Source organism: Chiloscyllium punctatum, chromosome 17 (genome assembly GCF_047496795.1).
Source record: "Chiloscyllium punctatum isolate Juve2018m chromosome 17, sChiPun1.3, whole genome shotgun sequence".
Taxonomy (NCBI): domain Eukaryota; kingdom Metazoa; phylum Chordata; class Chondrichthyes; order Orectolobiformes; family Hemiscylliidae; genus Chiloscyllium; species Chiloscyllium punctatum.
Genome location: NC_092755.1, coordinates 18,272,622 through 18,344,710, shown reverse-complemented (window position 1 = coordinate 18,344,710; position 72,089 = coordinate 18,272,622). Strand labels below are relative to the sequence as shown.

General features: G+C 44.4%; 1 long non-coding RNA gene across 1 annotated transcript; it reads right to left on the bottom strand.

Moving 5' to 3' along the window:
- Positions 1–31,974: 31,974 nt before the first annotated feature.
- On the bottom strand, positions 31,975–41,511 carry LOC140487668 (uncharacterized). The gene is made up of 3 exons (XR_011962853.1): positions 41,402–41,511; positions 36,997–37,199; positions 31,975–33,077 (listed from the first exon to the last, which is right to left on the bottom strand). It is a non-coding gene; the product is annotated as an uncharacterized lncRNA (long non-coding RNA).
- Positions 41,512–72,089: the final 30,578 nt, after the last annotated feature.

Here is a 72,089-nt window from a genome sequence, read left to right as displayed (position 1 = left end):
GATCGACCTATTTAGCTACTAAGAATAGATCTACATTTACTTGTTTTAATATTCCAGCACTTTCTCTTCTCTGTTGAGGATTCTTTCCAACACATCACAATTTATTTCCCAACTTTCCGGAGCTTTCATGTCTTTCTCCAGAGTAAATATTGACAAGACTTTTTTTTGTTTAATATCTCACCCACCTACTCTGGTTCCACACATAGGTGACCTTATTGATATGTAAGGGGCCCTATTCTCTATCAAGTTATTCTTTAGCCCTTATTGAAACTTGCACAAAGGCTTCTGAAAATTCAAATAAACCATATTCTCCATACCATCACCCCCCCACCCCCCCACCAAGACCCTTATCTATTCTGCCATTTATATTCACACCAACAAATAAATCCAACAGGCTCAAAAACAAATTCTCTTTTATAAAATGCGTTTCTAAGGGTCCAATTATTTTTTATTGATATGCCGTTTCTTACTCATTTCAGAATGCTCCTGACTTACTGTCAGGCTAACAGTATTTGGTTTTAGACTGGAAACATAAAGGGTTGTGGGAGTTCTTGTTTATCAATCTGAAAAGTAGCAGCTTACAGGGTCGTCAAGTAATAGAGAAGGCAAATCAAATGCTGCCATTTATTACAAAGGGACTGGAGTCTAAATATAGGGAGGTCTTTCTAAAACGATGCAAGGTACAAGTCAGACTACACCTAGAATATTATGAACAGTGTGTGTGCCCGAAGGAAAGATATTCTCGTATCAGAGGCAGGCCAGAGAAGGTCCACTCGGCTGATGTTGGAAATGGAGGGATTATATAATAAGAGGTGGAATAGATTGAGAATGAACCCATTGATGTTGAGAAAAATTAGAGAGAAACTGAACTGAATGAAATAGGCAAGATTCTGAAGGGCTTTGATCGGTTAAATGATGGGAAGTTAGAAACTAGAACAGTGCAGCAATAGGCCCTTCGGCCCACCTTGATATCATTCTCAACTCATCCCATCTGTATGTACATGGTCCATGTCCCTCTATTCTCTGCCCGTTCATGTTTCTGTCTAAATGTCACTTCAAAACTTTACTCACTTTTCTGTTTCTATGACCCCACTTGGCAACTTCCACTCTCTTCCAACCCCAACCTCACTATCAAATCGGCAGACAAGGAAGGCGCAGTGGTACTTCGGCGCACCGACCATTACACCGCTGAGGCTCAACGCCAGCTCGCAGACACCTCCTCCTACTGCCCCCTTGACCATGACCCCACCTCCCACCACCTCCGCCTAGGAACCCTCCAACCACAAGGGATGAACTCAAATTTCTCCAGTTTCCTCATTTCCCCTCTCTCCACCTTGTCTCAGTCAAATCCCTCAAACTCAGCACCGCCTTCCTAACCTGCAATCTTCTTCCTGACCTCTCCACCCCCGCCCCCACTCCGGCCTATCACCCTCACCTTGACCTCCTTCCACCTATCGCATTTCCAATGCCCCTCCCCCAAGACCCTCCTCCCTACCTTTTATTTTAGCCTGCTGGACACACTTTACTCATTCCTGAAGAAGGGCTCATGCCCGTAATGTCGATTCTCCTGCTCCTTGGATGCTGCCTGACCTGCTGCGCTTTTCCAGTAAACACATTTTCAGCTTTGATCTCCAGCATCTGAAGTCCTCACTTTCTCCTCGAAAACTTCCACTCTCTGTAAAGAAAAAAAAACTTGCCTCATTTAAACGCACCTCATTTAAACTTTCTTTCTCACCTTAAACCTCTGCACTCTAGTATTTGAAACTTACACACTGGAAAAGTGATTCTGACTATCCACATTATCTGTCCCTGTCCTAATGTTATATCCCTGTACCTGGTCGCGTGTCAGCCTCTGATACTCTCACAAAGCAATCCAACTTTGTTTAATTTCCTCTTAACACCTAAAACATCCTTAAAAACCCTAACACAGGTAACATGCTGATAAACCCCTTTTGTACCCTCTCCAAAGCCTCCACATCCTCCCTATTGTGTGGAGATGAGAACTGCACACAGTACTCCAAATGTGGCCAAACAGAAGTTTTGTACAATTACAACATCAGATGTAACCCACTCTACCCAACGTTGTGACCGATGAAGGCCAGTGTTTCATTTGCTTTCTTTCCCATCTGAAACATTTCTGTTGCCATTGTCAGGGAGTTACTGACTTGAACCAAGATCCTTATGTATATCAATGTCCCTCAGTATCCTAACTTTCATCTTGAATTTGACATCATCTCAAACTTGTCCAGATTGAACTCAATTTGCCATTTCTCTGCACATCGTTCCAACTGATCAGTAACCTCCTGCAACCTTGGATCACCTTATTAAACCCTACTCCACCAATTTTCATTTCACCTGCAATAATTATATTTGTCACTACCTTTCATTTCAATTGTGTGAGAATCTGTAACCATATGGCAGAAAATCCCAGCAAGGGCTCACCCATTTAAGATGGAGATGAGGAGGAATGTCTTCACTCAAAGGATAATGACTCTGTGGGAATTCCTGACTGCAGGGGGCTGCCAATGCTGCGTCCTTAAGAATATTTACAGCAGAGATGGTCAGATTTTAATTAAACAGAGAAAAAGATTTTTGTAGAAAAGGCGAGTAAATAGAGTAGAGGATCATCAGATCAACCATGATCTGTCTGAAGGGCAGAGCATATGCAGTGGGCCAAATGGCCTGATTCCGCTCCTACATCTCGTGGTCTGAACTCAAACTCAGTATGTCTTGCATAACATTATGGGTGTCTGCTCACAAAACTCCTTTATAATGGCATTATTGGATATTTATTATTACACAGCATTTAATCTACACAAGACAATTTTGTTGATGGTTCCTTGATATTATGTTATAGAAAACCATCTCGTATACAATTCAGGAATCTATCCATTCCAGCCCTGATACTCATTAGTTATCCAGTTGGGATGGACACCACTGTCACACACAGTCACTGTACTGCCTTTGCTACAAGTACATTCAGTGTCCTGACTGTAATCACATTGACATTACCATCACTGGTTGGTGCATATGAAAGAATTCTTGCTAATGATTGTTGCTGCTTGCTTATTCTCAGCTCCACTCAACTGGACTCCAACTTTACATCTTCAGATCCACGTAACTGTCTCATTAATGCATTAACCTCATCCTTTCTTCACAACTTGTTGATGTTTTGCCTAGTCTGCCTCTCGGGACTAGATTGGGTGGGGATATCTGGTCGGCATGGATGGGTTGGACTGAAGGGTCTGTTTCCATGCTGTACATCTCATTGACTCTATGACTCAACCCCACAACACTTCAATATTCCCTTCCCAGCGATGGTGATTCTGCAGCTACATCTCCAGAATGACAGTTCCATCATATCTGTTCACGGTCATTCCATCTGCCTTGTGGCGAATACAGGGAGTCATTCCTCAGTAGTGGGGGGTTGAACAGATGGGTAGAGGTTCCAGAGATAGGGAGGCTTACAGGGGCTCGAGGCTGTTAGAGTTAAACAGAGTTACATCTGGTCAAGAAGGTCAGTGGGACAAAGGGATTTGGGGATTGGAGAAATTTACAGAGATAGAGGGAGCTGGATTAGATTCTGGAGATAGAGATAGGGATGGATGTAGGGAGAGGCAGGCAGTCTGAAAGGCAGAGACTGTGGGTGTTTCAGGGAGAAGTGTATTGTATATACTATCAGAGATATGGAACGTTGTAGTGATGGAACACATTGACAGCTATAAGGCAGCTTCCAGGTTCTGAAGGCTACATAGATAGGAAGGCAATGGAGAATGCCAGGTTACTGGGTTGGAGAGAGTTACACAGATAGGGAAGATTGCACAAACTGAAAGAGGTTCCTGTGGTCAGGAGGGTTGAGGGATGGGGGTGGGGGGGGGAAGGTTTAAATAGATTAATATCAAAAAATTGGAGAAGGATAAGGAGGTTACAGATGTATGGATTGGGTGAGCTGACATTGAAAGTGAGTCTCATGAGAACTGGAGAGTCACAAAGATTAGGGTTTGTGCTAAGATCGGGAAATTGTCAGAGATTCCAAGGGATTACCCAACAAGTGAAGATTAAAGGGGCTGCATAGATTGGGGTGTTGTCAGGACTGGACGAGGTTACACAGAAAGGGAGGGCTTTAAGTGTTGTAGATGTTTATGGAGATAGTGGCATGGCTGAAGCAGTTTGCAGTGACATGAAAACTTTTAGGACAGTTCTAAGATATACAGGCTTTAGTTAGTGCAAGAATGGGAAACTTAATGGGACTGGAGGAGCGACGAAAGGTACAGACCGCAGTGGTGGCTACAGATGTTAACGGATGATAGAGAGAGTTCCAGGTTAGAGAGAGTGTGGGCTTCAGATTATGATAGACATTGTTCGAAGTGGAGTAGCCTTGGAAAATGGCGAGTTTGCAACTATAAAAGGTGCTGAAGGAACTGGAAGTTCTAAAAAATGTAGTGATAGTTGGGGAAGCAGTTGGTGGTTCGAGATAGGGAGCATTGCAGAGACTGTAGGGGATCATACAGACAGGGGGGATTTCAAAGAGCAGGGGAAAATAACAGAAATAGACGAACTGCAGTGCCTGAAGAGGGTTCAGCAACCAGGAGGTTTCAAGGTGCAGGACAAAGTTACAAAGACTGGGACAGCTCTAGGGATTGGAGGAGCAAAGATAGGGAGGGCTTTCAACCCTGTACGATAGTATGTTACAGACATGGGGAGAGTTTCACAACTAAAGGGAGTTAGAAAGATCAGGAGGATTTGAGGTTATTGCAGCAGCTTTAACTATATAGTTTCTCCAGAGATTAGATTAGATTAGATTACTTACAGTGTGGAAACAGGCCCTCCGGCCCAACAAGTCCACACCGCCCCGCCGAAGCGTAACCCACCCATACCCCTACATCTACATCTACCCCTTACCTAACACTACGGGCAATTTAGCGTGGCCAATTCACCTGATCTGCACATCTTTGGACTGTGGGAGGAAACCGGAGCACCCGGAGGAAACCCACGCAGACACGGGGAGAACGTGCAAACTCCACACAGTCGGTCGCCTGAGGCGGGAATTGAACCCGGGTCTCCGGCGCTGCGAGGCAGCAGTGCTAACCAGGGAGGGTTGTGGAGACTTGAACAGGTGACATAGAGACGGAGGGTTTTAAGAATAATAAGGACTTTTCAGAGAAACGGAAGGATGTAGGGATGGAACATGGTGAGAGTCACAGTGACAATTACGGCAGCTCATGAAGGTAACAGAAATAACTAGTGTAGTGATAAGGGGAGCACATTAAAGGCATAAAGATTTGTAATGTCTGAAGGAGATTACATGCACAGCAAGGCGAGTAGGGACTACTAGAGTTTAGAGAGACTGAGTCTGATTGAGAGAGGAAGAGTTTATTGGCATCATTAGGATTGTAGAGACTAAATCCATGATAGGGACGGTAGAACTGCCATGGAGGATATTAACAGGTGGAGGAGGTTCCTAAGGTCAGGATTCCTTTGGAGATTTCACATATAGTGAGATTCTCAGGTAGGAGCCTGACATAGTTATAAAGACAGGGAGGTATTTCAGGTCTGGAAGGGATTAGAGAGTTCTGGACAGCTCAATGGACTGAATAATTTTTCACAGATAAGGAAGGGTTGGAGGAGCTGGCGAAGTTTACCCAGATAGGGACGGATGGAGAGGTTAAAGGCAAATGCATTGACATGGAGGTGGTATTGGGAGGAGGAGCTTACAGGGATAGACAGGACTGTCAGGGTTTACAGGGATGAGGAATTTAGTATCTACTGGAGGAGTTTAGGGATTAGGGTTTTAGGGGTTAAAGAACCTGACAGAGACAGAGAGCAGTGTATGGACTAGAGGAGATTCCAAACAGAGGAAGGATTATCGGCACTGGAGAATATTACAGAGATCACTAATGCAGCATGGACTAGGATTAATGCCTGGACCCTCCTGTGCTGTCTCAGTGAGGACCGTACAGCAGAGGGGAAAGCAGGACCCTCACAAGATGGTGGGATTGAAGCCTTGAATGTAGCTGTTCCTTGCCCAACATTGTATCTATGTCCTATATCTATCAGCCATGTTTCTGTTTCGCAAGAATATCCCAGTCCACAGAGCCAATCCATGCTCTGAGCTCATCTGCCTTACCAGTCAGGTCTCGTGCGTTGCCAGTCAGCCAACCTTACCCCCACCCCCAACCAAGGGATACTGATTTCCCTCTGGTTCAAGTCCAACCCGCACCCCCCGTTGACAGGTCACCTCTACCCCACAAGAGATCCCAATGATCCAAGGACTGAAAATCCTGACCCCAACATCTGTTCCTCATCCACACATCCATCCGTCCTATCTTTCTATGTCTATCCTCAATGGTACGTGGCACTGGGAGTAATCTGGAGATCACTACACTTGAGGTCCTGCTTTTCAACTTCTTACCTAACACCCAATACTCATTTCACAGGACCCCATCACTTTGTCTACCTCTGTCATGTGGACCGATGTGCACAATGACCTCTGGCTGTTCACCCTCCCCCTTCAGAATGTTCAGTAACCACTCAGAGACATCCTTGACCCTGGTACCCGGGAGGCAGCACACCACCCTGGGGTCTCTTCTGCAGCCACACAGTCTCCTGTCTGTCCCGCTCACAACTGAGTCTCCGATAATGAAACAGGATGTGGCAAACAGAGACTGGCTTGAACTATTTGCAGTTACGGCTATATGTGGAAAGCGGAATATGTTAAAGTGAAACAGTGAGAATCCATGGCCAGTGTGCTAATAAAATGGGAATGACAAAGGCAGCAAGTCCAGTGAATACTGATCAAGTGATATCGTGAGTTTGATAAAGAACATACAGTGCAATAAAATCAGGTGAAGTCATTCACAAGTATAGAGAGTGCAAGGGGTCCTTAAAAAATAAGGGGCAAGCAATGGCCATGAAATATCCTTGGTAGACAGTATTAAGGAACAGCTACAGGATATTTTGTGACTATAGACAGAAGATTCCCAGCTAAAGACTGCATCTTGCTGGAAACCAAAGGGACAATCTGTGCATGGAGCCAACGGAAGTAGGTGATGTTCTTCAATGAATACTTCCCATCTGTGTTCACACCAGAGAAAGGCATTGTAGCCGGGGATTTCTGTTGATATGGTGAGGTTCGAGAATATGTTTAAGATCAATAAGGAGGAGGTATTAAATGTTTTCTCAGGTATAAAGGCGGAGAAATCCCCAGAGCCCAATGAAATGTATCCCAGTCTGCTATGGGAGGTAAGGGAGGAGATCGCTGGGGCCCTGGTGGATATATTTAACGCTTTGCTGGCCACAGGTGAAGTGCTGAATGACTGGAGGATCGCTAATGTGGTTCCTTTGTTCAAGAAGGGCAGGAGGGATAGGCCAGGTAATTACAGAGCAGATAATCTGACAGCAGGGGGAGGGATATTATTGGAAACAATTGTGAGGGACAGAATGAATCTAATTGGAAAGGCAGGAAACAATTAGGGATAGTCAGCACGGATTTGGTAAAGGAAGATCCTGTCTGATAAATTCAGCTGAGTTTTCTTTGAAATCACGAATAAAAATATTGATGAGGGCTGTGCAGATGATGTGGATTCCTTGGAGTTCACTATGGCCTTTGACAAGGTCCCACATGGAAGGCTGGTCCAACAGACCAATGGGATCCAAGGCAAGTTGGTAAATTGGATCCACAATTGGTGGTGTGTTGGTTTTATGTCTGAAATTCTTTCATCAGTGGGTATACCACAGGGATCTGTGCAGGAGCCATTGCTGTTTGTATGTACATGAATACCTTGGATGTGAAAACAGAAGGTATCATTATCAGGTTTGCAGATGATATGAAAGGTGAGTGTGTTGCCCACAGTGAAGGGGATGGTTTCAAGCTACAATCTGAAGGTTGAGGCTGGGACAGAATTTCAAAAGAGACATTTAAATAGAAAGGCAGGCAAGAGCACAGCAGGCAATGAGAGAAAACTGATCAATTAAACTACTTTATTTCAACATAACAGGCCTAACAGGAAAGGCAGATGAACTTGGTGCATGAACGAGTACATGGGCCTGAGACACCATAGATATTACAGAAATAAAGCTGAGGGAGGGACAGGACTGACAGGTCTATGTTCCAGGGTACAGATTCTACAGGATGGAAGGAACAGGAGGTGAGAGCGGAGGGGGAGTGCAGTTTTTGATCAGTGAAGCATCTCTGCAGCACTTAGAGAGGATATTCCTGGGGATCGCCCAGTGATGCTGTAATGGTGGAAATGAGAAATTAAAAATTGGTCATCACTTTGGTATGACTGCACTACAGGCTCTCAATGATCAGTGGGAAAATTGAGCAGCAAATATGTCGGGAGATCTCAGATATCTGTAAGAATGATAGGGTTGCAATGGTCGGGGATTTTAACTTTCCAAACTTAGACTGGGACTGCCAGAGAGTTCAGAGCTTGGATGGGAGGGATTTGTTAGGCATGTTCAACCAAACTGTCCCAGTCAGAATGTCAATGGTCGGACTGCAGGAAGGGGTATAACCTGACCTTCGCTTGGGAAACAAGGTAGAGAAAGGGACTGAGGTGTTCGTGGGGAAACACTTTGGCAAGTCACAACAATCATATTAGTTTGAAAATAGCAATGGAAAAGAACATGCCTGGTTCACAAGTTAATGATCAGAACTGGCCTTGCCTGAATCTAGAAGGTACCAGTCAAGAGCATTTAACAATTGATTGTGGAGTCTATTTGCTAGTAAAGGGACGTCAGGCAGATGGGAAGCTTTCAAAATTGAGATAAAATGAGAGAGTTCAGGCCAGCATATTCCTGTTAGTGTGAAGGATAATGCTGATACAAGTGAGAAACACTGAATGACTGGAGATATTGAAGTTCTCATCAAGAGAAAGGGAGCACGTGCCACATATAGCCAGCTGGATTAAGGGAATCCATTGAAGAACATTGCGGTGGAGTAATACACTGAAGTGGGAAATCAGGAGGGCCCAAAGGGAACCACAGAAAGCTCTCGCAGATCAAACTGAGGAAAATATAAGTATATTAACAACAGAAGATTAAATACGGATGGAATATGGTTCCTTAATGATCAATGGGGCCAAACCAGAGGAGATGGCTGAGATCCTAAACGAAAATTTCACGTTTCAACTTACTGTGAAGAAAGACTGGCAAAGTCAGGGAAATAAGCAATGATGTCTTCAAAAGAGTCCACATTACAGAACAGGAGGTACTGGAGGTTTTAAAATGCATAAAAGGTAGACAAATCCCTGGGAACTAATCAAGGACATCCCTGGATATTGTAGGAAGCTCAGGAAGAAATTGTGTGGTCCCATAAAGAGATTTTTCTATCACTGACAGCCAGGGGTGATGAGCTGGAAGCCTGGAGGGTGGCTGATGTGCCAATATTTAGAAAGGTCTGCGAGGGAAAGCCAAGGACATAAACACCAATTAGCTTGATGTCAGTGGTGCATAAGTTGTTGGGAGTGATTCTGCTGAACAGGAGATACATGCATTTGCAAAGCAAGGATTAATTGGGGGTAGTCAGCACAGCTTTGGAGTATTACATAGAATTCTGATCATCCTGATTTAGGAAGCATTATCTGAAATTATAATTGGAGCAAAGATTGACGAAGATGTTACTGATGCTGGAGAGTTTGACAGAATCCAAGAATCTGGATAAGCTGGAAAGCAACATGGGGTAATGAGATAGCTTTGGCAGAAAAGATTAAGGAGAATGCAATGAGTTTTCTATAGCATACAAGGACAAAAAAAAACAAATGGAGAGACAATAGGGCCACTCAAAGATCAGTGAGGCCACCCATATGTGGAACCACAGGAGATGGCGCGATCCTAAATGAATATTTCATATCAGAACGCACTGTGGACAAAGACTAAGAAACAAAGGGAAAGAAACAGTGATGTCTTGAAAAGAGACGCCATTACAGAAGAGGGGGTGCTGGCGGTCTTAGAACACAAAGGTAGAAAAAGCCCTAGGTCCTGAACAGGTGTACCCCAGAACATTGTGGCAAAGTCGTGGCAGGGACACGAGCAGAGATATTTCTATCATTGTCCTTTGTATTTCCATTGGGTGTAGGTAGCTGAGGGGTAATCATATAAAGGTTTAGAAAACCATGAGGGATAAAGGTAAGTTGATTAGCCAACACCTTTACCCCAGGCTAGATGGGAGTCTATAACTAGATGGGATTGAAGTGCAGAAGGAGGAGATGTTAGCAATTCTGCAAAGTGTAAAGCTCGCTAAGTCCCCTGGGCTGGGTACGATTTATCCTCGTATTCTCTGCGAAGCCAGGAAGGAGGTTGCCGAGCATTTGGCTTTGATCTTTATGTTGTCATTGTCTACAGGAATAGTGCCAGAAGGCTGGAGGATAGCAAATGTTGTCCCCTTGTCCATGAAGGGAAGCAGAGAAAACCCTGGTAATTATACGAGCTGTGAGCCTTACTTTGATTCTGGGTGAAGTGTTGGAAAGGCTTATAAGAGATAGGATTTATCACCATCTGGAGATGAATATGTTGATGACGGATAGTCAACACGGTTTTTTGAAGGATAGGTCGTGCATCGCAAACCGCTGAGTTCTTTGAGAAGGTGAGCAATGAGGTGGATCAGGGTAAAGCAGTTGATGTAGTGTTTTTGGATTACAGTAAGGCTTGTTTGATAAGTTTGTTAAGGCTCCCCATGGTAAGTTATTGCAGACAATACAGAGGCATGGAATTGTTGGTAATTTCGCAGTTGGGATCGAAATTGGCTCGATGAATGTTGACAGAGAGTAGTGGTTGATGGGAAATATACATCCTGGAATTCAGTTACTAGTGGGGAAACACCACGATGTGTTTTGGATCCACTGTTGCTTGTCACTTATATAAATGACCTGAATGAGAGCATTGAAGGATGGATGAGTGAAGTTGCGGATTACACTAAAGTTGGTAGAGTTGTGGATAGTGATGCAGGATGGTGTAGGTTACAGAGAGGCATAGATAAACTGCCGAGCTAAACTGAGAGTTCGCAAATGGAGTTTAATACGGAAAAGTTTTAGGTGATTCACTTTGGAAGGAGTAACAGGAGCACGGAGTACTGGGCTAACGGTAAGATTCTTGGTCGTGTCGGTGAACAGAGAGATCTCAGTGTCTATATACATTGATCCCTGAAAATTGTCACTCAGGTTGATAAGTTTGTTCAGAAGGCATTTGGTGGGTTAGCTTTTATTGGTAGAGGGATTGTGTTTCGGAACAATGAGATCATGCTGCAGCTGTACAAAACTAGTGGGTGGCCACACCTGGGGTATTGATTCCAGTTCAGGTCACTATATTACAGCAAGGATGTGAGAGCCTTTGGAAAGGGTTCAGAGGAGATTTACTAGGATGTCACTTGGTCTGGAGGGAAGGTCTGACAATGAAAGGCTGAGGGACTTGAAGCTGTTTTCGTTCGAGAGAAAATGTTTGAGGCGAATTAATTGAGGCATATAAGATAAGCACAGGGTGAGATGGGTTGAGAGGCTTTTCCCTCGGATGGCAATGCCTTGCATGAGGGGAGATAGGTGTAGGACAGATATCAGAGGTAGATTATTAATTCAGAGAGTAGTAGGGGGCGTGGAACGCACTGTCTGCAACAGTAGTAGACTCACCAACTTTAAGGGTATTTAAATCATCATTGTATAGGCATATGGACGATAATGGAATACTGTTGGTTAGATGGGATTCAGATTGGTTCCAGAAGTTGGCACAATATTGAGGGCCGAAGGGCATGTAGTGTGCTGTCATGTTCTATGGTCTAGAGGGCATAAATATAAGGTGAGAGAGGAAAGGCTTTTAAGGAACTGGAGAACATTTTTCACACAGAGAATGGTGCAGGTGTGGAATGACCTTCCGGGGGAAATGGTAGAGAAAAGTAGAATAGCAACATGTAAACGACATTTGGGCAGGTACATGGAGAGGAGAAGGTTTGAAGGTATATGGGTCAAATGTAGAGAAACGCGTCTCATTCAGGGACTCTTGTTAGCAATGGAGTGGTTGGATCAAAAGAACTGTTTCCGTGCTGCATGCCTCTGTCTCCAGTTATTGGAGGAGGAGACTACCGAGATAAAGCATGTTGTAGACACTGAAGCAAGTTACAGAGATAGGGATGGTAGGTTGGAATGCAGTGTGTTTCAAATATGTGGAGGGACTATTGGGAAGGAGGAGGTTACAGAGATAGGAAATGGTATACGAATTAAAAATTATTAAAGACACTGGACCACAAGACATGACACAGATACAGTGTTGCAGAGTAGTGAGTCTTAATACAACAGAACTTACAGTAGGGGTGGTGATTAAGCCTGGGGTGTGCGTGTACTGTGCTCCCCCTCCAGCACTGTATCAATGTCATGTCTTGTTCACAGATGTTTGGAGCCCTCTCAGTGTTCTTTGCTCTGTGCACTGTGGGGGATCTTACCTCACTACAGGATTTATTGAAGGCTCCAAATCTCTTTTCCCTTTGTCTGTCTCTGGCTGACTAACTGTGATCAATGTGGTGATGGACGATTCACCCCGCAGTTGGGAAGACTATTGAGTCAGGACCTTCCTGAATACATACAGGAGACAGAGGAATAGACACAATGGGGAATTAGACTGATGTAGTGAGGGTTACACAGGGAGAATGGCATTGAGTCCCACAGAGATCTGGAAAATGGAGCGATATTAAGTAAGAGCACCAGATTGCTGGAAGATGTCAGGATCACGCAATTATGTCAGGAGAATGGGTTTAGCTTCATGATGCCCTGGTATCAGTGCTCAGGGATGAGCACCCAGTGAGCAGGTGAAGTGATGGCCGTGTGGTATTATTGCTACAGAATGTATCCAAAACCTCAGCTAATGTTCAGGGGAGGCAGGTTTAAATCCCACCATCTGAAATTGAGACATTTGAAATCAATAGTTTTAAAACTAATAATAATCCATAAATAAGTATGAGCCCATTGCTGATGGACAAAAAAACCCAAACGCTTGTCCTTTCGAGAAGGACATCTTCCCATCCTCACGTGGTCTGCACGACATCCCCAAAGCAAAGTGTTTGCCTCTCAATGACCCTCTGAAATGGCCGAGCAAGTTACTCAGTTCAAGGGCAGCTAGGGCTGGGCAAGAAAAGCTGGTCAGCCAGGGACACCCATATCCCAGACCTGATTTAAAAAATAATCCATTAGGATGATCCCACTGGAATATGCTGGGAGCAGTGTCCCGGCTAATCATGTCGGTAGGTTTATGGACAGAGCTTTAAACTGACAGAGAGAATGCAGGGACAGGGTACAGGTGAAAGGAGCTTTCCAAATCCAAAGAGAAAAGGTGAAGCATCAGAACAGCACAGGGATGTGGCTGAAGACAAGCAGAAAGGAACAGGATAGGACAAAGTTTAACTAAAACTGTACATCAGTGAATAGATTTGTGACAGAAAATTGTAGGAAAGAGTAGGTTATGTTATTTTTTAAATGGATAATGTCGTTGTAATAAGGTAGATGGATTTAAGACTCAGAGATAAAAGAGATTTAGACACCAGAGAGACATGCTTCCAGGGCGATCAAAAGTGTTGAATGGTTCACAACCTTGTCCAAACTCAGGCAAAATGGGCAATGCTAACAATAATGGGTAACAAAGGCATTACAGAGAAAGCATTTGACCTCAGATCATGAAGTAGAGTCAGTCTGAATGCAAATTCTGGCTACTACTTGCCAAGGACTCAAGCAGCAGAACAGTTTTAGCCACCGAACAGCATTCCATTTTTCATCACTGCATTACACAGGAGCTCATTGGAATTTTTGATAAAGGCATAATGATAATTCAGTGAAACTTCAAAATTCATATAATCTGGGACAATCACACTGACAAGAGTGATATTGGAAGAGGAGTTCAGGGAATTTTTTTCAGTATTTCTTTGAATAAAACATTGTACAACCGGGTCGGGATGTAACTATCTCAGACCCACCGTTGCGCGATGAAACTGAGTGAATGCTTAATTTCACCTGGAGAACTCCTCCAGCAAATTGTGATAAAGTGCAGTTTTAAGGAATATAACATCTTAAAGTAAATCACAGAAAGGACAAGCTGCATCTGAAAACAAAAACAACCAATTACATGAGTTTGAGAGGATAACTGACCAAGGTAAACAGGCTAAATAGACCGAAATATGTGTCTGTAAATGAATAATGGAAAACATTGGAAGGAATAGTGTAAAACACTCAACAAAAGGACATTCCATTGAAACAGACAAAACCTCAGCAAGAAATCCCCACTGGCCCCTCATTCAGGACAAAGTGGAACATATTAGATTATGAGGCTGACAATGTCACCAAAAATACTTAAAATCGTGAACTGACAGAGTGTTTTAGGAGTAAGTATTAAAGGGATTGCAAAGGGTCTGCTAGCAGGAGGAGGGCAGTGGCAATGGGAATCATTGTCACAGTTTATTGGCACAATAGGAACAGGGAGAGGTGAAGATGCTGTAGGTGGTGAGAATGTTACAGAGAGTGGTCAGGGCCTGAACACAGCCAGTACGGATCGCTGCAGCTGGAGGGGGTTGCAGAGGTAGGGATGGACATAATCATTTTATTTATTCATTCATGCAATGTGGGTGTCAGTGCCTGGACCAGCATACATTGCCCCACTGGTAATTATACAGAGGGTAGCTCAGAGTCAGACATATTGCTGTGGGTCTGGAGTCACATGTTAGCCAGACCAGGTTGGAAGTTCAGATGTCCATCCCTAAAGGAGGTAAGTGAACCAGATGAGTACTTCCTACTGATCAACAATGTTTTTATGGTGGCTGCACCAATGTCTTGTACAGCCACAACATAACATCCCAACTCCCACTCTCAATGCTCTACCCAATGAAGGTAACCATCCCAAACGTCTGCTTCACCAGCCTGTCTACCTGTGACACCACTTTCAAAGAACTGTGTACCTGCATCCCTGGGTCGCTGACTGACAACACTACCAGGGTCCGAGCATTAACTGTACAAGTCCCACCCTGGTTTGTTTCAATAAAATAGAACACTTCACCTTTATCTAATTAAACTCCATCTGCTATTCTTCAGCCCACTATCCCAGCAGTACTGTCCATCCTGTTGTTTCATAGATAACCTTCTTCACTGTCCACTTTCCCATCAATGTCAGTGTCACCCAAAAAAGCTTACTTACCTGGAAACAAATACTCCCATCAAAACCATTTATCCAAATGACAAACAACAGGGGACCCACTCCACCGCTGGTCACATGCCTCCAGTCAGAAAAACAACATGTCTCCCATCACCCTCTGTCTCCGACCATCAATCCCAATTTTGTATCCAGTTTCCTAGCTCCTCCTGAATGTCATAACCTTTTACATTGATCTGAGCTTATTACCCAGTTTACCACATGGAAAGTAGAACACAGAACAGTACAGCACAAGACCCTTCGGCCACGATGCCACGTCAATCTTTCATCTGACTGTAAGATCAAACTAACCTACATATTCTTCATTTTACTGCCATTCATGTGCCTATCCAGAAGTATATTAAATGTTCCAAATGCATCTAATTTTACTGCCACTACTGGCAGTGCATTCCACTCACCCACCACGCTGTATGTAACCAACCTACCTCGGAAATCTCCCCTTAACCACTGGCTAATCACCTTAACATTAGACTCCCTTGTAATAGCTAGTTATGTCAAGGTGAAAAATGTCTCTCAAAATTCACTCTCTCTGTGCCTCTCATCACCTTGTTCACCTCTACCAAGTCATCCCTCACCCTTCTTCACTCCAATGAGAAAAGCCTTAGCTCCCTCAACCTTTCTTCATAGGACATGCCCTCCAGTACAGGCAGCAACCTGGTAAATCTCCTCTTTACCCTCTCTAAAGCTTCCACATCCTTCCTGTAATGAGGGGACCTGAACTGAATACAATATTCCAAGAGTGGTGTGACCAGAGCTCTATAGAGCTGCAGCATAACCTCACAGCTTTAAAATTCAATCCCCAAACTAATGAAATCCCACACAATATATTCCTTCTTAACAAGGCTCTCAGCTTGGGTGGCAACTTTAAGGGATCTAGGGACTTGGAACCCAAGATCCCTTTGTTCCTCCACACTGCCAAGGATCCTGCCTTTAACCCTGCATTCTGCATTCTGCATTCAACCTTCCAAAATGAAGGACTTCACACTTTTCCAGATTGAACTCCATCTGCCACTTCTCAGCCCGGCTCTACATCCTGTCAATGCCCCGTTGCAACCTACAACAGCCCTCCACAGTATCAACCACTCCACCAACCCTCGTTTGATTGGCAAAATTTCTAACCCACTCTTCCACTCACACATTCAAGTAATTCCTAAGCTCACAAAGCGATGAGGTCCTGTAAACTCTCCCTGCAGAAAACCACGAGTCACTGAGCTCCAGGATGAATGCTTTCCATCTATCATCACCCTCTGTCTTCTGTGAGCCAGTAATTCCGTATCCAGACAAACAGGTTCCCCTATATCCCATGCTTCCGTACTTTCTGAATGAGCCATAAAATGTGTTTGTCAAATTCTCAATAGATTCAATAAGATTTGTGGTGAATCTCCTCCTACAACTTCTCCATCACTGGGCTCACGGGTGATGACTGGTGGATGTTGTCGGCAGCAAAACAAACAGTCTCAGTTGTTTTCGCCAACAAATGCAAAACATGAAATATGCGCAGTCCTTGGCAGACCTGGCACAGTCTTGGAGGAGAACCAGAGTTCAGGCTTCAATTCAATCAAAGATTCGTTCGTGTTATTTTCCTGGATCTCTGTTAATACTCGTCACACGACTTCCAGAGGCTTGCTCACCTCTCATGCATCGACACTGGAGTTATCATATCACCAGCAATATCATAGAGCCATTAATGAAAGCAAATTACTGCGGATGCTGGAATCTGAAACCAAAAGAGAAAATGCTGGAAAATCTCAGCAGGTCTGGCGCCATCTGCAAGGAGAGAAAAGAGCTGACGTTTCGAGTCTAACTGATTAAAGATAAAGATAAAAACAAAGGGGGAGTATTATGGAGCTATTTCTACTACGCTGGGAGAAGGTGAGTCAAGGCTCCAGATGCAAAGGTGATAATGACAGTGCATGGAGAGATTAAAGGGAGATTAAGAGGCGTGAATGACCCAGGCTGAAGCCAGCGCTATGTGACAAAATATGTGAGGGATGGGTGAAGCAGAGACAAAATGGAAAACATGGGAGAAGGGTAGCAAAGCGGGAAGAGGACAGGAAAAAGGTATTGAGAGAGTGGGGAGCGAGAGAAAGAGAGACAGTCAAGAAATAAGAGGTACAGAACAGTGAAAAAAAACACAACTAAAAAAGATAAATAAAATAATTGAAATAAAATTACCTGAAGTTGTTTGAATTCAACAACTTCAGACAATTTTACTTCTTTTTTTTATTCCGAACAGATATCCTCAACTCATCCAGCCGCGATTGCATGCACTTGACCCATTTCTCTCTCAACCCTTCCTATTCAAGTACACGTCCAGATTCCTTAACAGTATTGGAATTATTCCATCCATCACCAGCTCGTCTGGTAACTTATTCCAGAAACGCACCACCCTCTGCGTGCAGCCGTTGCCCCTCACTGCCTTTCGAATTCTCACCCTCCCACACCAGATTTATACCCTCTAGTTCTGAACTGCCCCACCTGAGCGAAAGGAACTTGTCTATTTACCCGATTCATTCCCCTCATGATTGAAAAACCTCCGTAAGATCAGCTCCCAGCCTCTGACGCGCCAGGCGAAACAGTGAGCGAGTCTTCAGCCTGTAAACGTTTGCACCTTTTCCATTTTCAAATGTAGGGTGTAGCATGCTGTCTGAAGCAATCATTTTAGCAGCTGACCTGTCGCTGACAAACTCTGCAGGAAGGCCTGATAACTTGCCGTCAAACGAAGATTACATAAGCAACATGAGTCATTGAGCAAAACGTGCAATTGACTTCTGAGCTGTTGCTGACACCAAAGCAACTGCGTCGTTCGGGAGCAGAAAGAACCCCACTGATAGATTACAATTCCAATGCATTTGGCATAAGGTTAATCAGCAGCACATAACCCTGACTCCAAAGGTCTGTGAGTATCCAGAAGAACAGTGAGCGATCATTGAAGGTACGGTTCTCCAGACGATATTTGTCAACGTGAGAAGCTGCAGCTGAGCTGGTGGCGTTGCGATTGAAATTGCATGCGTCCGGACATTGTGCTTAATTTTAGATATCAGAGCAAATGGTTAACTCGAGTATGCGCGTTCGGAAAAGTCAATGTTTTTTTTGTTGAAAAGCTTTGCAACGAAAGGAAATACTTCAGACTATCGTGCGATCGATGAGAAGCAGGAAATGCAGAGCCGCATTTGCTTTCATCGCACCAGCTGCGCTCATCAGTCAGCTCAGCTCTACCCAGCACGCAAACACTGCACATGGTCAGTGTGGGGATTGAACCCACATTATTGGCGTTATTCACACCACGCTCTAACCAGCTGAGCTCACCGACCAACGTATGCCACGTTGCAAAAGGAAATGCCCATATTGCCAGTGTTCAAAATCACGGTATCAGGGTTTCCTGCTCCGGGGAGCCACCAGGAACGCTTGATAAACTTGAAGGTGGGACCCTGTGGGGAAGAGGTAGGCTTCCTAGTAGATACGGGGGCAGCATTGTCATCGCTGAATTTTAAACCAAAGATAGTCGGAATGTCAACACGGTCAATTACTGTTTCCAGGGGTTCAAGGGGAAAAATTTACTGTTCCAGTATTTGAACCTGTGATGATAGAAGGTCCGAAGGATACAGTTTCAGGGGAACAGTTGTATATCCCTGATATAGGAAGTAACTTACCAGGGAGAGATTTAATTACCCTCTTAGGACAGGAGATTTGAATTCAGGAAAAAAGAATTAGTTGTACAAATGGCAATGTTGACAGAAGATGTGGAGAGAGAGAGGTAGACCCTATTATATGGGCTAGAGAAGGCAATCGTGGTAAAATACAGATCCATCCCTTAGAAATAAGTTTAAAAAGGAAAGGGGATGTTGTTTATGATCGACCATATCCCATGTCCATAGAAGGTAAACGAGGACTGCAGCCAGTAATTGAGGAGCTAGAGATGGACTGTTGGAGCTAAGTATGTCTCCTTATAATATCCTCATTCTACCAGTGCGTCAATCCGATCGAAGTTCTCGATTGGTGCAGGAGTTGAGAATATTGAATTGTACGTTATTAAGTACGATCCCTCTTGACCACAAATGGTTTAGTGTGATAGATTTAAAGGATGCCTTTTGGGAGGAAAGTCGGAATTTTTTGCCTTTGCATGGAAAGATCCTAAAAAAAGACGGAAACACCAATACCAGTGGACCGTGCTCCCCCAGGGGTTTATGCAATCCCAAATTTATTTGGACAGATGTTAGAACAAATATTGGAGAAATGTACCAGCCGCAAGGGAACTACCCTGTTGCAGTATGTAGCCGACCTCTTAGCAACAGGAAAGAGAAGAGAAAGAGTAGTAGAAGCCACGAAAAAAAAATTCAATTTCCTGGGTCAGCAGGGACCGTGGGTATCTAAAAACAATTTACAATATGTGGACCGAGAAGTGAAATACTTGGGACATTTAGTTCGTGAGGGAAGCGAAAGGGAAGCCTGGAAGGGTTAAATGGAATAGTGGGGAATCTGCTGCCAGGAATAAACGGGAATATCATAATTTTGGGGGTTTAACGGGATATTGCAGATTGTGGATTGATTCTTATGCTCAAATTATATCTCAAACCATTAGAGGAGGAACCAAAGTGTCTGAGTTGGGAAGAAGAGGAAAAAGAACTATTTAAGAATTCAAAAGAGATCTGATCCATGCCCCCGGGTCAGCCTTACCTTCTCTAGATAAACCTTTCCAGCTCTTTGCTACCGTAGATAAGGGAGCGGCTTTGGGAGTATTAACCCAGAGATGGGGAGGAATGAAACAGCCAGTAGCATATCTTTCAAAGCTGTTGGATCCAGTATCCTGGGGGTGGCCTGAGTGTGTGCAGGCTGTGGCTGCCACAGCACTGTTGATGGAGGAAAGCAGGAAGCTTACACTTGGGGGAGCCCTAATAGTAAGCACTCCACACCAACTAAGAACGATCCTAAACCAAAATGCTGGGTGATGGTTGACAGACTCGCAGGTTCTTAAATATGAGGCATTATTAGTAGAAAAGGATGATCTAGTGTTGGTCACGGACAATTGTTTAAATCCAGCTGCCTTTCTTTGGAAAGGGGAAGGAGAATCTCCTTAGAATCCAGAGCACGACTGCCTTGACATTATAGAATACCAAACTAAGGTCTGCATGGACCTGAGAGATATTCCGCTTCATGCAGGAGCCTGACTGTTTATAGACAGATCATCCCGGGTGACTGAAGAGAAAAGACATAATCGGTATGCAGTTGTAGACGGGATGGAAGGTGGTGTGGTAGAGGCAGGAAGGTTGCCAAATGGGTGGTCAGCTCAGACCTGCGAACTCTATGCATTGGAAAGTGTCCTTAGGGCGTTAGAAAATAAAGAGGGAGCAGCATACAGTGACTCTAAATATGAATTTGGTGTTGGCACTTTTGGAAAGATATGGCAGGAAAGAGGACTGATCAATAGCCGGGGGAAGGAATTTGCACACGAGGTGTTGATTAAACGGGTCTTGGAATCCCTATTACTCCCCTGAGAAATAGCGGTAGTGCATGTAAATGGTCATCAGAAAGGAAATGAACCAGAAGTTAGGGGGAATAGATTAGGCGATAAAGTGGCTACGGAAGCAGGCATGGACACACAAGGAGTGCTAATTCATTCCCTAATATCTCCTGTTCCTGATCCCTGGAAGCTCTTATATTTACTGAAAGAATTGAAAAAGAATTGACAGATTTTGGGGCTGAAAAAAACAGCAGATGGGCATTGGATTTTACCTGATGGAAGGAAAATGTTAAACAAAATGATGATGCGAGAAATTATGGCTGTCCTACATCAATTCAGCCATTGGGCAGTACAAGCAACGTATCTTTTAGTTCTTAGGGAATATGGATGTAAAGGAATATATACAATTGCTAAACACATATGTGAGGGATGTATCATATGCAGAAAGGTAAATAATAAGGTCTTGAGAAAACAGACCCCGGGAGGAAGAGACCCGGGATTGAGACTCTTCCAGAGTATACAAGAAGATTATACTGAACTACCCAGAGTAGGAAGACTAAAATATATACTGGTCATAGTAGATCATCTATCTGGTTGGGTTGAGGCATACCCCCGAGCTCCTGCCACTGCGAGTGTGGTGTGTAAATCAATATTGGAGCACATAATTCCCCGATATGGGCTAGTGAACCATTTAGATTTCGACCAAGGAACTCATTTTACCTCTAAAGTGTTACAGGAGATAATGAAAGGGTTGGGAATTTCCTGGGAGTACCATAATCCATGGCACACACCATCATCGGGAAGGTTTGAGAGAATGAACCAAACACTCAAACGACAGCTCTCTAAATTGATAATAGAAACCAGACTCCCTTAGACCAAATGTTTACCTATAGCTCTCTTGCATGTCCAAAAAGCCCCAAGGAAAAATTTGGGACTATCCCCTATGAAATCATATTTGGATTACCTTATCTGGGAATGAACGGAGAATTGACAATTCCCAAAACTAAAGACTTATTCTAAAGAAATATTACACTGGGCTTGTCCGCCTCTTTGTCTCTCCTCAGGAAACAGAGTTTATTGGCACAGACTCCACCCCTTGAATTCACCGTTCATCCCATCCGGCCGGGAGATTGGGACTTAGTAAAATCATGGACAGAGACTAAATTGAAGCCGGACTGGGAAGGGCCATATCAGGCTCTTTTGACTACCGAAACGGCAATAAGGATGGTGGAGAAAGGCTGGACTCACTACACTCGGATCAAAGGGCCAGTAGAATCTCCAGTTGGGAAGAAGTCTGGACAGCCGAATCAACGGAAGACCCGCTGAAACTCAGGCTGAACAGACTTAGAGTAACTGATTATACAGTGGTGACACAAGTGCGGGATTATTTCTGTAGGATTGTGTATTAAGTTGTATTGTACTTCAGCAGAATTTTTAGAATGCTGGGGATCTTAGAGTTATGATGCTAGCTCTCTTAGTATTGGGATATTGTCAAATATAATTTCATATGTATTATTAACGGTCCCTGCATCTGATAATCCACATGAAATAGACGCTGATGCATGCAGTTTAGTAAATTGTGGGATGTAGATAATCAGAGACAGTACCGCAGCTCAGAGATACATCTTAAGTCCTTTGGGGATGGTACTTGGTATTATGGTCTTTTAACAATACACAGGGCCACCTTCTGGTTTTCTCCCACAATCCAAAGATATGCAGGTTAGGTAAATTGGCCATGCTAAGCTGCATGTTCTGTTCAGGGATGTGTAGGTTATATGCATTAGTCAGGAGTAAATGTCCAGTAATTTGAGAGCAGAATGGTGCTGAGTGGATTATTCTTTGGAACGTCAGTGTCGACTTGTTGGGCCAAATGGCCTGTTTCCACACAGTAGGGATTGTATAAACTTAGAATTGTGTTTTGCCTAATAAAACTGACAATGTTTTAAAACTGTTGCATTTAAAACTTACCTTTAACTGTCAATTGTCAATATGTTAAATATCTCAATGTTACTGAAATCAATGTTGAAACAAAACACTGCACATAAAGTCGTACAAAGATCCTCATGACCATCTAATTACTGTTCAGAGAATAATCACAGTAAAATTTTATTGTTTCTGAGATCAATCGCACTATCACAGTAAGGATCTGGTTATCATTCCCTTCAATAAATGCAATCGTTGTCCTCTGGTATTTCAGTTCAGTCGTTATACACTATCCTGGTTGTTCAAAGCATGGTTATTCTTTATCATGAAGGGCCAAGTGTTCTAACGGTAAGAGATGTTGTTCGATCTGATTTGATGCATGTTCTCAAACAAGTTTTCACTATAAATATTGCAAAAAATGTGTTTATTTGGTATTGTTCAGCTGCTGATGCTAACATTTTCAGTTCATGTTCATTAAGCATGTTTGGAGAAAGTGAGGAAAGCTGTGGTGTTGCAAAAGTGCAGGCACATTCAAAGAGCAGGAGTATCGAAAAGATTCCTGATGAAGGGCTTATGCCCAAAACATCGATTCTGCTTCTCCTTGAATGCTGCCTGACCTGCTGTGCTTTGTCGGTACAACGCTCTTGCCATTAGAAATATTTGACTAACTATTCAGAGACAATACTAAAAGTTACCTCTGTCAATTTAATTTACTGTGCTTTCTATTCACTGAACGTTTGATGTTAATCGCTCCTCTTTTTCTTCTTAAATCTGATACAAATTTCAAAATACAGAACATATTAAAATTCACATGAATTATAAATTTACATTCTCGACAAGAAAACCAATAGAAGGCGATATAGAATTCTTGAACAGCCTACACATTTGAATGAAAAAGCAATTCCTTCTAAAAAATGTTTCCACGTCTGTATCTTTTTCTCAATTCAATAAACCTGCAAGTTTATAATTGTCAGTTGATCTCTCTGAATGAGTACCTAATCAATGTCAATGCAACAGCTGAAACATTAACAACAGATTGATAACTGGGTGTTAAAGACCTTATTTGAAGCCAACAAATGTTTGATATTTCCTAGAATTCCACCAGAAAACATCCTTGAATCGTAATACAAGAAGTAAGATGTGCAAACATTATTTTTAAATGAACAAACTCCAATATTTCCAAAGCATTTCAATCTTACGGTCAAAATGAACAGGTGAATGAAAAAATAAAAACAAATTTCTGACAATTCATAAACTGAACAACAATTACAAATTCACTTTGATCAAAGGACAGAGTAATATATAGATGAATCACAACATTTTGTAACAAAGTAGGTAATCAGCTGACTGACAAGTAATACGTGGTAGCATTTGTTAGTTTACTGAAGAAGATATCAACTTTATTTTCAATTTATACAACGACAGAATAATGTTTAATGTGTTTCAAATTTTTGGACTTGCCCCTTTGCAGCAATAAAAGATCAATCTCATTACTTAGACATCGTAATCTTTAATTCTGCAACATTTTCAAATATTCTCCAGGAATTTATAAGCGACAGAATTAGATACAGGTCTCCCCACTATCCGAAAGTAAAGCGTTATTATGAAACCTGACATAAACTGAAAAGGCGTTCGTCGAAGAAGCATTAATTTATATGGGAAACACCTCCCCTTTTCTTCGTAAAAGTGAAAATCCTCTTCAGATTTCTTCCAGTCAGAGAAAACAGGGACAGATGTAAGTCTTTTGTAAAAGCAAAGTGGCTAAAGCGAATTTTCCAACACATATTTCTTGGTAACCTGACACAAATAAGCATCAGATTTTGTGGTTATTGATAGAATAGATAAAAGCAGATCTAATGTTGGATTGAAAAGCAGTTCAATCTGTGCTTAGGTACTCTCTAATCTCCATTCAGAGCAGCTCTTGATAGATTTGTGGTGAAGGAGTGATTTGAAACCTTCCCTCGGGTCTAGTAATAGAGACACTGCCACAGCTCCACAGGCTCCTTTCGTATGTTCCCACTCAGGACGGCAGGGCTACAATATTATGTTTAATATGGTTACTCAAATGAAAACTAATCAGCTGTTTATTGTAGTAAGTTGAATGGGAATTAATTAGGTAGTTTCTGTGTGTAATGGACTGGAAATTAAACAATATTTTACACAAACAATAGAATAAATCAATGATAGTCTTAAATAAAGAGAATCTCATGACAATTCTTTGAAAGACAAATTGACAAAACTGCGTGATCATTGTACTTTAATTTTAAAAATGCATCAGTCATTCAATATGAACATTAAGGCGAAGACAAGTTCCCTTCCTGTCAACAACGTACAATTTCCACAATTTCAAAATGAACAGTCATTGATAAAGGAAGGAACAAACAGATGCAAATTCTATTTTCTTCACATAAACGTGCGATGAATTTTAAGTAGGTTTCATATATGTAAAAAGGAAACTCTTATTGTGGTTCTAAATAAAATAAATGTTAGCATGAAGTGAAACATAATCAAATCAATTTAACTGTGTTTTCTCAGTTAAAATACCGTTCAATATTCAATGTAGTCGAGTGATTGTACACTGCAATATCTTTACATTAATTCAGTGCTGAGACATAATTCCACATTTATACCCCTTATAGTGAAGCAAACTTGTGCCAGGAGTCTGAGCAGGTAGGGGAGGTCTTTACTGAGTACTTTGCTTCAGTATTCACAAGTGAGTGGGACCTTGTTCCTTGTGAGGACAACGTGAAACAGGTTGATATGGTGGAACAGGTCGATGTTAAGACAGAGAATGTGCTGAAAATATTTAAAAATCATGGGGATAGATAAGTGCCCTGGGCCAGAAAGGAGATAACCTATGTTGTTATGGGAAGGGAGGCAAGTGATTACTGTGTTTTGGCAATGATCTTTGCATCCTCACTGTCCACTGGAGTCATACCAGATGATTGGAGGGTGGCAAAGTTATTCCCTTATTGAAGAAAGGCAATTGAGATGATCCTGGGAATCATCGATGAGTCAGTCTTACATCAGTTGTGGGCAAATTCTTGGAGAGAATTCTGAGAGACAGGATTTATGATTATTTGGAAAAGCAGAGATTGATTAGAGATGGTCAACATGGCTTTATGAGGGGCAGGTTATGCCTCTCAAGCCTTATTGAATTATTTGAGGTTGTGGCAAACACATTGTTGAGGACAGAATAGTGGATATGGTGTATAAGGATTTTAGCAAGATGTTTGATAAGGTTCTCCATGGTAGGTTCATTCAGAAAGTAATGAGACATGGGATATAGGGAAACCTGACTGGTTAGATAATAAATTGGTTGACCCATAGAGGACAGGGTGAGATTAAATGAATAGTTTTCAGCTTGGAGCACGGTGACCAATGGTGTTCTGAAGGGATCAGTTGTGGGACCTCTGCTCTTTGTGATTTTTACAAATGATTTGGATGAGGAAGTGGAAGGGTGGGTTAGGAAGTTTGCCAATGACACGAGGGTTGGTGGAGTTGTGGATAGTGTGGAGGGCTTTTGTAGGTTGCTAGAGTACATTGACAGGATGCAGAGCTGGGCTGAGAAGTGGCAGGTGGAGTTCAACCTCGGAAAATGTGAAATTATTCATTTTGGAATTTCAAATTTGAATGCATATTTTTCAGATTAAATACAGGATTCTTGACAATGTGAAGGAACAGAGGGATCGTGGGGTGCATGTCCATACATCCCTCATAGCTGACATCTAAGGTGATAGGGCTATTAAGACAGTGCATAGCGTGTTGGCTTTCATGAATGGGGAGGTTGAGTTTAAGAGCCACGAGATTATGCTGCAGCTCTATGGATCCCTGATGAGACTATACTTGGAATATTGTGTTCTGTTCTGATCACCACATAAGACATAGGATGTGGAAGCTTTAGAAAAAGTGCAGATGAGATTTATCAAAATGTTGTCTGGACTGGAAGGCATGTCTTATGAATAAAGGTTGACAGAGCTGGGGCTTTGGTCATTGCAATGAAAGAGGATGATAGTTTACTTGATAGCTTTGGGTAAGTTGATGAGAGGCATAGATAGAGTGGATAATGAAAGACTTTTCCCTACAAAGTGGCATAATTTTAAGATGAATGGGGGAAGTTGTGCGGAGATGTCAGAGATAGTTTCTTTATAGATAGTGGTGAGTGTGTGGAATGCACTGCCAGTGGTGGTAGTAGATTCAGATCCATCTAAGCGACTCTTGGATAGGCACATGGATGATAGTAAATGAAGGGCATGTTGGTTAGTTTGATCTTAGAGTTGGATAAAATGTCGGAACAACATCGTGGCCAAAGGGCCTGTACTGTGCTGTACTGTTCTATATTCTTTGGATTGAAATTAACAATTATTTTATATTAACAACACATAGACATTCAAAACTCTATTACCATACTTAAGAATAATGATAAATTTCATCTTGTTATTTGACTGTGCTATCTGCAGAAATGAACGGAATTATTGCAGGGAAAAGTAATTAGGATTTTCTAAATTTATAAAGCTGGAATTACACAGATCATTCAAATGAGCAAAAGTCATATTTTTGACAGTGCGCATTGCATCAGAAATAATGGATTCTTTTGTAGGTGTGTTGATTGGAAATAAAATGGAGTTTTATATTACTGTATAGGTACTAGGGAAGATTGGATTAAATTCAAATATAAACTTCACTGTAGTTGTTAGCAAGACTAAACTAAAGTATACTATAATAATTATCATGCAAATGCATTAACAGTTACTGTTAGAATCCTGAATAAATGATATATTGCACCATTTTTCAAAAAGTCAATAAATTAAATTGTGAACCTCCGTACACTTGTTACCCAGGCCAATTATTATGCAATTATTGTAATGGTAATGACTTGATAACTAATGCTAAAACCTAAACAGATAAATTGGTTCAATACTTTATCAGCATGTTCCTCTGAAATTGATTGGATATTTATGAAGATCGGTAAACTGAGGGACAAAATATTGATTGATTGATTTGAAGGAAAAAATGAGACAGTGTCTATTGAGCAGGATTGTTTTTGTTTAAAAATGCAGTTGATGCAAGAATAGTATATTTTCCTCCATTGGTTTTCTTGTAGATACATTTTTTTAAAATTGTCATGATTCAAGGTTGAGACACTTGTGTCAGAGTCTGCAAAGGGGAGAGTGAGAGAGTAAGAAATTCTGAAAAAGCAGAAAGGAAAGGAACTGGCGAGCAGAGGAGCTCCAACTGTAGTGTCTCACCCTGCTAACATCTTATTGGGTGATTTGGAACGCAGTCTCGTCAAGCAACAAGCTGACACAGTCATACGCACAGAATCATAGCTTACAATGCCCGAGACACCATCGTCACCATCCCTGTCTGTCCTGTCCCACCGGCAGGACATGGATGTAACTGAAATGCTGGAACATGCAGGGTAATGGACTAAGATCTGCAGAATATGATCAATGTGATTTATTTGACATTCTCCAGAATATTAAACTCCAGTACAAATTGAAAAGTTACTAGCGCCATCAGACTTGAACTACAAATGTCAGAAAAAGAAATATCAGAACGTTACAGCACACTTGGCCAATCCTGGGTATGTGTTGGCTGTAATAGAACTCCCCAGGCTTTACAGCTTTTTGTACTCACCATTGAGAGCAACGATTTCAGACTGAACTCTGCCCTCTATGCTTTTATAATCTGTTTTTAACATGTTACTTTGGCAGCTGGACACCTTGTTTCCTTGTTTCTTTCCCAGCTCTAACTCCATTCCCCGTGGCCTTGAGGGACGACCATTTCTGCTGTTTAACCTCTCCTGCCTTCCCCCATGTGACAGACTGTCTTTATGTCCTTGTCTCACCCCCACCTTGCTCACAACCTGTTACATTTCTGATGGTTCCCAGACCTCTGTAACTTTCACTGCACTCCCTGGGTGAATGGCGCGAGTTTTGAATTCTCTTCCTCCTGAAATAATCAGAAATTTCTCCGGTTGCAGTGTCCCCCAGATTTTATTTTGAAAAGCAGAGCATTTGTGTCAGAGTCAAGTATTTGTGAGCCTTCATCCACAATTCCTAGCATTTGGATGTAATTTGTGACCCTCCCACAGATGTGTAACGTTACTGGATTGGGCATGCTAACATGATTGCAGTGTGCAATTTAGGTGGGTTGGGCTAGCCATGGTTAATGTGTGGTTATTGTGGTAGCGTGGGTGAGCAGGTCATTGCAGACTCGATGGGCCGAATAGAGTCTTTCTGCACCCACGGGAGTCTGTGATTGTTGTCATGTTTTCCTCATGCCAGGTTCATTCAACTCAGATACATATGCTTCCTTTATGATTCTGTGGGTGCTCACTCACTCATTTCCTTCAGTTTTACATCAATTTCACACTGTATGAGAGGGTGGGAATGGATTTGTAAATATAAATACTCCAACCAAAACCCCTCACAGGTGAGGAACTGTTTCTGCTACTTTCATCACTCACAAGGAAGAGGAAAATAAAGGTTCTGTCACGGATCTTACAGGACCACAGCGGTTAAACTCACCAGGAAAGGCTGACCAGCTCAAAACGCTTTTCTCAAGGAAAGAGGAGGTTCAGAGACAAGCTGTTACAAGTAGAAAGCTTTGTGTCTGTGTTTTCAGAGGTTTGTGGTTGAAATCATTGGTTTGGAAGCATGTTTCATTGCCCCAGATCATCAAAGGTGCTGTCTAAATATGCATATTTCTTTCTATCTGTCTGAGTTAACAATCAGATGGACAGGTCAATGTCTGAGTGTCTTACCAAATCCCTGATTGAATCTGTCTCCGCCCACAAACCCAGGTGCCTCACCACTCACTGGGTCACGGAGAAATTCTGCCGTTACAATGAGAACTGTCTTTACTGTCACCGCTCCTCGTACTTCCGCCTAATCCCCACTTCCCTTCAATATATCCCAGCTGCCTCTCGTCCACCCACATGGACACGTTGAAGAGCATGACAGGAGATTGGATTGAAACCGAGAGTTCAATAGCCCGAATGAAATAGGAAGAAGGAAATAAACGGTGATTGTGGATCCCAGGGGATACAGACTCCAGGATTAGTCCTTGTGGGCATTCCTGCAGTAATACGAGACAGCATTCCATGATGAGAGTTAAACCCGGGTGGCAGGAGAGGGAGTCACTGAACATGAGCAAGTTAATTTCAAACACAGGAGGTTTGTTCAGTCAGTAACAATGTGTTCGACATGGAGGTGAAGTGAGCAGTGAGGGGAAATGTTGCCACAAGCTGACAATGGATAACTTTCATTGGAACAGGAGGAGACCATTCAGCCCCTTGACCTTGCTCTGCCGTTCATGATGATCATAGCTGATGTGTGACCTAATGTACAATTTTCAAAACCCTCTAATTTCATCAATAATCTCCTCTGCAACAGACAAGATGAGTATTGGAAAACTAAACATCTGCAAATGCTGGGAAATCAGAAAAAAAACACAGAAATCGCTGGAAAAATTCAGCAGATCTGGCAGCATCTGTGGAGAGTGAACCTTTCAGGACCAGTGACCGGTCAGGTGACCAGCTGCAGCTGACCATTCTGCCTGTTCTGGAACACACTCTGGAACAGGTTCTGGTGTGAGATTGTCAATAATAACTGAGAGAAACAGGAGGACGGGTTCAATCAGAAGAAGGAATTCACTTAACCCTTCCAGTGGAACACTCACTGACACAGTCACACTGCGGAGAGGCCGTTCACCTGCCCCATGTATGGGAAGGGATTTACTCGATCTTACAATCTGCTGAAGCACCAGAGATAGCACAGTTGGTTTAGACCCTTCACCTGCTCCATCTGTGAGAAAGGATTCATTCAAATCTCTCACCTGCGGAGACATTGGTGCATTCCCACCGGGGAGAGGCCATTCACCTGCTCAGTGTGTGGGAAAGCATTCACTCATTCCTGTGACCTGCTTAAACACCAGCGAGCTCACTCTGGGGAAAAGGTCATTCACTTGTTCCCAGTGTGGGGGGAGATTCACTCAAATGCAGCACCTGTGGAATCCCCAGTGAGCCCACACAGGGGGGAGGGGCCATTCAGATGGTCAGTGTGTGAGAGGGGATTCAGTGATTCATCCTGACCCCCTGAGACCCCAGTGAGCCCACACAGGGGGAGAGGTCATTCAGATGGTCAGTGTGTGAGAGGGGATTCAGTGATTCATCCTGACCCCCTGAGACCCCAGTGAGCCCACACAGGGGGGAGGAGAGGGCATTCAGATGGTCAGGGTGGGAGAGGGGATTCAGTGATTCATCCTGCCCCCTGAGACCCCAGTGAGCCCACACAGGGGGGAGGGGCCATTCAGATGGTCAGTGTGTGAGAGGGGATTCAGTGATTCATCCCATCCCCTGAGACCCCAGCAAGTTCACACTGGGTAGGAGCTGTTCACCCCTCTGTGAGACAAGGTATTTGCTGCGTCTTCAACACGATTGAGAGACCAGTGAGTGCTCACAGGGAAGTGGTCATCCCCCTGCTCCATGTGGACTGCAGGACTCTGATTCTGATGTTACTGCCCATTAGAGTCAGGAGTGGACCTTGTACATGATGACACTGCTGGAGTATTGATGTTGTTGTTAACCACATTAACTGGGCTGGAGGTGACTGAACTTACGTTGCCACTTTCTAAACCTCAGGATGTCTCTCTGGGCAGTAAGTCTCCACAAACAGCAATGTGACAATGAGCAGGGATCATCTGTTTTGATTTAAATTGTGACTATCGCACGGCTGCTTCACAGCATCAGGTACAAGGTTGGAGTCCAGCCTTGTCCAACGGCCTGTGTGGAGTTCTCACATTCTCCCCATGATAGCGTGGGTCCCCTCCAGGTGCTCTGGTTTCCTCCCATAGTCCAAAGATGTGCAGGTTAGGTGGATCAGTCGTGCTAAAATGTCCACTGGATCCAGGATTGTGCAGACTAGGTGGATCAGCCATGGGAAATGCAGTGTTACAGTGATAGAGTGCTCTGGGTGTGATGTTCTTCGGATGGTCGGTGGCGTTTGATGGGCCAATGCTCTCCTCCCACACTGTAGGGATTTTATTTACTGACTGAGGATAAATGCTACAGAGCAGGGTGTCCTTGGAGAAGGAGCATGTGGTGGGCATCAATGCTGTCTATGCCTTTAGATAGAGGTGGGCACCGTAGGGGATACAGTGCTTTATCTCCACCGCTGCCCCCTCCCCACAACTCTACTTAGATTTATTCCCTTCTCACTTTGTCACTTGTAATGGTTTGCTTGGCCTGTAATGGGCTTTGTTTGGAGATATTCTATTAGTCACACGAATGGTTTACTGCTGGTGATGATATGTCTAGATGAGAGTGGTGCTGGAAAAGCACAGCAGGTTAAGCAGGATCCGAGGAGCTGGAAAATGAATGATTTGGCAAAAGCCCTTTTCCAGCACCCCTCTAATCTAGTCTCTGGTTTCCAGCATCTGCAGTCCTCACTTTTGCACTGCTGGTGATTATATGTTAAGCAAAAGCAAAATGGCATAATGATGATTTTGATTGTGGGAAGTTTGCTGTGATAATATTTCTGGGTCGGAGAAAAGGGGAAAAAGAACACTTCACAGCTCACAGAAAGAAAACTGAAAAGCAGTTAAATCAAACCAAAGGTTCAGACAAGGAGGGAATATTTCCCTGGAGTTTGAGTAGCTGGAAAGTGATGGTGTCTGGGAATAGACAGGATTTTGTTTTTAAAAGGTTGAAAGTTTTAAAACTGTTATATTCAGACAGTTTACGTTATTTTATTTAACTTAATTTGCTGTGCAAAAAACTTTTACAACATTTTAAAACCAAAATTTACAAACCTTATGTTAAAGATAAATGTTAAATAAAATCCATCAAACCAGCCCTCACTGAAAACTGTTGTGAAAGTGCAATCTCCTGGAGAATCCCTGCCCACTTCTTCCTACCCGGGCTCCATGACTATATACATACCTGGGAGATAGCAGCAGGAGGAGACTATTCAGCCTTTCAATCCTGCTCCACCATTCAATGGGAAACAGCTGACCATCCAGCTCAGTCTCCTGTTCCTGCTGTGTTCCAATCCCTTTTCATGACTTTACCTCGAAGAACTGTGTCTAAGCCCTCCTTTGGCTTCACTGTCTTTTGTTCCAGCGACGTTGCTGTGTTACTGTGTGGGTGTAGGCGGGGGTAATGTGATGGTGCGGCCTCCTGGATGATGCACTCAGCATCCCTCATCATCCTGCAGTAACATCAACTGGGTTTCAGCAATTAGAGATAGAAACCATTCCGAGGATATGGGCATCACTGGCTCAGCCAGCATTTATTCCCCATCTCTAGTTACCCTTGAGAAGATGGTAGGGAGCTGCTGTCTTGTAAAATTCACAGTCCATTTGGTGCAGAGAGATCGACAATGCTGCGAGGAGAGTGTTGCAGGATTTTGGCCCAGTGATTCTCTATTTTTGCTTCTTCAAATGCTGGTTAACTTAATCATGATCTGCACATGATTTTGAGATTTCAGTTTGCAAATCTTCACCATCTAGCACCCTGTATAAAGGAATATGTACAGGTTAGAAATTCAGAACAGACAATTCTAGTTTCTCTGGAATATTTTCCCCTTTCTTCCCCCAAAGCTGTAACCCTCCAGTCCACTTACTCTCTCCCACCATTCTGATTCTGCTACCCCCTAATGTACACCCTCCACATTCTCATGGAGTTACTGATAAACAGATCCATGCCACCACTTCCCGTCCCTGGTTAGAGTCTGCACCCTTTCTGGGTTCACTTCCTTTCCCTTCAGTTGCTGCAAGTCAATAAAGTAACAGCAGAATTAAACAAAAGGAAACAGAAAGGGAGGTGGCAGATCCTGGACAGAAGAGGAACCTGCAGTCTGGGAGGATGGGTCAGATCCTTCTTCGTTCCCCATTAGTTGATTCCCACCATTATAATGAATTGGGGATGAAGAGTGGTCCTACATGGGCGTAGTGACACATTGACTCCCTCCCCCAACAGATCAATACTATGAGCAGATACATTCGTCCTCCAGCCAATCATAGTGTGAAAAACTTTCTGCAAAGTATATTTACCCAAGGCACATGCTCCAATGTCCGCCCACATTCTGTACATTTACAGTGCCAGGTTTCCCCACACATGTGTGATCCCTGCCTCAGGGTTTGTGGGAGTTGTCGTCCCCATGAAGCCACTGCAGCCCTGTCTCTGGAAAGTCAATGAAAATTGTGGACTGGAGGGTGTTGTGTAAGGATCCCCATTCAGACACACAGAACATATGGACTGTCACTGGGTTTGACTGAGACATCTGCTTCCACAACCTGATTCTCTGATGTGAGGAATATAGATTCAGCCAACTGGGGCGTGGGGTGGTTAATAGGAGTAGCAGATTTTAAGTAAAGGTGGCTCAATGGTTAGCGTTTCTGACTCACAGCGTCAGGGACCTGGATTTGATTCAGCCTTAGGTGACTGCGCGGAGTTTACACGTTCTCCCAGTGTCTGTGCGAGTTTCCTCTGGGTGCTCCAGTTTCATCCCACAGTCCAAAGATGTGCAGGTTAAGTGGATTGCTTATGAGAATTTCCCTGTGTCCATGCATGTGCAGGTTAAGCCATTAACCATGGGAAATACAGGGAATGGGTGAGTCTGAATGGGATGCTCATTATAGGATTGGTGTGGACTCCATGGACGATTACCCTGTTTCTGCACTGTAGGGATTCTATTCTATTCTCATGAAGAAGAATGTACCTATCTCAATGTGCTATGAATCTGTGGAATTCCCTGTTCAAAATGTGGTGGATGCCAGGACAATGAGCAAATTTACTGAAGAGATATAGATGTTTATTTTGCAATGAGTTGAAGGGTGAGAGAGAGCAGGTGGGAAAATCCAGCTGAGACTGAGGTGAGCTCAATCATCACCGTATTAAATGGTGGAGTTGGTTCGAAGGGCTGCATTGCCTCTCCTGTGCCCAGGGCTTATCTTCTTACCATAATAACTGGAAAACTGAATCCAAAACTCACCACCTTCACCAAAGGAGATTTTCAGAAAATGTAGGATAGTCAGGTGGATTAGCATTTCAAACTTAGATAGCAAGGAAGCATGTGGGAGATAATGATTTTACAATTTTAAACTGAGGGGAGTTAAAAATCAACAACAACAGGTTATAGTCCAACAGATTTAATTGGATCATGATGAAGGACCGTCGCTCTGAAAGCTAGTGTGCTTCCAATTAAACCTGAGGGACTATAACCTGGTGTTGTGAGATTTTTAAATTTATACATCCCAGTCCAACATCGGCATCTCCAAATCATGTAAACTGAGGGGAGACAGTTATTTATGGTTTCAGACTGTGTAGTACATTCACACTGTCCAGAATACTCTGTTGTGAATATCTATCCTGTACTTTATTACAAAGCCTAGGTCTCTGACAATGAAAACCAAAACACCCAGGTAACATCGCCTCACCTCGTAATCTGATAAAAGACTTGTGATAAGTATGCTTGAATTTAGAATACAGTTGGAAAGCGGGAAGATTAAATCCAATCCCAAGATCCTGTGCTTAAACAAAGGAGACTACAATAGGATGAAGCAGGAGTTGGCTAATGTAGACCGGAAGCAAAGACTTTAAGGTGGGACAGTTGACAGACAGTGGAGGAATATCAATGATTTTTTCAAACTGCTCAGCAAAAGTATATATCAGTGAAAAGGAAGGACTGTCGGAAATGGAATAATCTGACACGGGTGGCTAAGGAAATAAGGGAGTCTATCAAACTGAAATAGAAAACATACAAATTGGCAAAGACCAAGGAGAAACTAGGAGATTAGAAAAACTTTAAAAGATCAATAGAAAGCCATATGGGATTGGGGGAGAAAAGTGATGAGTAGCTATCCCCAGGGCCAGAATAGCAGTTTACACTGCTAGAGGGGAACCTATTGTGTGGGGAACATATGGCCTCTGTAATTGTTGAAGCACTTAAATGTTACCATAGAGGTAATCCTGATCAAGTTAAAAATCACAGGACACGCCAAAAGCTTGTACTTCCAAATAAACCTGTTGGACTATAACCTGGTGATTTGTGGCTTTTAACCTTGCCCACCCCGCTCCAACCCCGGTTCCTCCACATTAGAATCCTGACAGACAGCCCCACTGAAACTGAAGTGCCTGTCAGATACCTGACTGAGCCAGAGGGCTGTGGGGGAGGGGTATGTGGTTTAACCACAAAGTGTTGAGCTGAACTCAACTTTTTTAACTGCCATTGCCATGGACATAATATTGAGAGACAGCGTCCATTCAAAACCACAAACCACAAAGGTATAAGAATTGGAGCCATACATTGGACAGGCGGGGAGTTACCTGATGCTTCCGGGAGGTGTTCTGCATGTACACTATCCAGGTAACTGCCATGTCTCATCAATAAAGACTCAAAGAAGACCTCTCAGAGTTCTGTGCCTAGTTATTCCTATCCAGCAGGGTTCAGGAATATGAGGACACAGCAGTCAGTCTTCACAGTGGAGGATACGAAGAACATGCCAGTAATTGATAAGGAGACTGAGGAAGGCGAGGACCAAAGAACAACCATTTTCACAAAAGTGTTAGAGCTGGGTAAGCTAATGGAGCTAAAGGTAGACAAGTCTCTTTACCCTGATGGAAAACATCCCAGGGTACTACCAAAGGTGGCGGGAGAAATAGTAAATATATTTGGAGTCAGAGTCCTACAGCAGGGACAGGCCCTTTGGCCGAAACTGGATCATGCCGGCCAATATGTCCATCCACGCTAACCCCATTTCCCTGCACTTGGCCCATCTGCTTCTGACTCTTTGCTATCCATGTATTTGTCCAAATGTCTTTTACATGTGAATGTACCCACCCCAACCACTTCCACTGTCAGCTCAGTCCATATACATACCACCCTCTGTGTAAAACAGTTGCCCCTCAGGTTCCCTTTCATAATTTCTCCTCTAACTTTAAACTGATGTCCTCCACTCCTTGATTTCCTGGGAAAATGACTGAGTGCATTCACCTTACCTAAGCCTGTCATGCTCTTATACACTTCCAGAAATAGATCTCCCCTCTGTTTCCTCTGCTCTAAACAAAAAATAATCCTCGCTTGTCCAACCTCTCCCTCTAACTCAGACCCCTGAGCCCATTTCTTCTGCACCTTATCCAGATGAATAACTGAAACCTTCACTGCATTCATCACATTTCCAGTGTCGCCCCACGGTGCTGGAACTGACGTGACATCGCCAATGGATTACAAGCCATGATCGATAATTAACCCCTTTACAACAATACGGTTTTCATAGTATTTTCCATGATACAGGTATCCTTGTGTCTTTTTGGTTGCATGATTAATTAAAACTTGTCCTCATACAAAGCAAATCTGTAGCTTAATTGTTCCTGGGAAATGTGCCATGTTTTCAGACTTTTAAAAACAAATGAAATCTCTCTCCACACTCACCATGCGGACATGGACTTGGCTGTGTCTCAGTACTTTTGCAGTCACACTGAGATTTGAAATATTCGCCCACGGACAGAGTGCACACCTTTCCTTCCAGATGAAAAGGCCAATGATATTCAGATCGGCTCGGATCAAGTAACCATCAAAACTGAACAGGAAGTTCAATTTGAATTTCTCATCCACGAATCCGCCCTTTCAGTACTCTACAACAGAGAAAACAAGTCACTACCGTTAATACAGGATGGAAATTCATAAAACAATTATACTATTAAATAGTAGTTTCTTTGTTTCCCCCAAAGCTTTAATTCTCAGTCTCACAATTTCTCCCTTCTGTGTACTTCAATCCAAGCCAATTGCCTCACTACTTTCCTCCACACCCAGTTCTAATACTCTCGCCTCTCATTGAATTCAGCTTCCTAGCTCCTGCCTGCAGACTAAGGACCAAAACAAAGGTGTGGCACGATGGCGCTGCTGCCCCACAACACTAGGGTCCCAGGTTCGGTTCCAGCCTTGGGTGACTGTCTGTGTGGAATTTGCACATTCTCTCCATGTCTGCGTGAGTTTCCTCCGGGTGCACCGGTTTCCTCCCACAATCCAAAGATGTGTAGGTGAGGTGAATTAGCCATGCTAAATTGCCCATAGTGTTAGGTGCATTAGTCAGAGGGAAATGAGTCTGTGTGGGCTACACTTCCGAGGGTCGGTGTGGACTGGTTGGGCCGAAGGGCCTGTTTCCACACTGCAGGAAATCTAATCTAATCAAATTAATGAATCTGATTCGGAGCCTCCTGGGTGTTGGTGAAACCTCCCCACACCTTCAAGGGTTTCCTTCCTGGTCAGACCCAAACTGATTTTTTTTCCCTAATCTGGAACCTCTTATTTATTTCCCCACACCGACCCTCTGATGAGAACCATCCTGCACACACTGGACAAATCATATCTGGTTGAACTAAAACGAATCAAATTAGAACTTTAATTGCAGGCCCACCTTTGTTCCTTTCCATAACATTCCTGAATCTTCACCCGAGTTCTGATAACTTTCTGCAAAATGCTCCCCCCACAGATACGCCGACCACTTGTCACGATACCAGGGCAGGGACCATTCCCCTGGGTCCTGTTCTCAGAGGGAGGAAGGGAGGGAGCTGGCAATGACAGATTAATCCCACACGCCTACAGCCTCCCTCGCTGGCACTGACCCATACTGCACATACGTCAACAATTGGCCAGCACTGCGCCCGTGCACTGGTCTCCCCTCCTACAGAGCATGCATCCAGATCACACAGGATCCTGGGTGATTGACAGCAGCTGTGCCCAATAGAGTGGAGGGGGCGGGGCTGGTGGACTGGGACAATGGGAGTGTAAACAACGAAAGAATGTGGAGGACATTGGGGGATGGACAGGTCAGTGAGGGACAGGAACAGTGCAGCAGCAGGAGGGGATCCTGGACAAACTGAGCAATGGGAGAGTCTGACAGGAGAGAAACTACAGGATGGTTCTGTTTGGAGGCTCAGGCTGGGACAGCTGGGAGACAGTATGGCCTGGAGGCTTGGGCATGTTTTCCAATCAGCCTCTTCAAAGCCACTGTTCCCAAACTCTGAACCCGATTCTCTTGGTCCAGAGGTAAGGACACTACCACCATTTCTTGGTGGGCTAGTGGAAAATTGGGAAGATTTTCTCAATCTCACTCACATTGAAATTCTATGAGCTCCTCCCACTTACTGTCTACCGTGGGGAAGGAGGAGACAGAGCAGATGGGAGGGGGTTTAGGGATATAGGGACTGCCTTTCAAAAGGAACTCACCTGTGTTGGTGATATCAACAAGACTCAATACACAGTCACTAACATAAAGCTGGTGTTCGTGAACTTTATCCAGAATATTAACTCCTATAACTAGGTGACACAGACCCCAATGTAGAGAGTTAAGCCCTGGATATTAATAACGGCTGTGTGTGTGAGAAATCACGTCTCATGAACTTGAGCCAATTTTTTTTGAAGTAACAACAAAGAGGATTGATGAGGGCAAAGCGGTGGAAATGATCCACATGGACTTCAGTAAGGCTTTCAACAAGGTTCCACATGGGAGACTGGTTAGCAAGGTTAGATCTCATGGAACACAGAGAGAACTAGCCATTTGGATACAAAACTTGTTCAAAGGTTGAAGACAGATGGTGGCGAAGGTTGCTTTTCAGATTGGAGAACTGTGACCAGTGTGGTGTCACAAAGGATCGGTGCTGAATCCACTAATTTTCATCATTTATATAAATGATTTGGATGTGAATATAGGAAGTAATAGGAAGATAATACCATAATTGGAGGTGTAGTGGACAGTGAAGAGGATTACCTCAGATTATAACGGGATCTTGATCAGATGGTTGAATGTGCTGAGGACTGGCAGACCCAGTTCAATTTAGATAAATGTGAGGTGCTGCATTTTGGAGTGCAGGTTCATAGCTCCTTGAAAGCAGAATCGCAGGTAGATAGGATAGTGAAGAAGTTGTTTAGTATGCTTTCCTTTATTGGTCAGAGCACTGAGTGTAGGAGTTGGGAGGTCATTTTGCGGCTGTTCAGCACATTGGGTAGGTCACTCTTGGAATATTGCATGCAATTCTGGTCTCCTTCCTATCAAAACTATATTGTGAAACTAGAAAGGGTTCAGAAAAGAATTACAAGCATGTTGCCAGGGTTGGAGGATTTGAGCTACAGGGAGAGGCTGAATACACTGTTTTCCCTGGAGCTTCAGATGCTGATGGGTGACCTTATAGAGGTTTATAAAATCAGTAGGGGCATGGATAGGGTAAATACATAAGGTCTTTTCCCTGCGATGGGGGAGGAGGCACGAGGGGTGTGGGAGACCGAGGCGGGGGGAGAAACCGAGAGGCGAGGGAGACAGTTATGTTATTGATCTGCAACACAACCCTGTTCCTGTTTTCTCTCTGTCCCCTTCAATTCCTCTGAAGGGCTCAGAACAAGTGCATAGTCCCTGAAAGTAGACCTTCAGGTTGGTCAAGTGCTGAAGATTGCATTTGGGACGCTGACCTTTATTGGTCTGTGCACTTATGAATAAATGGATCTGGGTCCAATTCCACTGTCCTGGATTCATTCTGTGGGTACAGACACGCCTGTCTCTGACCCTGACTACTGAATCCCCTGTCCCTATAGCTCTGCCATTCTCCTTCCTCCCGTTCTGTGCAGCGGAGCTATCTGTGGTGTCATGAACCTGGCTGTTGCTGAATTCCCCTGAGAGTCCACCCCACCTGTTCCCCCCCTTACAGAATCCCAAGCGATGCACAATATCTGTTTGAGAAGGGGAATGATTACTGGGGAAGCCTGCACTTCCTTCCTGAGCTTTTTACTTGATCTGATGGTCACCCATTCCCTTTCTGCCTGTGTAACCCTCACCTGCAGTGTGACTAACTCACTAACCATGCTGTCCACGACATTCTCAGTATTGCTCCACAGTGAGTCCACTCTCAGCTCCACGTCTGATAAACAGTTTCTCAGTAGCTACAGATGGGCACACTGCCTGCACAACAGCCATCACGGACACTGGAAGCATCCCTTATTTCCCACATTGTGCAAGAGGAGCACACCACGGGTCTGAGGGCTCCTGTCACAACGTCTCTCTACATTCATCTAGTTACTCCCATTAAGAGAATTTAAATGAGTGAGTAACCTTCCTACACTTCAAACATGGCCATTATAATAAAAAAAAATCTTTACTTAAGCTGATATGTCGTACTTTTAAAAACTTAAATACTCCGCAGGTATCACTGACAAATTGGCTATTCCCATTGGGACTGTGAATTTCTGATTAGCCTGAAGTAAAACGGAGTTTCAGCTTCACCTTCTCCCTGTCTCACCTCACTCTGTTTACATCCAAATCCAAACACTCTCATTGAGCCAAGCAGCCCTCACAGTGCAGCCCTGTCATTTTCATTGTCTGCTCATATCTACACTGCCCTCACCCTCCTGGATTGTTCCAATGCATCTCAATGGGAGCTCAGGAACAGCACCTCATCTTTCAATTCAGCCCTTTGTAACCCCAGAGTCAACATGGACCTCAGCAGTTTCTGAATGAACAGACAGTTGTCAGAATCTGGAACATCCCACCTGAAATGGTGCTGGAATTTGAGTCCACAAGGAATTTCAATGAGAAATTTGCAGGGAATTGGAAGTAGGGAGTTTACAGATTAACAAAGTGGATGATTGGGACTAAATCTGACAGTTCCTGCAAAGAGACGAGGTGTAATATGGATAAATCTGCACTCTCTCTCAGGCCAATACCTCCTTCCACAGCTACAGGGCCAAGAATTAAACACATACCCAAAGGGTGATCCAACCATGCACTTGAACATCGTTCTGCTTTTTGCTTGACAAAAATATTGAAAATATTTTCCCACAGACAAACCTTTCTCCTTTCACAGTTAAATGCCAATGATATTCAGATCGTGATGATTCTGTGGACTGTAGAATCTTGCTTTTGAGATCCCAGTCTCAATTATTCTCAATTAAGATCCTACAAAATGAATTCACAAAACAAAGCTCACAGTCAGTGCAAGGTGAATAGTGAAGGCAAACACTTCTTTTGGTATGTGTTGGATGCTCCTCTTCAAATCACCCCGCCCCCACCCAGGAAGAGGACACGTGCATGCTCCTTGCTGTACCTTGGCCCAAGATAAAGATGGCGGCCATAACACAGCACCTCTCACTGCCTGAGGCCTAAGCCATCTTCCACTTTGCTGCAAACGTGGGACCAGGAGTTTCTAATTCAGATTAACGACCTGCACAGAGTGTAATTAAATCCTCCCAGTCTACACTGATACATTTCATTCAGTTTCTGCTGCAACTCTCCCCTTTCCTGTTTCCTCCTCCTGCACACACCAAGGGTCATCATGAGTTCAGTGACCCTTCCTCAGAACCGATGGCAGCTGGGAAAATTAGAATCTCCACAGGAAACAGGCCCTTCGGCCCAACAATTCCACACCCACCCAGACTCCTTCCCCTACCCTATTACTCACCATTTCCCCGGACTAATGCACATCCCTGAACACTACGGGAAATTTAGCTGGGCCAATTCTCCTAACCTGCACATCTTTGGACTACAGGAGATAGGGGTTAAAAGAGTAAATAATAGGTGGGGACCGAGCCCAAAGAGAGACTGGAACATTTGGAAAGACAAGGGTAGATAATGATCCGGCTGGGAGGGCGGAAAGCAGTTAATGGAGGAGACAAAAGCCTGGTAGCATCTCAGTAGCAGTGGTGGAAATGGCGGCTGATGATCTATGTTCTGCTGCAAAAAAAGACCTTGAGCATCCAGTTGCTCGCCACTTTAACACACAAGACTGTTCCCGGGCAAACATCTCTGTCTCATGCTTACTGCAGTGTTCCAGTGAAGCTTGATGCAAGCTGGCAGAACACTTCAGAACATACCAAATGGCCTCCAATTTCAAGAACTGCAATTTCCCCTCCCGTGTATCTCCTCCACTTCCCACACCACTGCCCTTGGCACCCACACCTCCAGCTGCAACAAGGATGGAATCCCCCTAGTCCTCACCTTCGACCCAGATACAATGCATCATCCTCTGCCATTTCAACCACCTACAATCAGACCTCACCAACAGAGATATGTATCTGTATTTATTTTTAAAAACTGATTACTTATAAATGCTGGACCCATGCAATATCAATGAATTAATGACTCTGAATTGGGGTTATAATTTTTTTTTGTTAGTTCCTTTTCGTACTGTGTTATGCAGACAGCACCAAGTGATCACTCTTAATTGTGAGGAACTTTGAAAATAATATATTTTAAAAATGACATCACAAAATGCTGCCTCATTAGTGTGCAAGGAGGATTTTGCATTCAATAGTTTGCAGATAAAATTGAACAGATTTTTGCTGCAATTTGGCCAGACTGCAGGTTACACCAAAGTGGCAACTCTGTTGTCAAATTCTTACTTGACACTGCCCGAGGCGATACTGATGGGACTTCACTTTGCCATTCTTGTTCACCAGCTTTATTTCCAGGTTTAATCTTATAATCATCTAGAGCTTGTAATTTTAGACAACTTCTCTTTTAGGAACATATGTAAGTATCATACTGAAATGTTGCACTGAATGGTACCAAATCTGAAATTAGTCTCTAATCTGATAGTAACATGCTCTGACCCTTCTACGTATGTATTGGCATAAGTCTATGCCAGTTATTTTTCTGAAGCCTGTGATTCCTGATGAAGGGCTTATGCCCGAAACATCAACTCTCCCGCTTCTCGGATGCTGCCTGACTTGCTGTGCTTTTCCAGCATGACACTTTTCGACTCTGAATTGGTTCCTATTGCACTTTGAGAAGATTAAACCAAGAATAATTTTTGTTGATCAAAGGAGAAAGTGATGACCATAGGAACCAATTCATGAAATTCAGATATCTCACATTTACCTTAACTATGTGAAGGCTAAATTATTGTCAGTAATTGAAACCGTGCTGACAAACTTGTGCAGTATCAGTGCCTCAGTTTTAGAGTGTTCCCAGATATCGGGCAGCTGCAGTATTTCGTTTTCCACTCAGCTATAAGTTGTTCTCACTTGTTTCTTTGTGAAAGATTACAAAATTAACTTGGATGAATGAACTTATGATTTCTTTAACCAATGTCGGGAGAATAAAATGTCAGTATTTCAAGTGCTGATAAAGTAAAATAAACTGATAATCAGTAGAAAGGGTTTAAGATGGATATGGAACAAATGCTCGCAAATGGGACTAGATTAATTTTGGATATCTGCTCAGCATGGCCAAGTTGGACTGAAGGGTCTGATTTTGTGTTGTACAACTATGATTTCATTCTCTCAGTTATTCAAGAAGTTAAATACTTCGAGGAGGAAAAGGAGAATTTATGCAGAGAATGCACCTGAAATGATGATTGAGGGATATCAAACTCACATTGTTGCATGACCTTTTCCTCTGGGTTCTTCAATGAACAAACTTGTTTTATTATCTGAATAACTATGTATCATGTGATTTGTTTCGCACAAAATATTTCGTTAGGATCTGGTGCACTATTAAGAAGTGTTCATGTTTAAAATTTAGGTAGCGCGATTGTTCAGCAAGAAAAGGTTGGCGTTTTACTCCCACTGAATCATTGCTCTATAAAAGGTAACAAGCTTTTTATCTGTTCTGGGCACAGAATATATGAAAATCAATTCTGAAGGAAAAAATCCTTGTTTGTAACGTTTGTACTCCACATATGTGGAGTAATTGCTTCTGGTCACTCTTCAGGTTATAGAGGCTCAGAAAGAAATGAGTTGGCCAAAGTTAGGAACATCATTTGGATGGACTCTGCTCATTGGGGAAACTTGCTGGATCTGTCGAAGAAACACGTGTTTCAGAGTGTATGCAATAAACCTGAACATTGTTATTTTTTTCACAGTGCGTGCGACCCAACTGGAGCAGCAATGAAGCTTGTATTGTTTCTTGATTTCCGAGCTTGCCAAATTATTGTTGGTAAATGCAGGTGACTTTATCAAAGCACATTTCACACTCCCCAGCCAGGAACTTGATCCCAATTCTGTCAGTCCAACCATTCCTATGGTTAACAGGTATTTTAAATGTGTGCACTCCATTTAACTATTTGAATCGAATACTTCAGTGGTTATGTCCTCTTGGATTCTTAATTTCAAATTACTCAATGTGATTTTTTTGTCCCCCCTGAATTTGCCAAGCACTGGGCAGTTCTGGAATATTGTAAAACATTTACAATAGATGCATTCACACTATTGAAGGCAACCTGACAGATTTGAATACCATTCAGGTAGTCAACAACAATACATAAGTAACTTTATGAATTGCTTACTGTACACCAACAAGGCAAGCCAAGTATTAGTGAAACCACAGTTGTCTCCTGTGGATTCCCAAATCTAAACAGTGCATTCCAGATATGCTCACTATCACCATCTGGGAGCAGTCTCCCAAAGTGCTCCCAGAATTTAGAAAGTGCATACACTGGCCCCCAGAGCTAAATCTGCTGTCACAGGCATCACTCTTCTTGTATACAATGACATTTATTGTCCAGTTCTTTAACGTGACAAATGAGTTTACAAACAATTTATAAAATACTTTAAATCCAGAAGAAATGTGATGTCAGCCCTTTGTAGAAGTGAATGGAAAGTGTGATGTTTGCTTGATCTTGGGTCTATGTATCAGACTGAACTGAACCTTTAGTAAGATGTGGGATGTTTCCCACACACTTTGTTTAAAAAACAAAGATTATGCTCTGAGATTTAAATGTTCAATCAGGTTTAATAAAAATCAGTCCAAAAATTGAGTTTGACTTCAGCTCCTTTAAAGAGACATGCTCTTGGCCTTCAATTTTGTGACATGTGATTATTCTCTGGTAAAGGTGGCTGTGTGTAACACTGCAGGATGTTGTGCTGAAGTGCCTCATTGGGTGGATGAGCTTTATTACTGATGTAACTTGGCTAATTTTGAGATGGAATATTATTGTGAGTTAAATCTTGTTTTTAAACTGAGACGTGCTTGTGTAACTCAAGTGTGGAAACTATACTATGTTTGCAATGAACCTTTCACTTTTGGAGATTATTTACAAAACAGATCGGAAAAATACTAAAGTTCACGGTAGAAAGCACAGTGCTAGAGAACGGCAGGTCCAGCAGCATCTCTGAGGGGAATAAAACATTGGAAGCTCCAAGTCTCATGACCATTTGTCCGTTCATACGAAGAGTCACTGAAATTGAAATGTAACATTATGTTTCTCTTCACCGATGCCCTCAGAACTGCTGAGTTTCTCCAACACTTTGTTTCCGAGGTTCAGATCTCCAGCATCTGCAGTTTATTGTTTTGTTATAGATCCTATGATTTGACTTGGGGAGCGAGAGGCAGCAACTGTGATCAACTCTCCAACCATGGAAAGCAAACACATAGTTCTTTATACTTTGCAAAACATGACTGTAAATAAGAAATGCAATTAAGCTAAGTGCAAGGCGGCATACCACTGGCCTTGTCTCAAACCTGCTATTCATCTTTGAGAACTAATCTGTCAGAATTGTGTTTGCTTGCTTCCTTTGAGATCACAGTCCACAAATGTCCCAGTTCCAATTCCTGGGCCGGGCCCGGTTACCACATTGCAGTGGGGTGGGGAGCTTTGTGTCAGCCTGAAGTTTTTGTTAATAACAACATTGCAGATTGAAGTTGACGGTTTTGACGAATATTGCGTCATCAAACTTGGAGGAAATCCTTCCGAATGTATTGATTAACTGGACTGAGCCTGTTTACATGCAGCCCTGTTAGTAGTGCTGTAATATTCTCAGTTAATAATCACACAACACCAGGTTATAGTCCAACAGGTTTAATTGGAAGCACACTAGCTTTCGGAGCACCACTCCTTCATCAGGTGATTGTGGAGGGCACAATTCTAAAGCATAGAATTTATAGCAAAGATTTAGTGTGATGTAACTGAAATTATTCATTGAAAAATACCTTGATTGTCTGTTGAGTCTTTCATCTGTTCGAATACCATGATCGTTTCACTTCTTTCATGTGTAAATCACAAAACATTTTTTTAAAAGGTGCATTCCTGACAGTGGCCCATCAAATCACTCATTGTATTAATCACTGCACAGTCTCAACAAAGGAATGAAACTGGATGGTCCACATTACATCTAACAATGCACTGGAAAATACAAAAACACAATCAGCCCTCTTGACCCTGCAACTTCTGTCTCACTGTGGGCCAAAACAGCAGCAGAACTGTACTCCAGCCCAATCTGAAATCTCATGGCCTGGTATATTCCCCACTCAACCATTAACATTAAGCCAGGGGAATCAACCCTAGTTCAGTAGAGAGTTCCGCAGGGCATGCCAGGAGCATACCAGGCATACCTAAAAATGTGGTGCCAACCTGGTGAAGCTACCCAACCTGCATGCCAAACAGCACAAGCAACACCAAATAGAACTATGTGATCCAACAACCAATGGATCAGATCTGAGCTCTGCAGTTCTGCCACACCTAGTCAGGAATGGTGATGGACAATTATACAACTCACTGCAGGAAGCATCACAGATATCCCCACCCTTACTGTTGGAGGGATCTCACACATCCATGCAACAGACAACAGCATTTGCAGCAATCTTCAGCCAGCAGTGCCAAGTGGATGAGCCTTCTATATTGGTCCCCGACATCACAAACGTCAATCAACTTGGTTGAAAACTTATTTCAAATCAGATCAAGAAATGGAGAAGTAGTGTAAAGGCTGTCGGCCCTACCAACATTGTGGCAATAATACTGATGGCTGTGCTCGAGAAATTGCTGCCCACCAAGACAAATCCAGCACTGGCACCTACTGACATTGTGGAACATTTCCTAGGGATGTTCAACAGAAAAACACAGGACAGAGCCAACCCAGCCAATTTCCCTCCATCAGTTCACACTCGCTCAGCAGTGAAGTGATGGAAGGTCTCATCAACAGTGCTGTCACACAGCTGCTCAGCAATAACCTTCTGTGACACCCAGTTTGGGTTCTGCCAAGGCCACTCTGTTCCTGATCTTGTTACAGACTTGATTCACAAACTGACAAACAGCTGAATTCCAGAGGTGAGGTGAGGGTGATAGCCCAGTCCCAATCCAAGACCACTATTTCGACTTCAGTGATAGCACTGGACCTCACCAGAGTCTCAGGTCATTTCTTGAAACACTCATTCATTCATTTTGTTGACTCTAGATTTCATTATCTAAACCCACTCCTGGCCAGCATCCCACAATCACCCTCCCTATAATATCCAGAATATTGAAAACTCAACCGCCCAAGTGCTCACTTGTACCAGAACTTGCTGATCCATCAAAAGGCTCCCATTTATAAGCAACAACAATTTACTTTCACACACTTGATTTAATTCCTGGCTGTAATCATTCCTATCTTCCTGCAGCACACACCCTTTCATATCTCAATAACTCATTTTAGTTTAGACTCCCAATGATGTGTTTATTTTTGAGTTCAGCTGTGTGACTGTTTCTATAGATTCCAAGGCAACACGGTCTGGAATTCCCACCCTCTAAGATCTGCTTTCTTCCTTTAAGGCATTCCTGAAAAATTGCTTATTTGGTAATGGTTTTGGTCACTGGACATAATATTCTCCAGCTGTGGCCTTATGTCAAAAGTTCTCAATATTTTTGTGAAATTAAAAACATGTTGATTTGTACAGATATCTTTTACTTTTCACTATCGCTGAGTGAATAATCTGTAATGTCTCTTACCCAACCATGTTGTGGGAGCGCTTTCACCATTCAAACTGCAGCTGTACAAGTCAAACATCACCCTCTCCACAGGCAACAGGGCTTTGGCAATGATCACTGGTATCTGTGGAAGGAGAAATACACGTGATGTTTCAGGGAGTGCAATATGAATTATAGGGAATGAAAATGGTGCAGAATTTGACTGTCAGAAATGGAAGAAAAATCCACTCACTATTGGAAAAAAGAATTCTTGACTGTCAAAGATATTGTGGAAAAAATAACCTGATAATGGAGCAGCATACGGTCAGGAGTCGGGCAGCAGTGGACAATCCATTTACAAAAAGGTCTGTGAACGTAGTAGTAAAATACTAAACAGAGCAAAAATACTCTCACGTGAGACTGAGGAAGCTAGATAACGAACAAGTGGACATCAAGGAGCCCAGAGGTGAATCAGAGCAGTGTTCACTTTTATGATCCCACAGTCAGAGATGTCTAGCACAAAAACAGTCTCTTCAGTCCAACCTATCTATGCAAACCAGATATTCTAAACTATTCCCATTCGCCAGCACTTGACCGACATCCCTCTGAACCCTTCCTATTCAAATGCCTTTGAAATGTTTCAATTTTGGTTGCCCTTTCGGCTCCTTTTGAATTTTTCGATGTGCACCAAATGTTTGTAAAACCTCTCAGCCCATACCAACACCATTTCCCTCCCACTTCCTGCTGTTTATTTTTCCTTACCAACAGCTCTCCATCCACACGTCCCGCACATCCGCGTCCACCGCGAGGATGATCACGTGGTATAGTCTAGTCCCGTCCCTCATTTACTCTGATTGGTCGGAGGACCAAATGCTCCGCCAGGTCCTCCAGCTGTGCCCCTGCCTTTCCATTGGTCTTCCGCTGACATCAAACAACCAGGGGTCCCATTGTTGCCTGGAGCATGCGCACTGCTTCGTGGCTTTTGTTGCTGTTTATCAGTTACAAGAGTGAGACACAAAGTTAAAAATCACACAACCATCTGATGAAGAAGCTGCAAAGCGAGTGCTTCCAAATAAACCTGATGGACTATAACCTGGTGTTCTGTGAATTTTAATTTTGTCCATCCTAATCCAACACCAGCACCTGAGAGTCAAGAGTGCGGGAGGAATTCAATATATAACAAAAGAACTAGGAACAGGAGAAGGCCGTCCTGCCCTTTGAGCCTGCTCTGCCATTCATTAAGATCATGGCTGATCATTTCATGGACGCAGAACCATTTACCAACGTTCTCACCATATCCCTGAATTAATTAATTATTTCTTTTTTATAAAAAGTTTTCTTACCTTTAAAAACGTTTACTGAACTAGCATCAACTACTTCCCTGGGCAGTGAATTCCATCGAGGTCAAGAAGTTCCTTCCCAATTCAGTCCTAAATTTGCTGCCTCTAATCTTGAGGTGATGCCCTCTTGTCCTGGCTTCATCTGCCAGTGGAAACACTCTCTCTACTTCTATTTTATCCACTCCATTCATTATTTTATATGTTTCCCATTCTTCTGAATTCCAATCAATATAATCCCAATCTACTCAGTCTCTGTTAAGCCAACCCCCTCAACTCTGGAATCAACCTAGTTAACCTCCTCTGCATCCCGTCTAGTGCCAGTACATCCTTGAGAAAGGAAGGAGACAAAAACTGCATGCAGTACTCCAGGTGTGGCCTCACCAGCACCCAATACAGCTGGAACATAACCTCTGCTTTTAAACACAGTCCCTTCAGCAATGAAGGCCAAAATTCCATTTCCTTTCTGAATTGATTGTTGTACCAGGTAACCACCCTTCATACAGAAGGATACTCAGGTGCCCCTACATAGCAAATGATGCAACTTTTTAAAACTCAAGTAATAATCTTTTTTTTTAATGTTACTCCAACCAAACAGTATGACTTTACATTGATGGACATTCTATTCCAAATGCCAGACCATTGCCCACTCACTCAATGTATCTCTGTTCCTCTGCAAAGTTTCACAGTCCTCCGCTCACTTTGTTCTGCTACTCATCTTAGTGTCATATGCAAACTTTGACACCCTACATGTGGTCCCCAACTCCAAATCATCTGTATCAATTCTAAATAATCGCAGTCCCAACACTGATCCCTGAGGCATACTATTAATCACTGATTGCCAGCCAGAATAGTACTGATTTATCCCACACTTTGCTTCCTGTTAGTCAACCAATCTTCTATCCATGCTAATACGCTACTCCTCAGACCATGCACCTTTATATTATGCAACAGCCTCTTGCACAGCACCTTGTTGAAGGCCTTTTGGAAATCCACTGGGTCCCCGTTGTCTACCTTGCTCGAAATGTCTTCATAGAATTCCAAAAGATGTGTGAAGCATGACCTGCCCTGCATGAACCCATGCTCTGTCAGTCTATGGGACAATTTATATCAAGATTCCCTGCTATTTCTTCCTTGATAATAGGCCTAAGGAAGTTTCCCACTACAGAGAATAAGCTAACTTGTATATAATTCCCCACCTTTTCTCCACCTCCTTTTTATAAAAGTGGCGTCACTTTTGCTGCTTTCCAATCTGCTGGGACTGCCAGAGTCCAGTGAATTCTAGAAAATTACTGCCAGTGCATTTGCTATTTCTCCTGGCATCTCCTTTAGTACCCTGGGATGCATTCCATCAGGATCTGAAGACTTTTCTGTCATTAGCTCAATTACCTCCAACAGTCCAACACTAGCTGTTCCGTAATAATGATCGTTTCCAAATCCTCACCTATCTTTGTCTCTTTGCTAATTATTGGCAAGATATTAGTGTCCTCCACTGTGATATCCCATAATTAAATGTTCCTTCTCATTTTCCAAAGGACCAACATTTACTTTAGCCACTCTTTTCTCATTTAATATAAAATTTTGCTGTCTGTCTTTATGGTCTGTGCTAGTTTATTTTTCTCATGTTCTATCTTACTTTTCTTTATAGCTCCTCTCTTGCTTTCTGTTGACCTTTAAAGTTTTCCCAGTTCTAGTTTCAGGCTGTTTTTGGCCATTTTGCACACCTTCTCTTTCAATTTGATCGTTTTCCTTAGATACCCATCGCAGAGTATGCCTTTTCTTAAAGTCCCTCCTTTTCACTGGAATATGCCATTGTTGAGCACTTTGTAAAGTGCCTTTGAAAATATTCCACTGTTCATCAACTGTCCCACCATAAAATCTTTGTTTCCAGTCTACTTTATCCAGGTTCTCCCTCATTCTATTATAGCTTCCTGTGTTGAAGCACAGGACCCAGGTATTAGATTTCATCTTCACACTCTCCATATGTATTCTAAGTTCAACCATACAGTGATCACTTCTTTCAAGAGGATCCCTAACTCTGAGGTCATTAATTATTCCTGTCCCATTGCACAGGGCCAGATGCTGGATAGATTGCTCCCTTGTCAGTTCCATTTCATACTGTTCAAGAAAACTATCATGGATACACTTAATAAACTCAAGGCTACTCTGACTGAGCTGGTTCGATCAATCTACATGTAGATTAAAATCGCCCATGATAATAGCCATACCATTTTTACGGGCAATAGTTATTTCTTTGTTTATTGCCCATCCCAACGTGATGTTATTATTTGGTGGCCTGCACACTACACCTATCAGTGACTTTCTTATTAGAATTTTGAATGCATCATTCCTGTTTCTCCTACTGTACAGCAATAACAACAACTACTTGCATTGTATGGAATCTTTTACAATGGCAAATCTCCTAAGGTGCTTCATGGATGATCAAAATGTTGATTAAAGAGAATGATTTTAAAATACATCTTAAAGGAGGATAGAGAAGGTTAGGGAGGGTATTCCACAGATTTCTGCCCTTGACGGCACCACTCGTGGAGTGATGCAGGTGGGGTGGGTTGGAAAGGGAACATGTAAAGGGGAAATGGAGGAGCACAGGCAGTGCATAAGGTCTTAAGGACAGAGGTGGTTCCAGACTGAGTCTGTCTGTCAGAGAGTATGGCTGCCTCATGGAGTTTGAAGCACTGCAATGGGTCCATGCATGTCATGTTAGTCAAGGAGAGTATAACGGTGGCTGAGAGAACTTTTGATGAGGACTAGTCTCCTGAGGTAGAGTGGGCTGAGGTTGGAAACAGAAGAGGAGAGGTCACACTGCTTGGAGGTTTTTTTATAGGCCTCCGCAGAGTTCCAGGGAGGTGAAAGAGAGGATTAGCAAAATTATTCTGGATAGGAGTGAAAGTAACAGGGTGGTCATTATGGGGGACTTTAACGTCTCCAAAATTGACTGGAAATGCTATAACTCTAATATGTCGGATGGATCAGTTTTATCCAATGTGTACAGGAGGGCTTCCTGATACAGTATGTCGAAGGGCCGACAAGAGGGGAGGCCACATTGGATCTGGTCCTTGGTAATGAACCAGACTAGGTGTTTGATTTAGTAGTAGGTGAGTACTTTGGAGAGAGTGACCATAATTCAGTTAAGTTTAGTTTAGTGATGGAAAGGAATTAGTACATGCCACAGGTCAAGGGCAATTATAATGCTATTAGGCAATGCAGGGGATGCAGACAATGGAATTGTGGAGCTGGTTTAAGGAACAGATATTGCGTGTCCTTGATAGGTATGTCCCTGTTAGGCAGGAGGAAGTGATAAAGTAAGGGAACCTTGGTTTACTGTGGAAACTGCATCTCTTGTTACGAAGAAGAAGGAGGCATAGGTGTTGATGAGGCAAGATGGTTCAGATGAGGCGATGGAGAATTACAGATCAGCTAAGGAGGATTTAAAGAGAGAGTTAAGAAGAGCAAAGAGACGACACAAGCGGTATTTAACAAATAGATTAAAGGAGAACCTTAAAGCTTTCTATAGGTATGTGAGGAATAAAAAGATGATTAGGGTAGGATTAGGGCCAATCACAGACAGAATGGGAAGATGAGTGTTGACCCTGTGGAGATCGAAGAGATGCTAAATGAACATTTCTCATTGGTTTTCACTCAGGAAAAGGAGAATATTGGAGAGGAGGAGAATGAGGTATGAGATATTAGACTAGAAATTATCAAGGTTAGTTATGAACTGCTGGAAGGAGTGAAAATAGACAAGTCCCCTGGACTGGATGGGATTTATCCGAGGATTCTCTGGGATGCTAAGGAGAAGGTAGCATAGCCTTTGGCTTGGATATTTGAGTTGTCATTGTCTGCAGATTTGGTACCAGAGTACTGGAAGATTGCAAATGTTGTGCCCTTGTTCAAGAAGGGCAGTAGAGATGACCCAGGTCATTTTTGACCATTGAACCTTACTTCTGTTGTAGGAAAGTTTTAGGAAAGGATTATAAGAGATAAGATTTATAATCATCTGGCAAATATCAATTTGATTTCAGATAGTCAACTTGGTTTTGTCAAGGGCAGGTCATGTCTCACAAACCTCATTGAGATTTTTGAGAAGGTCACCAAGCTTGTAGATGAGGGTAGGGCATTTGACGTGGTACACATGTAAAAAAGTAAAGCCTTTGACAAGGTTCCACATGGTAGGCTGTTGGAGAAAATGCAGAGGCATAGAATTGAGGGTAATTTAGCAGTTTGGATGAGAAACGTGCTTTCTGAAAGAAGGCAGCGAGTGGTGGTTGATGGAAAATATTCAGCCTGGAGTCCAGTTACTAGTCATGTGCCACCAGGATCTGTTTTGGGACCACTGCAGGTGTTGGTGAATGGATTAGGAAATTTGCAGACGACACTAAAGTCAGTGTAGTAGTGGACAGTGTGGAAGAATGTTACAGGTTGCAATGGGGCTTGGATAAACTGCAGAATTGGGCTGAGAGGTGGCAAATAGAGTTCAATGCAACTAAAAGTGAGGTGATGCACTTTGAGAAGAATAACAGGAAGGCTGAATACTGGGTCAATGGAAAGATTCTTGGTAGTGTTGGTGTGCAGAGGGATCTTTGAGTCCTTGTACATAGATCCCTGAAAGTTGCCACCCAGGATGATAGTGCTGTTAAGAAGGCAAATGGTGCATTAGGTTTCATTCGTGGAGGGATTGAGTTCCGAAGTTGAAATACTATACAAAACACTGGTGCAGCCACACTTGGAATATTGTGTTCAGTTCTGGTGCCCATATTTCTGGTGCCCCCATTCCCCCCACTCCAGTTACAGGCTCCGCCCCCACTCTCAGCTCCACACCCACACCAGATCCCAGCTCCCAGCCCTGCTGAGTTTTCACCATCCCTCCAGACCTTCCCCTCACTGAGGACAAACGATCAGCCCTCAGCAAACGAATCACTTTCATCCCCCTCTGTCCACACATCAATGAATTTCATACACGCCATGACGTCGAACAATTCTTCCGTTGCCTCCGTCTCTGAGCTTACTTTCACAGTCAGGACTCCTGCCCACCTTCCGAGGATCCCTTCGCCCACGTCCAACACACTGCATTCACCTGGACACCCCGCGCTGGCCTATTACCTGCCCTCGACCTCTTCATTTCCAACTGCCGCCGGGACATTAACCCCCTCAACCTGTCTACCCTCCCTCCCCCACTCCAACCTCTCACCCTCACAATGCGCAGCCTTCCAATCTTTCTGCTCCAATCCCAACCTCACCATTTCACCAGCAGATAAAGGGGGCGCAGTGGTAGTCTGGCGCACTAACCTTTACACCGCTGAAGCCAAACACCAACTCGAGGACACCTATTCTTCCTGCCCCCTCGACCATGACCCCACCCCCCCCCATCACCAAACCATCATCTCCCAGACCATACAGAACCTCATCACCTCAGGAGGTCTCCCACCCACAGCTTCCAATCTCATAGTCCAGGAACCCCGCACTGCCCGGTTCTACCTCCTTCCCAAGGTCCACAAGCCTGACCACCCTGGCCGACCCATTGTCTCAGCATGCTCCTGCCCCACTGAACTTATCTCTACCTACCACGACACTGTCCTATCCCCCTAATCCAGGAACTCCCCACATACGTTCGAGACACCACCCACACCCTCCACCTCCTCCAAGACTTCCGTTTCCCCGGCCCCTAATGCCTCATCTTCACCATGGATATTCAATCCCTCTACACCTCAATCCACCATGACCAGGGCCTCCAAGCCCTCCGTTTTTCCCTCTCCCGACGTCCCCAACAGTACCCTTCCACCGACACTCTCATTCGTTTGACTGAACTGGTCCTCACCCTTAACAATTTCTCCTTCGAATCCTCCCACTTCCTCCAGACCTAAGGGGTAGCCATGGGAACACGTATGGGCCCCAGCTATGCCTGTCTCTTTGTTGGCTACGTAGAACAGTTTATCTTCTGTAATTACACCGGCACCCCTCCCCACCTCTTCCACTGCTACATTGATGACCGCATTGGCGCCACCTCATCAACTTCACCAACACATTCCACCCTGACCTTACATTTACCTGGACTATCTCTGACACCACCCTCCCCTTCCTGGGCCTCTCCATCTCCATTAATGATGATCGACTTGACACTGATATTTTTTACAAACCCACCGACTCCCACAGCTACCTGGATTACACCTCTTCCCACCCTACCTCTTGCAAAAATGCCATCCCGTATTCCCAATTCCTCCTCCTCTGCCGGATCTGCTCCCAGGAGGATCAGTTCCACCACAGAACACACCAGATGGCCTCCTTCTTTAGAGACTGCAATTTCCCTTCCCACGTGGTTAAAGATGCCCTCCAACACATCTCGTCCACAACCCGCACCTCCCCACTCAGACCCCACCCCTCCAAACGTAACAAGGACAGAACACCCCTGGTGCTCACCTTCCACCCCACTAACCTTCGCATGAACCAAATCATCCGCCGACATTTCCGCCACCTCCAAAGACTCTAGCACCAGGGATATATTTCCCTCCCCACCCCTTTCTGACTTCCGCAAAGACCCTTCCCTCCATGACTACGTGGTCAGTTCCACGCCCCCCACAACCCACCCTCCCAACCTGCCACCACAGGAATTGCAAAACCTGCACCCACAGCTCCTCCCTCACCTCTATCCCAGGCCCTAAAGGAGCCTTCCAATTCCATCAAAGTTTTACCTGCACATCCAGTAATATCATTTATTGTATCCGTTGCTCCCGATGCGGTCTCCTCTACATTGGGGAGACTGGACACCTCCGAGCAGAGCGCTTTAGGGAACATCTCCGGGACACCTGCATCAATCAATCCCACTGCCCTGTGGCCCAATATTTCACCACTCCCTCCCACTCTGCCGAGGACATGGAGGTCCTGGCCTCCTTCACCGCCACTCCCTCACCACCAGACGCCTGGAGGAAGAACGCCTCATCTTCCGCCTCGCAACTCTTCAACCCCAGTGCAACCTTCAATAGTTTCCTCATTTCCCCTTCCCCCACCTCATCCCAGTTCCAAACTTCCAGCTCAGCACTGTCCCAGCGACTTGTCCTGACTTGTTCTACCTGCCTATCTTCTTTTCCACCTATCCACTCCATCCTCCGACTGCTCCCGACCTATCACCTTCATCCCCTCTCCCACTCACCTATTGTACTCTATGGTACATTCTCCCCAACCCCACCATCTTCTAGCTTATCTCTCCACGCTTCAGGCTCTCTGTCTTTATTCCTGATGAAGGGCTTGTGCCTGAAACGTTGATTTTACTGCTCCTCGGATGGTGTCTGAACGTCTGTGCTCTTCCAGCACCACTAATCCAGAATCTGTACCCCACCACATCACTTTGCCCCACAATCGTGGTATCTGGCTGTGCACAAAGAGAAGTGGCACAGTCTGTACTGGGATGCACTGGGGCCCTGAAACACATGGTAAAGACTAAAATCACCAGAGCATTGAGAGCCCCACCACATTGTTTGCATGTTCTATTGTTTTTACACTGTTCCTGCCTTCCCTTGTTTTTTCTTAATAAAGTTGTTATTACAAACACCTGCACAAGCTGTGAAATGAACTCAGGCCTCTTGATCCAAGATTCAGGATATTTTCACCACATCACAAGGCATCGACTGTAACTTCCCTTGTGCCTTAGCCTGCTGAGTCGCGCCTGTATCAACTCCGCAATTCGGAGGAAGGGGCGGAACAGGAGGACCGAGCAGCGTTCGGTCGTCTAACCAGAGTGAGTGAGGAGCGGGGCCAAAGCATTCTCGGAGAGTGAATGCTTCATGATTGATCATTCTCACGAGTGGAGCATTAAGCCTCTCCCACGAATCAATGTGAGATTTTTAAGAAATAGTTGATATGTAAATCAGATAACGTACATTAGGGAGATTTAAACAATCCTTAGATAAACACATGGGTGATTTTGCAATAGTGTAGGGGGACGAGCTGAGAATAATTCATAGGTCGGCGTGAATAATTCACAGGTCGGTTTACACAACTCGAGTAAGAAACTTATTTTCAAACTCCCAGGACGATTGGTAATTTACATCCTTGGCTAGTATGGTTAAGTTAGACCAACCAATTTATTTACATATTAATCATCTCAATGACTAACTCGACATAGCAATTGTTAATGACTATTATTTCACCCATGATCCTGTGCAGATATGAATATTCTCTGTAAATTCACTGATAACCTCAGACGCACGCGCAGTTTGGTTTCCATACAGAGCATGCGCAGTGTCACATTGATCAGCTCACGGAGAAAGATAGACATGGAGCTGTTTTTTCTGGCAGCGGCTGCGATCAGCTTCAGAGAGCGGCGCTCAGAGCCGGTGTGTGAGAGTTCGCTGGGAGAAAGGAGCGGAGAGATTTCACAAGTCCTGGATACAGGTTAAAAATAACTTGAAAAAGACCCTCTAGGCCCGGGTAAGGAGGTGGCGGTCTCTGATCAGGGAAGTTGCGCAGGGTCACGGCCGCCATTTGTTTGAGGGAAAGAGGGAGCGCGGGCCAGTCGGCCGCCATCTTGAGAAGGTCAAGGTGCAGGAGGGCGGGGCTCTCGGGCTCTGTCGAACAATCAGAGGAAAGGGAAGCCCCATTGTTATTGATTAATTCCAGGAACACAGCTTCACTGGGCGATCCTGCAGGAATATCCTCTCTCAGTCCTGCTGGGATGTTTCACCCAATCAGAACCAGCAGCTCTCCTCCTCTCTCAGCTCCCCTTCTGTCCTTCCTGCAGCATCTGTCCCCTGGAACTTTGTGCTGCCTGTCCTGTCCCTCCCTCACCTGTTGTTTCTGTAATACCTGTGATATCCCAGTCCCATCTTAGATTACTTCACTAAAGACACGAATGTACCCAATGACTTTTTCTTAACATCAGCAATTGTTTAATACTCATTTACAGGTTTTTAATTACATCGTTTTTGAAGCATTTACTTCACATTCAATCATTTGCAATGGTGGGATTTGAACCTGTGTCCAGAGAACACTTGCTGAGTTTCTGGATAAATTTTCACACAATAATGCCACTAGGCCATCACTTCGCCTGCTCACTGTTTGTATATCCCAGTGCAACATGAATCAAAACCCTTTCTTCCTGCACAATTGTTTGATCCGGCACTCTTATGATGTGACTCTCCCTGTGGTATCCCTCACTGTGTGGGTCTAATTGCTGCCTCTGTCAGCGTCTCTCACTCTTGCAGCAACTCCAGATCATGAGCCAAGAGAATTCTCCATTCCAGAGAGATGAGGCAGCACAGGTCAGGAATTTAGACTGGGATTTTCCAGATCTCTGTGGGCTCAGTGCCATTCTATATGTGTAACCCTCAAAGCATTAGTCTGTTTTCCCATTCTGCCTCTTTCTGTGTCTTCTACAGGTACTCATGGAGTTCCTGACTCAATAGACTTGCCAACTGCTGGTTGGGGCGATGGTTGGTCAGCCAGAAAGACAAAGTCAGGGAGTTCGGGAGTCTTCAATAAATCCTGCTGCCAGGTAAGATCATTCCAGTGCACAGAGCAGAAAGTAATAAGGGGGATCCAAACATCAGCTAACAAGACATGATATAGAGAAAGTGCTAGAGGGGGAGCACAGCACAGACACACCCCAGGCTCAATCACCATGCCTGCTGCAGGTTTTGTTGTAATGAGACAGCATCGGGAGTTCCCAGTTATCAGTCCAGGCCTGTGCTTTCTTAGGGAGCATCAGAACAACTGAGGGGAAAGCAGGCCTCCCACGAGAGGGTGGTAATGCTACCTGGGATCTTTCTGTTCCCTATTCCCTCTCCAACACTGTATCTATGGATTGTATTGAGGAACAGTGTCCTCAATCATTCTAACTCCTATAACAGTTCCTATCTCTGTCATCTCCTCCCCTCTCACCAATTATTTCACATATTTGAAACCTCCAGTCCAGATGACCATCCGTATCGCTGTAACTTGCTTCAGTCTCTACAACATGCCTTGTCTCGATAGTCTCCTCCTCCGATAACTGGAGACATCGGGTCTGTTTCTGTGCTGCATGACTCTTCGGCCGAGGTTTCCGAAATGGAATGAGTCACGTTTGCCTGTGTTTGGCTCATATCCCTTCAAACCTTCTCCTTTCCATGTACCTGTCCAAGTGTCTTTTCCATGTTGTAATTGTACTTGTTTTTACCATTTCCTCTGGCAGTCCATTCCGTCTATGCACCATCCTCTGTGGAAAATGTTGCCCCTCAGCTCCCTCTTTAAATCCTTGCTGTCTCACCTCACGTTTATGCCTCTAGCTTTGGACTCACCTACCCTTGGCAATTCACCTTACTTAGAGCCTACATCGTTTCATAAACCTGTATGAAGGTCACCCCGTGGCCTCCCCTGCCCAGGAAAAATATTGACGACAGTGTTACCAATATCTCCAACTCATGTACTCAATGCTCTGACCAATGAAGACAAGTGTGCCAATTGCCGCTTTCAACACCCTGTCCCCCTGTGATGCCAGTCCAAGGAACAATGTAACTGCACCCCTTGGTCTCTCTCTTTTCTACAACACTGTCCAGGCCCCAACCATTACCCGTGTTAGTCCTCCCTGGTTTGTCTTAACTAAATCCAACACCTGAATTAAACTCCATATTTCATTCCTTGGCCCAGTTGATTAACATCCCCTTCGATAACTATATTCCCTGCCCACTCTTCCACTAATCTTGGTATCCATAAGCATACGAACAGGGACTCCTATATTTTCACTCAAATTATTTATGTAAGTGGCGCACAACAGTGGTCCCAGCACCAATCCTTACAGCACACTGCTGGTCAGAGGCCTCCAGTCTGAACAACAACCCTCTTCCACCACCCTCTGTCTCCCACTGTCATCCCGTTTTGTATCCAGTTGGCTAGCTCTCCCTGATCCCTTGTGATCTACCCTTACTAACCAATGTATCATGCTACACCCTGAACAAGGGTTTGCAGAAGCCAGAAATAACATCTGTTGCTCTGCGTTCGTCTATCCTTTTGGTCACATCTTGATCAAACTCCAGTCAAGTTTGTGGGACATGTTTTCCCATGCACAAAGCCATGCTGGATGTCCGTAAACAGGCCTTATCTTTCCAAATGCATGGACGGCCTACCTCTCAGAATGACCCCCAACAACTGACCCGCCCTGATGTCTGGCTCATCAGTCTGTAGTTCCCTGGATTTCTCTTGCAGTTTTTCTTAATTGATGACACAACATTATAATCATAGTCAGAGAGTCATACTGCACTGTTCAGTTAACGCTAACCATACTCTAAAACGGATCTCATCCCACCTGCCTGTTCCTGGATCATATCCCTTCAAACCTTTCCTATTCCTGTACTAATCCAAATGTCTTTTAAACATTGTAATTGTCCCCATGTTCACCCCTTCCTTGGGAAGTTCATTTCACACACAACCCACCCTCTGTGTAACAATGTGCCTCTCGTGTCTTTTTTTTTAAAAAATGTCTCTCCACTAAACTTAAAAATGTAGTGCCTTGTCTTGAAACTCCTCTGTCCATGGGAAAAGACAACTCCCATTAACTCTATCGATCCCCCTCATGATTTTATAAACTTCTATGAGGTCATCTGTCAACATTCAGGTTTCAGTGAAAAATACCAACCTATTCAGCCTTTCTTGATACTGAAGCCTTTCGTACCCAGCCACATCCCAGTAAATCTCCTCCCAACCCTTTCCAGCTTAATAATCTCCTTCCTATAACTGGGCGACCAGAACTGGACACAGTATTCCAGAAGAGGACTCACCAATGGCCTGTATAATCTCAATGCGACTTCTCAACTTCTATATCCAATGGACTGAGCAATGAAAGCAAGTGAGGCAAGCACCTTTTTAAAAACTATCTTGTCTGTCCATGTTATAAACTTTACAGAATTATGTAGTTGAACCTTGAGATCCCTCTGTTCTACAACACTACTGAAGGTTTTTAGATTAGATGATTTACAGTGTGGAAACAGGCCCTTCGGCCCAACAAGTCCACACCGCACCCGCCGAAGCGCAACCCACCCATACCCCGACATCTACACCTTTCCTAACACTGCGGGCAATTTAGCATGGCCAATTCACCTGACCTGCACATCTTTGGAGTGTGGGAGGAAACCGGAGCACCCGGAGGAAACCCACGCAGACACGGGGAGAATGTGCAAACTCCACACAGAGAGTCGCCTGAGGCGGGAATTGAACCCAGATCTCTGGCGCTGTGAGGCAGCAGTGCTAACCACTGTGCCACCTTGCCGCCCATTCATTGCCATTCATTGTATAAGTCCTGCCCGTGTTTGTTGGACCAATTGCATTCCCTCGCATTTATTCAGATTGAACTCCATGTACAGTTTTTCAGCCAATCACACATTTCATCAGAATCCCTTTGTAATCTCAGAAAACCTTCTTCACTCTCCACAATGCCACCCTCCAGTCTAACAGCCTATCACATGCAGCTCTCTATGGGACAAATATATCTGTTGGAGGCCCTACAATTTCTTCACCAGCTTCCCACAATGTCCTGAGATCCATTTGATCAGGTCCTGGGGATTTATCTACCTTTGCATTTTAAAACCTCCAGCACCTCCTTTTCTATAATGTGGGCTCATTTCAAGACATTCAGTCATAGAGATGTACAGCACAGAAACAGGATCTTGGGACCAACTCCTGCATGACGTTTCTAGTCACATTTGCCACAATTTTGCCAATATCCCTCTCATCCTTTGCTCTTTATACACCCATCCACATGCCTTTTAAATGTATTTCTATCAACCTCCACTATTTGCTCTGGCAGCTTATTCCATCCACTCTGCAGGAGCCAGTTGTCCTTTAGGTCCCTTTGAAAAGTTTCCCTCGCCTGGGGAAATGACCTTGTCTATTGACCCTGTCGATGCCCACCATGATTTTAAACCCCTTTTATCGATTAACTCCTCAGCCTCCCATGTTCAAGTGAAAACAGCCCCAGCCTATTCAGGCTTTTCCCTGAAGCACAAACCCTCCAACCCTGGCAACATTTTTGGTCATTTCTTCTGAACCCTTTCATGTTCCACAACATCCACTGCATTGAGACCAGAATTGCACACAGTATTCCAATAGTGGTCAGGACAAACACTGTTTAGTTCCCTGAGCCCCCCAGTCGTTATCCACAGTAAGTTCCAAAGTGAAATATTTGTTTTGGATGTAGTTTCACACATCGTTGCCTTCATTGATCGTTAAGGAGACCGGGTTTGTCCCGAGCTCTTCTTTTGCTCTTAATACACACGTAGAGTCTCTTTGGATTCTCCTTAACTTTCTCTGCCAAAGCTATCTCGTGTCCCCTTTTTAGATTCCTGATTTACATCCTAAGTGTATTTCTACAGCCCCGATGCTCCTGAAGGGATTCCCTTGAGTCAGCCAGTTATGTCTGACATGTGACCCCTTTTTTCTTGACCAGAGCCTCGAGACTCAGCCAGTATTTCCTAATTCAGTCAGCATTGAGCTGCACACTAACAGGAACACGCTGGCGCTGAACGCTCCTTTTATCTCAGTTTTAAAATATTCCTACTTACCAAACTTCCCTTTATCTGCAAATAGCCTCCCCAGATCTCCTATAAAAATTCCTGTCTAATACTATCTTGCTCCATTGAATAACTTTAACTTGTGGACGTGGCCTGTCCTTCTCCATCGCTATTTTCAAACTAATACAATTGTGGTAACTTTCCAAAGTGCTCCCCCACTAACACCTCAGTCTCGTTCCCGACCTTGTTTCCCAAGGGGAGGTCAGGTTTAGCCCAATTCTCCAGTTGGGCCAATTACATAATGACTGGGAGTTTTCGGAACACACTTAACAAATTCCTTCTAACCAAATGCTTAACTTAGTAGCAATCCCAGTCCAGGTTTGGAATGGTTAAGATCCCCTATCATTACAACCCTATTATTCTAAGAGATATCTGAAATCTCCTGACATATTTGCTCCTCCATCTCCCATTGCCTATCGCTGTAGTCCGACCGTAGAAAACTAATGACCAATTTTTATTTCTCAGTTCCACTAATATCGTTTAACTGGGCGATCCGACATGAATCCTCCCTCTAGGTACTGCTGGGATGTTTCCCCCAATCAAACACACCAGCTCTCCTCCTGGTTTGCCTCCTGTTCTATCCTTCCTGTAGTATCTGTCTCCGGAACATTGAGCTGCTGGTCCTGTTGCTCCCTCAGCTGTGTTTCTGTAATATCTATGGGATCCCAATCCCATGTTCCCATCCATGCTCTGGGTTCATCGGCCTTATCTGTCTGGCCCTTTGCATTGAAATAGCTGCAGTTTAATCCACCAGTTTTCCCTCATTGTCTGCTATGTTCTTGCCTGCCTTGTCTACTTATATTTTTCTCTTGAATATTTGTACCAGCCTCAACTTTCTTTCTGGCCTTACGACTCTTTGGGGTCACACAGCCCTGCCAGACGAGTTTAAATCCTCTCAAGCAGCTCCAGCAATGCTCCCCATCAGGATATGGGTCCCCCTCCTGCTCCCAGTTTAGGTGTATTCCCCACCCTGTCTACCTGTGCTGACACCTTCAGACATCCAGGGACTTGCCCACCAAGGTCCCTGTGTTCCTCAGTTCTCCAGGAGGACCTACCATTCATGATGTATATCATTGGTTTATTAGACTTGCCACAGTGCATTACCTCACAGTGATCAGAAGTAAACTCTGTCTGCCATTACTCTGCTCAGTTTATCATCTGATCGATATCAGACTGCAGCCTGAGTCCATCCCCCTCACTGTGGACTACACCCTCACCTTTCAGGTTATCTGCAAACCTACTAATGTTACCTTCTGCTTTCACATCCGAGTGATTAATGTCCATAATGAACAGCAATGGCTCCTGCACAGATCCCTGTGGTACACCCGCTGGGCAAAGGCTTTCAATCACAAAACCAACCCTCCACCAATTGTGGACCCAATTTACCAACTTACCTTGGATCCCAAGGGATCTTCCCTTTTGGACGAGCCTTCCATGTGGGACCTCGTCAAAGACCTTAATGAACTCCATATAAACCACATCATCTGCACTGCCCTCATCAATATCAGAGGACAGTCGTCTAGCAAATCCATACAGACAATCCCTAATGAAATTGTGGGGGTATCTGTTTTTGGTGAATACATTGTATCAGTGTTCTTCTTCCTCTTTTTGCAGTTCTGGTGTACTGCAGTGTGTTGTGGCCCTTTTGAACAGTGTCTTGATGCAACTTCTTTTGTGTGTGTTGGGGTGGTTGCTTTCGTCGTTCAGGACTTGGTCTGTGTGTGTGCCTTTCCTGTAAACCTTTGTGGTGAATTCTCCGTTCGGTGTTCTCTGTACCATCACGTCTAGGAATGGGAGTTGGTTGTCCTTTTCTTCCTCTCTAGTGAATCCGATTCCTGTGAGTGTGGCGTTGATGATCCGGTGTGTGTTCTCTATTTCTGTGTTTTTAATGATTACAAAGGTATCATCCACATATCTGACCCAGAGTTTGGGTTGAATTTGCGGTAAGACTGTTTGTTCTAATCTTTGCATTACCGCTTCTGCTGTGAGTCCAGAGATGGGTGAGCCTATGGGGGTGCTGTTGATTTGTTCATATATTTGGTTGTTGAATGTGAAGTGTTTTGTGAGGCACACGTCCAGTAGTTTGAGTATGCCGTCTTTGTTGATAGGTTCACCGTCCTGTTGTCTGTTCTATATGTCCAGCAGGTTGGCTATTGTTTCCCTGGCTAGGGTTTTGTCGATAGAGGTGAACAGTGCCGTTACATCGAATGAGACCATAGTTTCTTCCTTGTCTATGTGTATATTTCTGATGATGTCCAAGAATTCCTGTGTTGACTGTACAGAGTGTCTGGATCCACTGATCAGGTGTTTCAGTTTCTGCTGTAGTTCTTTCGCCAGTTTGTGTGATGGTGTCCCTGGTAGTGATATTATGGGTCTGAGTGGGATGGCTGGTTTGTGCACTTTCGGTAGTCCACAGAATCTGAGGGTGTTGTTGCTTTCAGTTTTCATTCTCTGTCGGTCAAACCTGGTTATCTGTCCGTTTTTTTTGGAGGTTTCTCAGTGTGATGTTTATCCTCTTGGTGGGCTGTGGGGTGGGGTCAAACTCCACACAATTTCATCCACAGATGCCTCAGGGAAAGACAATGGAATGAGATCATGCCACGACCCAAAGGACTAGCCACACTACCATATATCAAGAACATTTCGGAACTGACAGCCAGACTACTGCGACCACTAGGACTCATAACAGCACACAAATCAACAGCCACTCTCAGACAACAACTCACCAAGATGAAGGACCCAATACCCAACATGAGCAAAACCAATGTAGTGTACAAAATCCCATGCAAGGACTGCACAAAACACTACATAGGACAAACAGGAAGACAGCTAACGATCCGTATAAACGAACACCAACTAGCCACGAAACGACATGACCAGCTATCCTTAGTAAGCCACACATGCAGATGACAAGCAACGTGAGTTCGACTGGGGCAACACTACTATTATAGGACAATCCAAACAGAGAACAGCCAGGGAATTCTGAGAGGCATGGCACTCATCCACGGATTCAATCAATAAGCACATCGACCTGGACCCAATATACCGGCCACTACAGCGGACAGCTGGAACTGACAATCGGAAGTGGCAGATTCAAACCACTATAAATGCCGTTGGAAACATCACAGAAGCGCTTCACAGGAGGCTCCCAAGCACTGAGGGTGTCACCTCGACAGAGGACGAAACATCTACAACACAAATTCCCAGCTCGGCGAACAGAACCACAACAACGAGCACCCGTGCTACAAATCTTCTCCCAAACTGTGAAGCCCTTTAGACTCTACAAAGCTCCGTCATGAACAATCCACCATCTCTCTATTTGCTTTACCTTCTTCAGTGTCTGCAACTCTCGCTGTATCTTCCAGTAACGTTCTTTAGAAACTGCAGGTCTGCCTAGCTCCCCAGATAACCTGTTTCATCCCATACAGCTCCCTCAATCACTGTAACACCCTCTGCTCTGTCTAATCCTCCTCTTTCCCACTGTCTTCCAGGCACAACGGCGATCCTGTAAGAGAGCAGTGTGGAGTGGGATGTTATGAATCTCAGCTGAGGCTTGAGGCCTACCATTACCTGGGGGTCACAAGGGGAGAGAACCTGAGAGAGAGCAGCACAAAATGGGAGACTATAAATCAGCAGCGAGGGTCAAGGCCGACTGGGACTTGGATTTGGATAAAAAGCAGAGCAGGAGGCTCAAAATCAGCACCGAGTCACAGAGGGAGTGACTGTGTGAGGGAGCAACTTGGAGCAGGAGCATGAGGCAGACTCACACCTGGGAGAATATAAATTCGCACTGAGGATCGAGGCCTAGTTGTACCTGGGAGTCACAGAGACGGTGACCCTGTGAGGGAGCAGACTGGAGTGAGAGCTGGACGATTACATGTCCGAGGAGACACATCACTGTGTGTGCACGTGTCCCTCCATTGTTCTGTGTGTGTGTGTGTGTGTGTGTGTGTGTGTGTTTATGTCCGCTTCCCTCGCTGTGTGTGTGTACCTCTCCTCACTGTGTGTGTTTGTACCTCCCTCGCTGTGTGTGAGCATATCCCTCCGTCACTGTATGTACGTGTCCCTCCCTCACTGTGTGTGTGTGTGTGTGTGTTTGTGTGTGCTTATGTCTGCGTGTCACCCTCCCTCAGTTTGTGTGTGTGTGTTACCTCGCTGTGTGTGTGTGTGTGTGTGTGTCCACTCGCTTTCTGAGCACATGTCCCACCCTCGCTGTGTGTGTGCGTGTCTCCCCCTCGCTGTGTGTGTACGCATGTCCCACCCTCGCTGTGTGTGTGCGTGTCCCCCACTCGTGTGTGAATGGCCCTCCCTCGCTGTGTCTGTGTGTGTCCCTCCCTCGCTCTGTGTGTGTATGTGCCTCTCCCTCACTGTATGTGTGTGTGTGTGTGCACGCGCGCGTGTGCGTGTGCCTCCCTTTCTGTGTATGTGTGTCCCTCCCTTGCTGTGTGTGTGTGTGCGTGTCCCTCGCTGTGTATGTGTCAGTAACCACTGTGTGTGTGTGTGTCTCTTGCTGTGCGTGTGTAAGTGCATGTCCCCCCTTGCTGTGTGTGCGTGTCCCTCCCACGCTGTGTGTGTATGTCCTTCTCTCCCTTGCTCTGTGTGTGTATGCGTGTGTCCCCCTCTTGCTGTGAGTATGTGTCCCTCTTGATGTGTATGTGAGTGTCCCTCCCTCCCTGTGTGTCTGCGTATATCCCCTTATCTGTGTGTATGTGTGCGTGTCCCTCTTGCTGTGCCTGTGTGTGCATGTGTCGCCCCCTCGCTATGTGTATGTGTGTGTGTGTCTCTCTCTCCCTCGCTCTGTGTGTGTGTGTGGTCCCACCCTCGCTGTGTGTGTGTGTGTGTGTGTGTGTGTGTGTGTGTGTGTGTGTGTGTGTGTGTGTGTGTGTGTCCCTCCCTTGCCGTGTATTTGTGTGTCCCTCTCTCGCTGTGTGCCTGTGTTTGTGTGCTTGTGCATGCGCGTGTCCCCCTCTTGCTGTGAGTATGTGTGTCCCTCTTGCAGTGTATGTGAGTGTCCCTCCCTCGCTGTGTGGTTTGTGTGTGTGTGTGTGTCACTCCCTCACTGTGGATCTGTGTGTCCCTCTCATGCTGTGTGAGTTTGTGTGTGAGTCCCTGCCTCGCTTTGTGTCTGCATGTATCCTCTTAACTGTATGTATGTGTGTGTGTGTCCGTCCCTTGCTTTGTGCATGTGTGTGACCCTCTTGCTGTGTGTGCACGTCACTCCCTCGCTGTGTGTGTGTGTGTGTGTGTGTGTGCGTGTGTGTGTGTGTGTGTCCCTCCCTTGCTCTTTGTGTATATCCCCCTCACTGCATGTGCGCATCTCCCCTCACTGTGTGAGTGCATGTCCCCCCTTGCTGTGTGTGTCCCTCCCTTGCCGTGTCTGTGCATGTCCCCTTTCGCTGTGTGTGTGTGTGTGTGTGTGTGGCTCCTCTCAATTTCTGTGCACATGCCCTCCACCTCGCCAGATGTGTGCTTGCCCCTCCTTCCCTGTGTGTGTGTGCCCCTCCCTCGCTGTGTGTGTTTGTGTATGACCCTCCCTTGCTGTGTGTGTGTGCATGTCTTTCCCTTGCTGTGTGTGCGTGTCCCTCCCTCGCTGTGTGTGTGTGTGCATGTCCTTCCCTCCCTCGCTGTGTGTGCGTGTGTGTGTGTCCCCCTCCCTCCCTCGCTGTGTGTGTGTACGTTTCTCTCCCTCGCTGTTTGTGTGTCTCTCGCTCACTGTGTGTGTGTGTCCCATCCTCGCTGTGTGTGTGTCCCTCCCTCGCTACGTGCATGTGTCTCTCTCTGTCGCTGTTTCTGCGTGTCCATCCCTCGCTGTGCGTGTGCGTGTTCTTCCCTCTCTGTGTGTCTCAGCAAGTCCCTCACTCGTGTGTGTGTGTGTGTGTGTGTGTGTGTGTGTGTGTGTGTGTGTGTCACACCCTCACAGTATGTTTTTGTGTGTGTGTCCCTTCTCTGCATGTCCCTCACTACCTGGTTGCATATGTGTCACTCCCTCGTGTTGTGTGTGTGTCTCTCGCTGTGTGTGCATCTCCCTCCCTCGCTGTGAGTGTGTGTGTGTGTGTGTTTGTCTCCATCCCTCCCTCTGTGTGTGTGTGTGTGTGTATATATATATATGTCCTTCCCTTGCTGTGTATGTGTGTGTCTCTCCTTTGCTGTGTGCGTGTGTGCATGGCCCTCCCTCGCTGTGTATGTGCATGTCCTTCCCTCGCTGTGTGTGCATGTCCCTCTCTCACTGTGTGTGCACGTGTCACTCCCTTGCTGTGTGTGTGTGTGTCCCTTGCTCTTTGTGTATATCCCCCTCACTGTATGTGCGTTTTTCCCCTTGGTAACACTCACTGTTATAACCTCCCTCCAGCCTTACAGCACCGAGGATCTGTAGAAGGTCTTTTCAACCCGACAGCCATCTCTGTGTCTGTAATCTCCTCCACTCCCCATAATACATTCTCTCTGAGCTCCTCTGTAGTCCGTTAAACACTCCCTAACACTGTCTGTATCAGTGTAACCTTCTCCAAAAGCACAACCTTCTCTATCTGTGTAAATCCCTACACCTGTCCCTATCCCTCTCAGCTCCGTCTAACAATACAATCCTCCATGTCTGTGTATTCACCTTCAGTCCCTACTCACCTCCCTATCTGTGTAACCTTCTCCATGCATTTTTGCTTCAGTCTCTTCAACTGTCCCTGTCAGTGTAACCTCTTCCAGACCCGAAAACTCTCCTCTTTTTGACTTCCTCAGGCCACATACCCCTCACTATCTATAACCTACTCCTGTCTGAGAACCCTCCCTCTGTGAATTGCTGAAACTCTTCAACTCTCCATAAGCTCCTGCAGCTCTTATATCCCTCCCTATCGACCAAATCTCTTCCATTCCCTAAACACCAACAGTCTGTGGAGACCCGAAAACCATCCCTATCAGTGTAATCCTCTCAGGTCTCTGCAGTAATCCTGATCTGTCGAACACACTCCATGCCTGTGCCTCTCCCAATCCAGTCCCTACAAAACCCACTATCTATTTAACACTCTCCTGTCACTATCACTCCCATGTCAATGTAAGCTCCTCCTGTGTCTCCACCATCTACCCATCTCCATAACCTTGTCCAGCTCTTACACCACTATCTATTTAAACGTCACCTTCCTCTACAACTTCCTCCTGTTTGTGCTATACTCCCTTATCTGTGAAACTGTTTCTGACCATAATTGTTATCCCAGTCTCTGAAAGAAATCCAGATTCCACAGCCTCCATAACCCCCAGAACCTAAGCCTTCCTATGTCTATAACCATCTTCAGTCATGACTACCCTGCATATCTCTGTTTGTTCTTCCAGTCGATACAAACATCTTTATCTCTGTAATCTGCTCAGCTCCCTAAAACAGTCCCTGTATGTGATCCAGCCCTGGCCTACAAACATCCTTATCCCTGTAAGCATCTCCATCCCTCCCAACATTCCCATCTCCATGAACCCGGCAGTCCTACAGCTCTCCACATTTCTGTAACCTCCTGTGGGTCTATGGTCTTCCTTCCCTGTGAAACCACCTCCAGTCCCACAACCCTCCCAATCTGGGTCCTCTGCTCCAGATCAGACCATTGCTGTCTCTGTAAACTCTTCCCATTTGTGTAACTTCGTTCAGACCCCATACTCTCCAGCTTCCTGAATCCTCTTCCTGCCATTGCAACCAAAACCACATGTTTATGTAATATCCACCAGTGCTTACACCCTCCCCAACTCAGTAACCTCTTGCAGTCCTAACAAAACACCTAAACTGTGAAACCTCTCATTTCCTTACAATCCTCCCTCCCTCCCTCCTCAAATGCCTTCATCACCATGAAACCTCACAATTACTGAAGCCTCCTTTTGGCAGTGCAAACCTCCTAATGTCTGCAAAATCCTCCTGTCCTGATATCCCTCCCTGACTCTGTAATCCCCACCACCCTCCAGTGCCCTTCTGGGGAACATGCAGAGGAAAGAAGATTTGTAGAGTCCGAGCCATGTTACGGAGGTAGAATTCTGGGGATTACAGATTTGGTCGAATGTCTGTGGTGTGCAGATTAGTGGTCCCAGCACAGTTCCAGGGGGATCATCCTAATAGATTTTATTTAAAATCAGGTATGGGATGTGTGAGTCTCTGGCTGACCAGCCTTTCTTGCCCAGTCCAAGAAGCCCTTGAACTGAGTAACTTCCTCGGCCATTTCAGAGGGTAATTTAGAGGCAAACCCTTTGCTGTGGGGATGTCGTGCAGACCACGTGAGGATGGGCAGATGTCCTTCTCTAAACGACAAGTGTTTGGATTTGTTGTACATCAGTAATGGTTTCATACTTATTTGTGGATTGTTAATTATTATTTTTAAAATTATTGATTTCAAATGTCTCCTTTTCAGATGGTGGGATTCAATCCTGCCTCCCCTGAACATTAGCTGAGGTTTTGGATACATTCTCTCGCAATAATACCACTAGGCCATTACTTCACCTGCTCACTGGGTGCTCATCCCTGAGCACTGATACCAGGGCATCATGAAGCCAAACCCATTCTTCCAACATGACTGTGTGATCCTGACATCTTCCAGCAATCTGGGACTATTACTTAATATCGCTCCATTTTCCCGATCTCTGTGGAACTCAGTGCCATTCTCCATGTGTAACCCTCACTCCATCTGTTTAATTTCCCATTCTGTCTATTTCTCTGTCTCCTGTAGGTACTCGGGAAAGTCCTGACTCAATAGCCTTCCCAGCTGCTGGGTGGATCGTCCATCACCTCATTGAACGCAGTTGGTCTGCCAGAGAGAGACAAAGGGAAAGGAGATCTGGAGCCTTCAATAAATCCTGTAGTGAAGTAAGATCACCCACAGTGCACAGAGCAGAGAACAATGAGAGGGCTCCAAACATCTGTGAACACAACATGACATAGATACAGTGCTGGAGGGGAGCACAGTACACACACACACCCCAGGCTCAATCACCACCCCAATGTAAGTTCTGTTATATTAAAGCTCACTACTCTA